The 72,089-nt window shown below is 35.0% G+C and overlaps 3 protein-coding genes and 1 long non-coding RNA gene across 10 annotated transcripts; 2 read left to right on the top strand and 2 right to left on the bottom strand.

The window, feature by feature from the left end:
* Positions 1 to 22,045: 22,045 nt before the first annotated feature.
* LOC114265307 (very-long-chain aldehyde decarbonylase GL1-9) lies at positions 22,046 to 33,644 on the top strand. 3 transcript variants are annotated; one of them, XM_028206074.2, is made up of 3 exons: positions 22,046 to 22,213; positions 22,292 to 22,635; positions 32,778 to 33,644. In XM_028206074.2, the coding sequence occupies exons 2-3, from the start codon at positions 22,405 to 22,407 to the stop codon at positions 33,318 to 33,320; spliced, it is 774 nt and encodes a 257-aa protein (XP_028061875.1). In that variant the 5' UTR covers positions 22,046 to 22,213; positions 22,292 to 22,404; the 3' UTR covers positions 33,321 to 33,644. The 3 variants fall into 3 exon arrangements, with proteins under 3 accessions (XP_028061875.1, XP_028061877.1, XP_082777606.1); XM_028206076.2 differs by having other exon boundaries at positions 22,052 to 22,213; positions 22,371 to 22,635; XM_082921480.1 differs by having other exon boundaries at positions 22,121 to 22,259; positions 22,371 to 22,635.
* A 572-nt stretch (positions 33,645 to 34,216) lies between these two features.
* Positions 34,217 to 36,138, bottom strand: LOC114265306 (Tetratricopeptide repeat (TPR)-like superfamily protein). Its single transcript, XM_028206072.2, has one exon. It carries the CDS (start codon positions 36,039 to 36,041, stop codon positions 34,314 to 34,316), a length of 1,728 nt encoding a protein of 575 aa, XP_028061873.2. The 5' UTR covers positions 36,042 to 36,138; the 3' UTR covers positions 34,217 to 34,313.
* Positions 36,139 to 46,599: 10,461 nt separating this feature from the next.
* Positions 46,600 to 48,532, top strand: LOC145822918 (uncharacterized). Its single transcript, XR_014364780.1, has 2 exons — positions 46,600 to 47,803; positions 47,899 to 48,532. It is a non-coding gene; the product is annotated as an uncharacterized LOC145822918 (long non-coding RNA).
* A 4,580-nt stretch (positions 48,533 to 53,112) lies between these two features.
* On the bottom strand, positions 53,113 to 66,312 carry LOC114265305 (F-actin-capping protein subunit beta). Of its 5 annotated transcripts, none has more exons than XR_003630257.2 (8): positions 65,991 to 66,295; positions 63,751 to 63,821; positions 59,333 to 59,446; positions 58,936 to 59,018; positions 58,787 to 58,860; positions 58,434 to 58,553; positions 53,768 to 53,900; positions 53,113 to 53,392 (listed from the first exon to the last, which is right to left on the bottom strand). XR_003630257.2 is itself a non-coding variant. In XM_028206070.2 (8 exons), the coding sequence occupies exons 1-8, from the start codon at positions 66,117 to 66,119 to the stop codon at positions 53,309 to 53,311; spliced, it is 771 nt and encodes a 256-aa protein (XP_028061871.2). In that variant the 5' UTR covers positions 66,120 to 66,312; the 3' UTR covers positions 53,113 to 53,308. The 5 variants fall into 5 exon arrangements, 4 of the variants coding, with proteins under 4 accessions (XP_028061871.2, XP_028061870.2, XP_028061872.2 ...); XM_028206070.2 differs by having other exon boundaries at positions 53,768 to 53,863; positions 65,991 to 66,312; XM_028206069.2 differs by having other exon boundaries at positions 53,768 to 53,896.
* Between the last annotated feature and the right edge of the window lie 5,777 nt (positions 66,313 to 72,089).

Genomic DNA, 72,089 nt, shown 5'->3' with positions numbered 1-72,089 from the left:
TTTCCAGTTAATTTTGTTAAATACAATATTCTGACAATGTAATATTTATAATTTTTCAAATCATAAAGAACAATCAATATTTTAAATAAATCTTAAAAAATATATTTGTACTTTATCTTTTTATTATTATTGTACTTTATCTTTTATACAATAGATTCATTCATCAAGTTCACATTTTTCAATCAATGTTTCAATGTAATATTTTCGTTACTTTGTCATTTGAAATGGGAGTGAAAATTAAATGGTGAAACATGTTATTTGTCGTAGAATGTTATTTTTTTAATATTCTTAAAATTATATAATCTGCTCATAGAGTTTTCATGTGGACAAGTTATATTTAATTTGTTAATAGTAAGTGATGAAAAAATTACATTAAAACACGAGTTAAAATTTAAGGACCTAATTATTATTAAATATAAAAATCAAAATATTATGTTTGAATATAAAAATTAGAATATGAATTAGAATAAGAATTATTTTTATTATAGGAATCTTACCTTGTGTATATTGTTTTCTAAATTGTATCATGAATATATTATATATATATGGCCTCTATCTCATTAATTGGTAAGTCAAATAATTCTTTTCATTCTTTTTTATATCAGAGCCACCCAACCGTCTCTCTCTTAACCGCCCATCACTACCGATTGCCTTTTTTCTTCTATCTAGTCTCCGATAACCCTTTCTAACTCATTTTCTTCCTCTGACAGCCTTAGCCCAGCCTCAACCCAGCCTTCGTAGCCGTTTTCCTTCCTTGTCTTCACCTCGGTAGGCCTTTTTTTTTATCCCTACTGAGGCTTTGGTTGCTGTCGACCAGACTTGGTTTTGGTCTTACGTGTTTCGGCCACCTCTTTAGGTGGTCCGCGACTATTTTTTCCCTTCTTGGGGTAATTGGACTTATGTATTAAGCCCATTTGTCTGTCATTTTATTCTTTTGGGTTATCGGGTTTATTCGGTAGTATCTATTTAGATAAGGCGTTGAGTTTTTTCTGAATTCTTGTTTTTTCTTGGATTGTATTATTATTTTTGTATATTTTTCAGCCCCTCTTATTCCACCGTGACTAATCCATCATTTTGCTGATATACCCACAAAGATTGTTCCTTCCTCTTTATTTTGTGATAACAAATCCGCCATTATGTTATCCTCTGAGAGTACCAAGCATATTGAGGTTGATATACATTTTATTCAAGAAAATGTTCGGCTATCATTGTGCATCAATCCTTTATCTCTTCTTCTCAGCAGTTTGGCAGATATGTTCACAAAATTTGTGAAACCGACCTTACTCCAATCTTCCATTGACAAACTACTTTTGTTGAATATCTTCACGCCAACTTAAGGAGGAGCGTTGAATATAGAAGTCAAAATATTATGTTTGAATATGGAAATTAAAATATGAATTATTTTGACTATAGGAATCTTACCTTGTATATATTGTTTCTTAAATTATTTTATAAATATATTATATATTAATGGCCTTTACCTCATTGATTGGTAAGTCAAATAATTATTTTCATTATTTTATTATTACAATTAAAAGACGAAGAACAAAAATGTATTTCAAATGCAAGTTTAATGGTAAAAAGTGTAATTTATGCATATATTTAAATGAATGTGATTTAGATTTTTTAATATAATAAAATTAAAATATTACATTTAACATTCAATTTTAATTATTTATTTTTTAACTTGGATATTTTAACCTTCATTATTTATAAATTATCATTTAACATTCAATTTTAATTATTTATTTTTTAACTTGGATATTTTAACCTTCATTATTCATAATATATCATTCATAATATATCATATATATATATATATATATATTTATTTTTATTAATATCATATTTTAAAATTATAAAATAAACTCATCCCCACCCTACACTCGTCCCACCTTCGTCACCTTTTGAATTTGGCTTTATGAGTTTTTCATATCTCGTATTTGTTGAGAGCTTTTTAAATAAAATTTTACGATTCTCAAAAAAAATAAATGAATAAATAAAAATAACATCGACACTCTATGTTTCGTTTGTACTTAATTAGTTTTTTTTTTTTTTTGGTTGCAATAATTTAGCCTCAAAAAAATAAATAAATACAAGTTTTAAGACATTTGTATGGTTTGATTTTCAGAAGCAGTAAAAAAAAAAAGAAGATAAAAATAAATATTAAACAATATTTTAAAAATTAATTTTGCTTTCCCAAAAGATAAAATTAGATCTAAAATGATGATTATTTTCCTTTTTTTTTAATCAAATTAACTTATAAACTTCTTAAAAAAATTCTAAAAATGGATTATGAAAATCAAAGTAACAGTGCCAATTTTATAATATTTTTTAAATATTTCAAAAAATATAGTTAATTTTTGTAATTTTTAGTTTAAGATCCTTAATATTAAGATTTTATAACATAAATGACATATAATATTTTCATAATAGTTGAGATCTCTCAACATTTTAACAGAAAATTTTCAATATAGAGAAATTTCAACTTGTCATGAAGAAATTTGTTATAGAAAAATTTAAAATTTCTCTAATAATATTAGAGAGGGATCTTAACTAATATGAAAAAATATATTAAATTTCTCTTAGTACCAAAAGTTGAGGAGAAATATTTCATTAATTTTTTCTTAATTTTTTAACAACAAATTTGTCCTTTTAAAAAAGGGAAAAACACCAATAAATCTCAAGTTTAGATAGTTTGAACCATTTAGTGTTGCAATTTATTTTGTAGACTGATCGGTCTCATGTAAATGTTAATTACACTTGAGCCCACGAATGTAACGCATAGGTTGGCTATTTGGAAGCGTATATTGATATTGTAGTTACCAAAAAGCCCAAAGGCCCCATTAGTTTTTAGAGGTATAATGGAGGGGATTAAAGCTCCGTTTGTTTTCATAGGTAGAATGGAGGGGATTGTTAGTGAGGGGATTATTAGTGAGGGGACTGTTAGTGAGGGGATTAAGAAAATTGTGTTTGTTTGATAACCAATGGACTAGTAATAGTTCATGTTTGTTTTGAGAGATAGGGATAGGATTAACCATGTGAAATTTCACAAATACCCTTTTTGCATTATTATCAAATTTAGACTTATACCAACTAAAGAATAAATAAATTTTTACTCAATGTTATTCTTCTTCTTTTTTTATATTTTTTAAATTATTAAAGAATTCAATTATCAAAAAAAATTAGTCAATGTTATTTATTTATTTATTAATATTAATGAATCTAACTATCAATGAATTTGTAATCAATGTTATTCTCTCTTCTTTCTTCTTTTTTTTAAATTTTTTTTTATTTTTTTAGTAAATATTAAATAATCCAACTATCAATGTTATTCTCTTTTCTTTTTTTATTCTTTTTTGTAATTGTGTATGATGACAACTTTAAAAGAGTGTCACCACCAGCAATCACATGAGTTATATCAACATGAAGTGTAATATTCCTATACATAAAATGACAGGTAAATGACAATACAGTTAAATTTCTTTGATAACACCAAAAGTGAACAGAGCATACATTGAACGACATCAATCTAAACCCGTCTAGCACGCCTAGTTTTGTTAGTAGTATCCATTGCAAATGTGGACGCATACAAAATGCTTATAACTACAACATACAAAAAAAAAAAAAAACAAAAAAATCATGACAACTCATCTATAACTGTAGATGAAAAGAACAAAAAAAGCCACATAACCAAGCACATCATGATTCTGGCGCACATTTCTTTGTCAAAGTTTGGCCTGACGAGCAACCCATAACCCTCTAAGGCCGCGTTTCATCAGAAATATACTTTGGGAGTCCAAAGAATGGTGCCTCATGGAATACTTGGCATAGTGCGGATACCTAAGCATCCAAAAACCCATCTACATTGCCTACAGATACCACCGTTACTTGGCACAAATTCATTTCCTCACATGCTCGGGAATAAGACGTTGATGCAATTTAGGCGATGCCCCAGCCAGCTCTGTAAGAAATTTCGGCATGATCAACAAGAGAACCATCAAACCCTCCCCCCCTCCCCCCTCCCCCTCAAAAAAAAAAAAAAAAAAAAAGAAGGAAAATTTAAGTTGACTCACCTTGAGACGTGAAATTGAAGAGAGGAGGGAGCGGTCTACCATTTGGCAAGCTTGTGGTTGGTTCCCTCAAATCATCAAAGAAAGGATGTACACATGCCTCTAACTGAAAAGGCCATAGATTTTGATTAAAAGACAAATTTCAAAACAACATTTTACAATTTCTTTGACAAGGTCACAAAATTTTGTATGATTCAAAACAAAATAACAATATAACCTATTGATTACAAAGACAAATCATAAGAAAATATTAACTTATCAATTTGGCTAATGTCTTATTAAAAATATAATATAATAATGCTATATTAGGATATCAGAGAATGACATTACTTGCACATTTCATTTTTCTATGAAAAACATTCAGTGCAACGTAGATTGACAATGAGCTTTTTAATAAATTGAAATAGAAATTGACAATGAGCTTTTTAATAAATGTCCACATATAATGATTTTTTTATTTCATATATAATAAGCAAAGATCAAATTTCTTACAGCAGTGCAACGTAGATTTGGTGAATATTGGAGCAGCCTCGACACAAGATCCACAGCTTCGGCTGGCATTCGCTTGTTTAAAAACCTAGAAAACGTAAGTTCATTAGGTTTGGCTGTCATGAAAGTAATGCGCTTATTATCAATGAAGATGAGTCAAAGATGTATCCTCCATGTGGAATTTCTAACAAACCTTGTGCCATGGGTGTGCTTTGATCTGAGGAAATTTGAACTCCGTGTAATTTGGATTCATGCATCTAATTTCCTCTCTGGTTGGTGTCCTCAATATCTATAAGAGAACCACCCAAGAAAATAATAATAACAATAAGAGAATGCACCAAACAAATATTAGAATATAAAAATTTATAAAAATAAATTACTTAGAACCTTAATTATTTCCACTAGTTGATCAACCCCACTTTCTCCAGGAAACAGAGGCTGTACATCAAACCACATTTAATACGCATCAGGACCAGCCCCATAACATGTTCCGAAATAAATGAAGTTTAGCAACAACAATCTTATGGTTATACGTGGGTTTTATATAACATAGATATATATATATATACTGCTTAGTCCCAAACCCTATAAATTAATCAGCAAATTTCAAAATTTCAAAAAAGCACAGTAAAATAAAAATTGTTATAAAGCTACAGAAAGAAATGCAAGGCCCATGCAGAAGAAAAATATCTTAAAGAATGATATGCAAATGGGTATAATTGAAGAAGCATGGTAGGCATTCATCTAAATGCATATACCACATTCAAAAAGTGTGAGAATAAATAATCAACAAATAGTAATCAAAACCAATTATTACTAAGCAAATATTTCATTAACGGGTGCCATAGTATACTGCATACAAGTCCCTATCCTGATTTCTTGCAGGGTAAGGTAGCATCTTTCATATCAAATTTAAAGCTTAATAAAAGTGCTGACTGTCAATGTTCCAGAAAACAAACTCAAATATACACTCACCTGGCCTAGAAGTAGCTTGGCCAAAACATAACCAGCAAACCACATATCAATTGCAGTTGTGTACTTTGTAGCCCCAAATATTAATTCTGGAGCCCTATAATACTGTGAGCAAATATATGATATATTGGGTTCACCAGGCACCTACAACGGGAAAATAAATTTCAAACATTGTCACACATTAAAAAACATGAAATTCCATGAATAGAGACCTACCAACATCTTTGCACTCCCAAATTGCACAACTTTAGCTGATGACTGTGGGGATTAACCTGTAACAAGCATCAAAACCTCATAAATAAGTTATAGTATCTAACACACATGAGTTCCAAACCTTTTCCTAATGGAAAAGAAGTGCCAACACCCTAGCACCAACATCATAGCCTACATCCTCCAACCTGCCCCAATCCAACAACATTAGAGAACACCCACACTGGAATGTATGATCCAATACAGATCAAATGCACAGTAACTTAATTAAAATATAACCATCAGCTACTAAACAAGTTTGTTCTAGAATAAACTAATGTATGGAACTACTTCAAATTATTAACATTAAACAAACACAAGTGGTCTCCACAATTCAACTAAATTATATAAAAACATGGGACACCCACAGTGGTCAGAATCACAAGAAGCAAAAGTAGCATATTATGGCTCTTTCAAAAGTAGCAGAGAGTAGCATACTGTAGACACCCCATTTTTGACCGTTCTCTAGACTTGGATGTGCTTGCAAGTACATCCGATTACAAGTTTCATTGATCGCTGAGTGCTCAACTTTCACGACGGAATGCCAGGTTTGCTCTTTTCAAACCCTATTTCCATTCTGTCTCATTTTTGGACCATGCCTTGGTCCCTCCATATTGTTGTTTGTGATGGCTTGCCAGCCATGGGGAAGGGGCTGCCGACCATGGATTTGGCCCTATCGGCCATTGATTAGGCCTGCCGGCCATCAATGAGGCATTGTCGGCCACCACTGATGGCCGGCAGGATACCTTGTTTCAGCAGATATTATTTCAGATCTTTTGAGCCAGCTGTTTTTCACTAAGCCATCCTCTATACACATACACGTGTATGGAGGGATGGAGGCCATTTCAAGCTTGTCAAGCAAGCTTTGCATTGCATTGCTCTATATAAGGGGAGGCTCCTCCACCTTTCCAGAGATTTTGAATTTTTAAGAGCAAAAATCTCATCCACTCTCTAGAATTCTCACTCTCTCTCTCTCTCTCTCTCTCTCTCTATATATATATATATATATATATTGTGCTCAATAGTGCCTTAAAGTGTGTTTTCTTTACATTTTTGCAAAGGAACACCTAGTCAACTACCACTACCTTGGAGCTGAGACTTTTGGAGGTTTGTTTGGAACTCAAAAGGCTGGTTTTGGCTCAGAAAAAGGCCTGTCTTGCTGTTGTACTTCAAGGGTGAGCATGTTCCTCTTTTAGGCATATTTTTGTATACCATGTTAGCCCTCCTTGCATGCTATTTTAGGCTTGGTTGTTAACTACAAAAAGCTTTATTTTCAAGTGTTTAAAATGGTTGTTTGAGGTCTCTTTGGTGTTGGGGGTGTTTCACCCCCTTGTGTGCCTTATTTGCTTGAGCTAGGTGCCATCTTTTAAGGCCTTTGAGGCAACTTTTGTTTGGCCTTTTAACCACTAAAATCTAGTTGATTTTTAGTGATAGAAATGTTGTTTTGAGGTCCAAAGTGGGGAGGAGGTGACCTCCCCTCCTTGCTTCTTGGTTGCATGCCTTGTTGGCCTAATGATTGAACATGTTTTTCTAGCATGTGTTGGCTTGTTCTCAGCTTATTTTTTTGCTTTATTTTAGCTTGGCATAACACTGCTTTGGCTTGGTTGGGTCACCTCATGCATGCTTTTTATACTTGTAGTGTAATCTTGCCTTTTAGCCTTACACTCTTGCCACTTTGGCCTACCATTCTAGCATGTTTTGGCTCCATTCCAGCAGGCTTTTACTCATATTTGACATGCCTTAGCTCTGTTTTGGGTGGTCTTGATCATTTGGAACTTGCTTTGTATAGCCATAGTGCAATCTTGCTCACTAGTTTTGAGTTTCAAAGTATCTAGCATGCTTTACTTGAGTTGTGTGCATGCTTTGACCTCATTTCTCACATGATTTTAGTGTGTGTAGTGTAGTCATACTCTCACATGTTTCACACTTTCAATGCTTTTAGAGAGTTGTGCCTTATGTCTTGATCATGGGCTAATTTGTATGCAAGCTTGCCTAAGCTTTTGGGCTACCATCTCAGTGTGTTTTTGGTCTTATTTTGCCATGATACAACTCCGTTTTGGTTGGTTAGAGCATCCCTCGTTTGTTTCTTACACTTGTAGTGTAATCATGCTCATTGGCCTATCTTATTTGGTGTTTTGGCCTTTTATTATAGCATATGTTGGCTATGTTCAAGCATGTTTTTGGCCTTGTTTTGACATGTTTTAGGACTTTTTTGAGTAATCTTAGTCCTTTGAGGCTTGCTTGATATGGCTATGGTGCAAGTGCCTTAGCTAGTCTTGAGTTTTGAACCCTCTAGCATGCCTTATTTGAGATATTTGGATGATTTGACATCATTTAACACTTGATTTTAGAGCATATAGCATTGCCATATTCTCATGCATATCACTCTTTGATTGTGTTTGAGAGTTGTGTTTAATGCTTAGCTTGCGAGCCAATGCATGAGCATGTTGTTGTAGCTTTTGGTGCTTCATTTCCAGCAGGATTTTGCCACTATTTTGGCACACATGGGGTCTGTTTGGTGTTGGTTTAGTCCATCGAGCATTGCTTTGCATGATTCTAGTGTTGTGTCTTTCACTAGCTTTTAATGCTTAAATATTCTAGCATGTTGTGCATGAGTGTTTGCATGTTAGAGTCTTGCATTTCATGCCAAGATTAGCATGTTGTTTTTATGTCATGTTGCTTGCTTTGCATTGTGTTTAATCGGATGTTGTGTTGATCACAAAGTGGATTAGTTCATTTCATACTTGAAGTGATGAAGTGAGCCAATCACCCTTGGTCTCCATTGCCTTTAATTTCTCATGATAAGGAGATAGTCTAAGTGTCTTGTTTGTCATGCATTTATTGAATCTGTACATGTTGGATCTTTAACCATTATGCATTGAGATGCTTGATTGATGGTTTTGGATCCAACTGTGCCTCTCCTTTGATGTTTTGAGGTGATATGGAGCGGAATAGTACATACATACCCTTGGGAGACCCTCAATTTCCTCTGTTTTGTGCTCTGTTGCAACTTGGTGTCACAGCACACCAGTGGCAGGCAGTTCTTCATTGTTGGCCGGCACCCTTTCATCTGTGGCCGGCATTATGCATCCTTGGCCGGCAGTAGGGTCGACAGCAACCATTCATGGTCGGCAGGCCACTGGTGCACTCCTCAGTATTGTTTTGGTGAGATCCATTAGCAAGTTCTTGAAGACACCCTGCAAACAGAGCCTCAAGAGAGCAACCGGAGAGCTTTTCGGGGCGGTAACCGAGCATGCATCCTCTTCTTCTTCGAACAGAGTTGGAGCAGCTTAGTTTAATGCTTACTTGTTAGTTAGCATCAATTTGTAATTTAATTAGTTAATTTGTTAATTAGTTAAGTATTGTAATAATTAGTAATTGGTTTGCTAGTTATTCGATTTGGTTGTGTAATAATTAGTCTAATTAGATTATTAGATTAGTTAAGTAGCTTAGCTTAGAATAGCTTAGCTTTCATTCGGACCCTCCGTCGAGAGGGCAAATTTTGTAATAAGTGTGCGTGTGTGTGATGCATGTCTTCCAACCCCACGTTTTTCTCCCTTTTACTTATCAGCTTTCGGTGGTTAGATTAGGACATATTACGATTAGCATACCTTATGCTTGCATGCGTGCATCATTCATTTTGTCTTGCATGCACTGGGCTTAGCACATCATTCAAACTGCATTGTATTTCAATACCTATTTGAATACATGTATCAGTTGTTACATTCATATGCCATCATAGAATAGCCGAGCCTCATTAGTTGCACTTTGCATGTGCTGCATTAGGCATCTTGTATAATTAGGATTACGCATTGATTTCTAATTGATTTCTGTTTTGGCTCGGAGTACACTGTAAGTGTTTATGCTTTAGCATCCTTGCATGTGTGCGTAAGTGACTGCCATGATAGCGTGACTACCATGATAACATGCTTGCCATGAGACTATGTGCTTAAGTGATTAACTGCATGAATGCCTGTGGATGAAGGCTTTATTGCTTGAATTGGAACAATTCATCAAAATGTGCGTTTTAAGCCCACTTGAGAGTGGCAAATCATGTTTTCTAAGCCCACTTGAGGGTGACAAATCTGCGTCTTAGCCTACTTGAGGGTAGCATCTTTCAAACCATTTTCGAAAAACAAACATGAGATGTTTTGTTCCAATTCTTGCGATTGAGTCTATACTTGTGTGCTGTGCGCATCACGTAGTAATGCTAGCTATTAACCGGAATAAGAACACATGTGTTTTCAAAAATAGCATATCATGCGTAGTAGAGGCCGATCTTTGATCGAGCGAGCGGGTGCTCATTTCATGGCCTTCCCCCCTCGTACCTAAGTTTCCGAGCCGAGGCAACTTTGGTGATGACGGACATGTGGCCTTAGGCATGAGTCAGGGTTTCCTAAATTTCCCAAAATAAAATATTTAGGTGGCGACTCTGAAATCTGGTAAAGCAATCCATGTTTGGCACTTCTTGATTAAAATCAATTTTCTAAAATGATTTGTCGGATTTGGACTCTTTGGTGATTTATTAGTCTTACATTGCACTTTGTGAGATTAGATTCAGAACTGTGACAAGAATCCAAACTGTAGTAGCATGAACCCGATTCGCGCCCTCTCCGAAAAGGAGGGCGCGTAGAGCGAGTTTTGGGCGGTCTACACATACAATACAATATAGTGCAGCCCAACACAGGAGCGACATGTAAACAGATTGCAAGCTACAAGAACCAGTCTTAACCAGTCCAATATAGGAGCAACATATAGACAGATTGCAAGCTACAAAAACCAATCTTAAACAACCCAACACATGAGCAAACAAAAAGAAACCCATCATACAAAAAGACCATCATACAGTAGATGCCACAATAAAATATGACCTTCTAATAGCAAAGAAACCCACTCTATCTTGTCATTCTCATCTAAACTGAAGAACAAGTCAACTTTGTCTTCATCTTTCACTATCATAGATGCTGCCATCAATCTTTGGGTATTACTCATTGGCAACTCAGAAGTTCTACATTAACCAACCTCATTTGTTGGGATAGGTCATGTGAATATCCTATCCTATGAGCAATCTCCACCATCGTAGTATTAGCATTCTCAATGAATGATCAAAGATTTTTTTCCATCTCTGATAGTTCACTTGGAATCCCCTCAGCAGGCCGAGCCCCCTTTTTTCCCAGTTTTAGTAGAGTCAGCACGGTTGGGAACATTACCTGCAGTAGACATTGAGTAGTTTGTATCACCCATGTTCATACTAAACTGTTTAATAGGAGACTGTTCTCCTTCTTCTGTAGTTGCATTTGCATCCTTCTTTTTCATGGCTGCAACTGCATCAGCAGAATCCTCAGCCAGTTCACCAGTCGCCCTATCCTTTCCAAATAGAATAAGCCAATCTTCATAGAACAGGAATGCCCTGTTTCGCATCCCTTTTGCATCCGGTACCCTTTACACAAGTGATTATCCAATTATTAAAAAGAATAGATTGATTTATAAGTAAGAGTCATGCAAATAACAAAATAAAAATGAGATTTACCCTGACATAGTTCTGCCATACGTCATCACTATCAACAAGTACCATCTTTTGTTCATCATCCCAACCAAAACCACTTATCTTTAACATATCTTGAAGAGTGTTATATTGTTTCCTCCACAACTTAATCTTCGAGTCGATGTGAGGAGTGGCTCGAAGATCAGTTCCAGGAAATACACCTAAGATCTTCTTCTCACATTCATTGTAGAAACATGCCCTAAACTGATTATTATCAAGCTTCCACCAGGGATTACTTGCGGTTACATTCTTCATGGTTGTAATGAGAAAGAGTTCCTCACGGCGATTCCAAAACCTTCGAGGTTTCCCCTTCTTACGAGAACTAGTGGTATCTGTGTCATCCATACCTATATATATGTATGTCATAAGTTTAAATCATAACACACATGTCAATCATAAATAACAAATCAACTTACACAATATTTGTCACAAATACCACACAAAAACTAAACAAATTTGGTTCGAATTACATGCCATAATAAACTCTCACTATTACATAAGAATTATCATACAACACTAATTTATTGACCTCTGTTTGCTTGCTATTCATTAAACATTTGGGTTGCTAAAGCAGTTCTCTATTCACTCCATTGATCAGATGCTTCAACAACATTAATCATTTCATCTCCTAATTCAGTAGCTGGAGGAGGAGGATTCATTTCCTCATTCTCATCATCATCAAGATTCATAGGTGTAGACACCCCATTTGACAGACCTTAAGACTCAGACATCACCGATTGAGCGCTTGGTGATGTTACATATCGTGCTCGTTCAGAGGTTTCGGAGTCTTGGCCGCGAGCCTTGCCTCCGGACTTTCGGACTCTTTCATGCTTTGCCTCGGTTTGTGAACCAGGCTCTGTTTTCTCTGTTTTCTCCCCGCGAAGGGAGGGAGAGGTCTCGTAGATCATCTCTCAGTGGCCGTAGGCTACGTTTCGTGGTCGTAGGCCATTTTGCCCGTTTGGAGCCCGATTTTCGATTTTTCGGAGCCGTTGGCCGTGTGCCTCGGTTCGAGACCGCTTAACCACCTCCGTTTGCCCCGGTTTTTGGCATACATCTTATTTGCTCTCTTTTGAGGGACACTGTGGTCCGAGAGACCGACTTCATGGTCGAACATCACTCCTGGTGTCTAACAGTCAGTTTTTGGGGCCTCGAGCTACGCGTTTCGGCCCCCGAACCTTCGTTTTGCATCGGTTTGGGTTCATTTTTGGCAGGGACCTCTGTTTCATTGGTAAGAAGGCCGTAGAAGGGTGGGACGCCAGTAATTGTTCTGTCAGCCAACTTTATCCCTTCATCGCCCTCCGTCGCCCGATTTTCCTCACTTCAAAGCCAATGTTGACCACCCTTGGGCCATTTTCTTGCACTCTAAACTCCATATTTGTGATGTACACATCTGGGAGGCCACCAATATTGGGTGGCCGGCCAGTAATTGTTGTTGAACCTTTTGAACCCCTTTGAAAAGTGGGTTGTTCTCTCTCCTGGTTCACTTTCTTCAATTTTTGACCACAGGGTTGTGTTGTGCACACATGGGAGGCCCTCTTTCTGTGGTGGCCGGCCACTAATGCTTCTTGACCCTTTTGACCCCTAGCCGGCCGGCCAGCCATGGGAGGTAGCCGGCCGGCCACCTGCAACCTAGATAGCTGGCCGGTCATGATCCTTGCACCCTGTTCCTTACAGCTGTATATTCTGTTTCCCCCTAGATTGTGTATTCGGGAGGGTGCATGTTTGGGGGGAAACTTGATTGTTTTCCCTCCATTTTTTCCCCCCTTTTTCCCCCTTCTCCTGCCTATATAACCAGCCTCCCAGCTCTGGTTTAGGGGGTTGGAAAAATTACCTAAGAGCTTTGCATACATACACCTTCCTCTCTCTCTCTTCCAAGCTTCAAACCTCTCAAACCCTACACCCCTTTCTACACCACCACCTAGCACCATACCTCCAACCTCCATTGCAGCAGCTTGAAGCTGATTTCCAGAGCTAAGGAGCCACCAAACTTAAGCCAAGAGTTGTCAAGGACTTGGTCTTCAAGGGTGAGCCACTTTTTCCCTCTTTTTGAGCTTATTTTGTATGCTTTCTAAGTCATTCTTGCTTGCTTTTTTGGGCTCCGACCCTAACTGGAGTTAAGCTTATTTTGAGCTATTTTTCATGTTTGATTAAGGATCTCTCACTGTTTGAGGCCTCCTTGTTGCACTTGCTTCATTACTCCCCTTGTATGCCATTTTCTTGTGTAGTATTTATGGCCTATGTATAAACTGTTTTGAGGCATGTCATAAACTATAAAGTTGCTTATTTTGAGCCCTTCTTCAATATTATTGAAGGGCTCATCACTGTTTGAGGCTTTTATCTTCCACTTGCCTTTATATCTCTCTTTTGGCTCCATTTTTGCATGGTTTGTTAGCCTCTTATGCTTCTGTTTTTGGGCCCTGGTCCGAACTAAAAATGGCCTTATTTTGACCCCATATTCATGTTTCATTAAGGATCTTTCACTGTTTGAGGCACCCTTTATACACTTTGTGTTATATCTCTCTTTTTGGCCTTATTTTGTGTAGTATTTTAGGCTTGCATACATACTGTTTTGGGTCTGTCCATCAACTGTAAAGTGAAATATTTTGGGCCCCTCTTCAACATTGTTGAAGGGCCCCTTTGTGTTTGAGGCCAGAAACCACCACTTGCTTCTTTGTCCCTCTTTTGGCCCATTTCTTGCATGAGAGCTTAGCCATACCTGTGTTGGTTTTTGTGGTTTGCTGTAAACTGTAAAAGGTCATATTTTTGGCCCCTCTTCAACATTGTTGAAAGGCCCTCATCTGTTTAGGGTCAGAAGCTGTGACTTTCTTCTTTATCTCACATTTAGGGCCATTTTTGCATGCTAGTTTTTCCCTATTTGTGTTCATTGTTTGAACTTTCTTAGAACTGTAAATGTACTTATTTTTGGGCTTTCTTGACTCTGTCTTTACATTCCATGTTCAAATAATGCATGTTTTGTATAGCTATAGGCCAATGCATAGGCCTAGTTTTGTATTTCGGTTTCATTTCATGCATCGGGAGCCATGTTTCCATTGATTCGGGACTGTTTTGGGTCATATTTTAGCGCTGAAATTTGCATGCTTGTATGCCATATTCCATGCCTTGCCATGTCTTGTTAGAGTGGCATTTTGTGCCTTAGGTTTGGTCCTCGGTTTACATGCATGTGTGCACGCATTCCGAGTTGTCTCATTTTCATCTGATGGCCTCTTATGTGAGTGTGGCTGAGGTCCACTTGTGTTGGTGTAAGTCCATTGTGCATTGTGTATGCTATTTCATTTCATAGCATTGCGTATGCTAGGTTGTATGTTAGCGCATTGTGTATGCCATGTTATCTCGTGCATCGTGTATGCAATTTTATAGCATTGTGCATGCTAGGCTGTACATTAGTTGCATTCATGCATATCATGCATATTGCATTGTGCTTGGGATAGGAGTTAGCCCGAGCACGGGAAACGAGGTACGTTTCGTACTCCGAGTGACGGAACGTGTCTCAACTCCTTGTCACCGACACTCCGGATTATCCATGATAGAGTCTAGGCCCTGTTGTGTTTATGTGTGCATTCATTCCATATTGAATCATGCAAACCGATCCCTCGGCCATCATGCATCGATATGCGTGATTGATGGCACGAGGATCGAGACATGCATACATTTGTGAAAATACATTGCTATGCCCCTTTCCTGCTCTCTGTTGCAGCAAATCAAAAATTAGCAACCTTCCGGAGCTTGGCGCGCTTTCCAAGAATAATTGCAAAACAGAGGCTAATTGGGGCATCCCAGTGGATTTCCGTGCAAGGCAGCCCAGACATGCATCATCCATCATCTGAAGAGGAGTCAAGGCAGTCCCTGGCTTGCATGCCAGTTTATTATTTTTCTTAGTTAATTTGTAAATTAATTAGGAATTTGTTTATATTCAGACTGTATTATTTGGACTGTACTATTTATTCGGACCCTCTGCGCGAGGGCACAACTATAATAAGTGTGCGTGTGTGTGTTGTATGTCTTCCAACCCCACGTCTTTCTCCCTTTTATTTATCCGCTTATGATGGTTAGATTAGGACATATTTCAATTAGCATACAGTATGATAGCATGTTTGCATTCATTCATCTGTTTTGCATGCACCGGGCTCGACGCATCATACTAACTGCATTGTATTTTCAATTCCAAGTTGAATACATGTTAATTGTAGCATTTCATATGCCATGTTTAGAATAACCGAGCCTGCTATAGTTGCATTTTTGCGTGTGTTGCATTAGGCATTTCTGTATAATTAGGATCATGCATGGATTTCTAATTAGTTTCTGTTTTGGCTTGGAGTACTCGATAAGTTTTATGCTTTAGCATCCTTGCATGCGTGTGAGTGACTGTCATGAATAGCATGCTTACCATGAGGCTATTTGCTTATGTGATATAACTGCTTGAATGCCTGTGGGTGAAGGTTGGGTTATTTGGATTGGAACAAATCATCAACTGTGAGTTTTAAGCCCACAAGATAGTGGCGAAACCATCTTTTTCTTAAGCCCACCTGAGGGTGGCAAAATCTGCATTTTAAGCCTACTTGCGAGTAGCAAACCATCTTTCAAAAACAAACAGGAAATGTTTTGTTCCAATTCAGGCGATCCAGTCTATACTTGTATGCTGTGCGCATCACATAGTAATCTAGGCTAATAACCGGAATAAGAACACAAAATGTTTTCAAAACTAGATATCATGGTTAGTAGAGGCCGACCTTTGATCGGGCGAGCGGGGGTGCTCACGAAGTGACCTTCCCCAATCGTACCCAAGTTCCCGAGCCGAGGCAACTTTGGTAATGACGGACACGTGGCCTTAGGCAAATGAGTCAGGGTTTCCTAAATTTTTCCAAAATAAAACATTTAGGTGGCGACTCTGTATCTGGCAAAGCAGTCCATGTTTGGCACTTCTTTAAAAAATCTGTATTCTCAAAATGATTTGCCGGATTTGGACTCTTTGGTTCAGACTTAGAACCGTGACAATTTGAGAGTCTTGAGCTGTAGTGACCCCAATATCGAACGGAACGGGAGCTCGTTCCTCCCAGGGCGTTCGGGGACGTCTACAATAGGCATTTCACGTTGTATGAGATTGTGGAGAAGGCAACATGCAGTGATAATACGAAATTGAGTCTTGATTGGAAAGTAAGAATAAGTCCTCAATATTGCCCACCTCATTTTAAGTAGCCCAAAACACCTCTCAATGACATTACGAGCAGAAGAGTGCCTCATGTTAAAAAACTCTTGTGGAGTTGTTGGGGCACCCCCTTCTCTCCGTGTGGAAAGATGGTAACGATGTCCTCTATATGGTGCAAGAAAACCCTCCCCATTTGTGTAACCCACATCTACGAGATAGTAGTGGCCTGTAATTATGTAACATGGTTTCACTATGTATGTAACAAAATAATTGTTTAATATAGATATAGTGTACTTATATATATAACAATATATAATTTTCATACCAGTAGGGACTTTCAACCCATTGAGTCTACTGACAGCATCTCTAAGTACCCTAGAGTCAGAAGCAGATCCTTCTCATCCAGGCAAGACATATATGAATTGCATGTCTTGGAAGCACACACCCAATACATTTGTGGCAATTTCTCTCTTTCTTGTTCCATACCTTGGTTTGTCTATTGCAGGGGCAAGAACCTTAACATAGGTTCCATCTAAAGCACCAAGACAATTCTAAAAATAAAATAATATTATAAAATTAATATAGGCAATACAAAAATATAATATGTTAATTAAGCAAAGTTGTAAACATATTGTACTTGAAAACAACTCCACCTATCATCTGTACAATTAGCAGTTATTGGTTTAGGTTTCTTAAGGAGAAGACCATAGAGGCGCAACACCGCCTTGAGAACATTATTGAAGTGCTTATTAATTGTTTGACCACTCCGCATGAAATTAAATTAAATTTTGCGGTTCTTAGTATGATGTGCAAGCACATTCAAAAACATTTCTACTTGCTCCTCTAAGGCGACATACTTTGAATCAAACAATCCAACGCTTCGCACCAACCCACATAAAAGCATAAAAGTACGGCTATTCATCCGAAGTTGGTCGTGACAATTTATGTCACTATCGTTGACTAATCTATTCAAATGATCAATTTGTTTTCCATAGGGGCGAGGTGATCTAGATAGTTGCAACCTAATTTCTTTCTTCTTGAATGTAGCATGTAAAATCACTATATACATGTAAAATCACTATATACATAGCACATGTATAATTAATGGATGAAACAACATGTTGCAGGGCTACAAATTCCTCTATCAGGTCCTTTCTCCCTTTCTTAGTGGCATAATTATCCATCTACAAAAAATGAATAAACAATAAGCAGCTAAAATCAGCACAAAAAGTAAAACAAATAATAGAAACTGTTGACTACCATAAAACAAAGTGTAAAGGCCAAAAAGCCACATAGAGAAAAAGATTCAATGAAAAACAAAGGAAAAAACTACGCAAAAAATTACCAAGTGGAGCATTGTTCAAATTTTTTCATACCACATGTTAACAATGTGAAAGTAGTATTAATTTCCTACAGAAAAGAAATAGAAAAGACATCAAAGAAAATGAAAGATATTTATTTTCAATGGAAATCTAACTTAAACATTTAGTTATAATACACAATCTTTGACTATAGCAGATGCCATTAAAACACTAGTGCAGAAATATATGAAAAAGAACTTTAATAGGTAAATATGTTCCCTGTTTTTACTCAAGAAAAAAAGGGGCAGTTTCTTACAAGAATAGTCCTTTTTCTTACAAGAATGATACAAACCCATTATTTGAATTTTCCATTCTCATACTCTTTTATTAGTTATATTAGAATGAGGAAAACATGGTATGTATGTAGTTCATTTCATGAGAAACACATTCCATAATGTTAAAGTTTGAAATTATGTAATTAAATTTGAAACTTTCAATGACTATTAATTTAATCATTAGTCACTGACCTCTTCCCTTGAGAAGGCAATAACCTAATTGTGCTCTTGTCAATTCAGGATTTCAGGGTGTTGGTAGGGGATAGAGGGTGTTGGCAAGGCAATAACCTAATTGTGAGTACATTGGCATTTATCATACTTGATACACATTCATATGCATACTCATTGGCAGACTTGGATATGTTATATGGCACTAAGATGACAAAATGCAACTTCCCTTTCCTAACATATTTTGTTAATCAAAGCAACTTTCTTATTAGGACCCCACTGGCTAGACGTGAAACATATAAGACTTTGACTTAACCAACATTCTTAATTTTCTATACAACTTACTATTTTTTCCATTTTTTGAAAAAATGGTGTACACTTGGTAAGAGCTTCTTTATGTTCCCTGGAAACCATGGGAACACAGTTTTTTTATTGGTTGCTTTTAGTGATTGTGATGCATATGGAGTTACCAGGAGAACCAAGAGCTGGAGGATCATCCACAGTATCAATGGTGGGTGCTATCAAGAAGTGGAAAAATTTAAGCCTCAAAAGGCCCTGGAAACTTGGAGAAAGTTATCAGAGGCAAATTCAGCACTCGAAATCCAACTCAATATGTTAAGCACAATGGCAAAAAAACATTGGGATTCATATAAATCCACTATCGACAATTACAGCATGCATAGGCCAGAAAAGGTAATTTCGAAACTTTTTATACAAGTACCCACTAAAGAGGTGGAGATATATGAATTTTTCCTGATGTTGTCATAGATTAAATTTTTTTAAGACAAGAATATTAATGGAAAAGGATCTAGACAGCTTTTTTTCTTCTCTCTTTTGATAAGTCATCTAGACATCTAGTTAATTAAAGAGGATTTCCATATTTTCATCGTCAAAAATTTGGCCAGCTGGATGTCTGAACCAATTTTTTGATGGGTTTGATTATTATTGTGCAGATAAGAAAATCTATTGCAATTAACAATTGAGTATTTGCTCATTATTTGGTTGCTGTACTTTTTCCATTAAAATAAAATTGCACATTGCCAGCAATCAAAATCCCAAATGTGTAAAAAATATATCATTCAAACCCCAAATGCAAAAAAAAAAAAAAATCCAATTTGAAACAGATGCAGCAGAACCCAATTTGAAACAAAACCCAATTCCAACCACCAAGTTAATAATAACTTGCTTAACCAAAAAAAAAAAAAAAAAAATTACTGATACAGCAGATGCTTTACTGAATCTGAAGATTGAAAATCTGAAGATGAGAGAGAGCTAGGGCACACTGTGAAGAAGAGAAGGAAGCTTCTTTTTGCCTCTCCTTCTTGCTGTTGTTGCTTCCAAGGATAAGTAGGGTAGATTGAATCTTTTAAATTGAAACTTTGATGTAGAAGATGAGAGCTTCTCTTTACCTCTCCTTCCTCCTCCTGCTGTTTCTTCCAAGGATGAGCTAGGGCAACGATGGGTAAATAAGTAATCACTCCCCTAATACCAACGGACTAAATTTTCAATACCATGTGTTGGGGTAGACTATGAAACCTGTATGAAAGGCCCATCTTCAAGCCTCCGGCTTATCAATCCGTTGTTAAACTCTACAAACAAACAGAATATTAAGTGGACCCCACCACTATTCTAATCCCATTCCATCTCCAACACCCAAAAGAAACGGGGCCTAATAGTAAAGTGATTATTAGTGAAGGGATTGATAGTGAGGAGATTAAGTAAAATTGTGTTTATTTTGATGATATTTGTTAGCGTAGGAATTGTTAAATTATTTTTATATAAAATAAATTAAAAAATATAAAAAAAATTAAACATTAATGTTAAAAAAAATTCCCAATATGTAAAAAATAAAAAAATTTCTAATCCCCTCACTGTTTTTCTAATACTATCTCCACCTCTTCCATCTCAATCCTCCTTCCAACCTCTATCTTAATCCCCTCCTCCATCCTAATCCCTTCCCCAACTCTACAAACAAACACAACACTAAATAGCCCCCACCTTCATCCTAATCTCATTCCATCCTTTATATCCCAAAACAAACGGGGCCCAAAAGTATACTATGACATTTTTTTCCTTCTCTCTTTATTGCGAACAAAACGGAAGCTCAAAAATGGGAACATCAACGTTTCCTTAACAATGTTGTAGTGTTGATCCTCAGTTTGTGAAAGTTGAACGCTGGATTTGGGAACGTTATATTCAGAATTCGTTATTCCCCAAACAACATTACAAAATCCCCAAAAAAACCCTAGAAAATTATGGAAACCCTTTCTATCAAATGTACAAAGGTGAAGCGACGTGGGCACTGAAACATCTTAGAGTGCGATTAACATTGAGGACGTCACGTATGCGATTTAAAATTAATCCGTCGACGGCATCGGTGATCGCGTGGTAGTGTGATGACAACAAGTATGGATATCTTCGATGTTAGTTTGTTTGTGGAACAATATGACATCAAGGTTGATGCTCGAAATGGGTTGTTGCTTAATTGGTGCATCATATGGGGTTTTAGGTGATCTTATTTATATCGTAGGTTTGGGGTTTACTATTGATTGCAAATGTGATGTTGTGCATGTTTGTAATGTGACAGACACATGATTTTGTTGGTTAATGTTGTAATGTTTTCTCGGGTTTGGGGGTTACAAGTAATTGCAAATGTAATGTTGTGCATGTATGTAATGTAACAAATGCATGGTGTCAGCTAATGTTTTTATGATTGGGTGTATATTTTGTAATGTTGGGGCCTAGTTGGAGGATGTATGCCTAAAAGTGTTGGTGTGGTTTGGTGGTAGTAAGAAATAGTGGCTATTGATTATCGAGGATTGTCGAGCTGTGTCGATGTTGTGTTATGTGGTTGGTGTTTTGTGCTAATGTTATAGGTTGTTAGTGGGAGGCTTAATGGTATGACAATGTGGCTTTGGGTTGATGTTATGTAGGTAAATGTGGACGTTACAACCCACACACCTTCTCAGGAAAGCGCAAATGATTTAATATCAATAATGTAACACCAAGTAAGTAATATCGATAATCCTCACAATCACTCCACGAAATCCCCAAAAAATATATAGAAATGTTAAATCATACCTTCTCCATATACACTCAATCCCAAAAAAACATTAAAAATATAATCACAATAAGGGGCAAACAAGTAAACTCAAATATTACTAAACCAAATCAATAATACATATTACAAATGAAAATGACTATTTTGTTTATAAAAAAATATATAGAACTAAATGGAGTAATATTTTTCTAAATGAGATTTGAGAGCAATCAGCTTGTTTGTTTTAATTTTTCAGAAAACACTTTTCAGAAAATTCTATTTTCTTATTTTTTGTGTTTTTTTGTTTTTATTGAATTTTTTTAATATTTTAAGCAATTTTTTTACTTTTTAGACACACCTAACATAAATACACCTAAAAAGTAAAAAAATTGTAAAAAAAATCTTTTAAAAATTTACTAAATACCAAAAATACAAAAAAAATATAAGAATTCAGTACTTTTTTTTTTGTATTTTTATATATTTATTAATTTTTTAAAATATTTTTTCACAAAATTTTTACTTTTTAGATAGATCTTACTAAGGTGCATCTAAAAAAGTAAAAAAAATGTTTAAAATTTTAAAAATATTCACCGAAAGCAAAAGAATATGAAAATTAAAAAACTCAATTTTCAAAAAACTTAATTCAAAAAACTCAAACCAAACACATCAGAAATGTTTTCTTTTTTTATTCGAAAAAAAACAAAAATCTGAAACCAGGCTAAAAGTTGAAGAAAAATCATTAGTCTGTCCCGCGTTGCCGTCTTTTTGCCAGCGAATCTCAGATCAACCAAGATTTATAGGTTCACGTCTATGTAGCCCAACAATGCCCTAGATCTGATTGACGATTTCTCGAACCCCTTCGTCAATCACGATCTTCGTAAGTCACTCTCTCACTGACTGTGATTATACATATATCAAATGTTGTAAGTTTCTGATTTTTCATTCGAATTTCTAGTATTTACAGGGCATACATGTGATCTGAAGGGTGTAATGCAGGTTCAAGAATTAAAATTTTGAACTTTATTTTTTAATAGGATTTGTGAGGGTTTGGATTTAGTTAATTAAATCATGGTGTTTTGGGAAGGTTATGTGAGTGATGAAGCAATGGGGACTTTTGCCCCTATTGTAGTGTACTGGTTGTACGCTGGGTTTTATCAGCTGTTGCCGCCTCTAGACAACTATCGTATGCACACAAGGAAGGAGGAGGAAGAGAAGAATTTGGTGCCATTGTGCTCAGTTGTCAAGGGTGTTCTTCTCCAACAGCTTGTTCAGGCCACAGTTGCTGTAGCCCTCTTCTTGGTGAGCTTTTTGGACTTGATTGGTTTTGTTTTTTTGCAAATTGTTTTCAAATTTGTTATCTCATTTGAAGTTAGTCTTGTGGCATTTGGAAGCTGAATGACCTTTAAATTTTTACCCATTGGTTAAGCAAGTAGAATTTGATTTATTAAAAGGGTAGAAATTAAACCAAGTTGCATTTTGAGAGGAGGTTGAAGAGGAAGAAGAACAGAAGGTAAGTTCACAACAGAAAACAACAAATGATTCCCAAATGCATATTTCAAGTTCTGACTACACCCTTTGTTTTGAAGAGATAACAAATTAGATATACGAATTTGTTGGAGTAATGGACAATTGATGTTTGACCTCCTAAGACGAAGACATTAACTGAACTATAAATATATGAGTGAGATCATAGGCGTTATTATTAGATTATTGTTCAGGTGATTCTTTGTTTCTATTGGATGGAGAGGTTAGCTCTCACTTGGGTATCGCCAACTATTGAGGCTGAAGTGGTGACCTCTTGGGAAGATGGTATGCAATGAGATGGTAAAGGACCCTTGGAGGTGGAGGTCGAAGGTAGGAGCTGAGGCAACCCTAGAAGGAAATGTGATGGCAGTAAAGAGAGAGAGCTTCCGAGCATGTTAGAGGAGAGCAAATAGCTTATCTTCCTCATATATGGGAGTTGAACCTTCGGGGTTCAATGTAGCCAAACATAGCCTTAGGCCTTAGGTTTTGACTTTTTTTTTTTATTTAGCTCTCGTTTCTATAATATTGAGAGTGCATTCAGGCTATGCCATTTGTGTGTTTTATCTCTCTTCTCTCTGTTATGTTCTACACCAAATGGTTTAGCATAACCCATTAGGTTGAGTTAGTCTTGAGCAGATTGCCATGGGAGATACAAGGGTGGCAGGGGACTGTTGGGATTTATTTAAGATCCCGCAATGCGAACAAAAGCACACCCATGCACACACCAAAGAGAAAAAGCAATCACACAGATTTACGTGGTTCGGCCCAAATTGCCTACATCGACACAAGAGAGAGCTTCCACTATGAATAAAATAGAAAATACATGTGATATGACCAAAACACTCAAAACCTACACCACTACTCGAACCTCATGCTCAAGGGTAGTTGAGCTCTTGCTCACCTGGTGCCCACGGTATTTTTTCTCTCACCCCCTACATCTCTATTTTTCCCCTCACTACTCTCTCAATCTCACTCAGAGAAACCATATAGTCTACATGACTATTTATAATACTCTACCCACGAAAATCTTAGTTCCATACAATTAGGTAACCAAATCCTACATATATTAGGTTTCCTAGTAGATTTCGAATTCTACTATACTAATCTAAATACATGTATAAACCGATCTAAAAATTGTATGAGACCCATCTTTAACACATGGGTGGACTAACAATCGCCCCCTTCATCCATGTGAGGTAAATGTTATATGCATCCTTTAACTTGGATGTTCTGGTTTGCGTAATATACTCTACCTTCACCTAGAAGATATTGCACCCCTTGAACCAAGTGTCCATGTTATTTGCACTTCCCGCAATTGTGCTCAAATGTGTCCTTTGTGGCTTCCTTCGTTCTCACGCTCGAGCTGATGAGATTCACTGCACCTCCCTAAGTTGTCTCCACTGCCACGAACAAAAACCTTCATGGAAAGAGACTCGCATCCTTCCTCGGTGTACACCTTTTTGTCACGAAACCGTCTTAATTTCTATACTTGAAGCTTCCTTTTGTGAACATCTATAATCCATTGTCTTCCTCTTGGTGGCTACCAAATATCCCTGAATTGTTGCTTACCATTATTCACCCATAACTCGTATTATTCGTCTGATGCTTAACAGTAGCTTCCCTCTTGTCACAGCATACTCCACGAACTCGTACAAGTTGCCAACCAACTGCCTATTAGTGATTGGTCTTCCGAATCATTGATTAAACCAGATTGCTCCTAGATGGCCTAGATCACATGTAATCACCTTTGATTGCCCTTGAATTTGTTCAATCCCTTTAACCCTGTTCATAATTGGAAAATTCTGACCGTACCGATAAATCTGCAACAATTGAAAACCTTAGAGACCGTACTCGCCTTGAAATTTTCTATTATATATACACCGATATACCATAAATATTCTAAATCGTTGATTTTATACTTTTTGTCATGCAGTACCATAACCCTTTGACAAGCCAAAGCCACAACCAAACCCTCAATTGTGCACTCCACTATTCATTGTGTTCCAATTGATCGATGTCTGCACCGCGTTACCTTATTCAATTTTGTTTTTTTTTTGTTTTTCCCCCCTTTTGTACCACCATAACTTCTTTCTCTTCTGTGCGAGTCCTCTCTGTGTAGGAACCTCATCCTCTACCAACCGCATCTAGGATTGACAACCTTTAATTCTGATACCACTTGTTGGGACTTATTCCATAATGCGAACGAAAGTGCATCCACGCACACACCAAAGAGAAAAAACAATTATACACAGATTTACGTGATTCGGCCCAAATTGGCTACATCCACGGGAGAGAGAGCTTCTGCTATGAATGAAATAGAGAATACATGTGAGGTGGTCAAAATACTCAAAACCTATGCCACTACCCGAACCTCATGCTCAAGGGTAGTTGAGCCCTTGCTCACTCGGTTCCCACGGTATATTTTCTCTCACCCCCTACATTTTATTTTTTCCCTCACTACACTTTCAATGTCTTTCAGAGAAACCCTATAGTCCACATAATTATTTATAATAGTCTACCCATGAGAATCTTATTTCCATAGGTAACCAAACTCTATATATATTAGGTTTCCCAGTAAATTCCGAATTCTATTATCCTAACCCAAATACATGTATAAAGTAATCTAATAACATTATGGGACCCACCTTTATTACATGGGTGGACTAACAGGGATATGCTTGATCTGAGAGTTGACTGGCCGAGTCATTGGGGGCTGAGCAGCAATGGTCGCTCGAGCTGGCAGTCCTTGGCCAAGTGAAGGTGATGCTGCGAGTGGTTTGCAGCACTTTTTTTCTGCTTATGAGCTAGGCAAAGAGCACTGCATGCACTTGCCTCAGCCAGCATGGTTTGCCCCATGAAGGGTACATGAGGGCATATGCTATTAGTCCATGTTTTACCTCATGAGACCGACACGTGGTGACTTTGTTTCAATAAATGGCAATGTGGTGATGTTTTGGTGGGGGCCACATGGCAGCTCTTGACGTCAAGATGTTCACTGATAGATAGAAGCTACCTATTGCTAATTACATTTGACAAAATAAAATTGAACCATGTTAGGTCTCCAACAGATCATCATATTCTAGTCTCCTTTATGCTCTTAATTACACATGCATCATGGTTTTGGGGACCAGATGCCTACAGGCTGATTAAGAATAACAAGTTTCCATGATCATTGCTGACTAGAGATTATGTCATCTCTACTCCCAGAGTTGTCAATATACTTATTCTCTAGTTTGTCGTGTAGGTGACTTTATTATTATTTTATTTTTTTTGTGAAGTACGTATATGCCAGGCATGATTTTCATAGATTGTCAAGACTTATTCTTCTTTGTTACTTTTGAATTGGAAAGGGAGAATGTATAACTTCACTAGGATTGCCTATGAACTGCTAGGTTATATAGTTAGAGTTCAAAAAGTCATGTTTTTCACAAATATTTGATGTTTGAACTACCAGGTCAAATAGTTGGAGCTCCTGAAATTATATGTTTTAGGGAAATTAATGTCTTCCTTCCAGTAAAAGTTGTGAGTAGACTTTCCAGGGATTGTATATTCTTTTTTTAGCTTGTTTTGGATTTGTTAAAAGGCAGGCAATGATAACGTAGAAGGGGAGAAAAGCTTAAAATATGGATGCAATTATGTTTCTTTGAAGGTTTTGGCTAGCTTAGTTTGTAAAGTCCCTTAGTGTGGTATCAGAGATACTGTTTTCACCCTCGGGCAGGGCACCCCTGATGTAGCCATCATGTTGGGGAAAAAAATTGGTTCTCTCAACTTTATGGTGAACATTTATATAGAGTTGCATGGTGTTTAATGAAAATCATATGGTTAAGATTTTTTGTATTGTCTTAGAGAAAGATGCATGGGTAGTTATGGCTATGTAGTGTTTTATAAATTGTTCACATATCAATACCCCATCAATTTATTAGACATCTAGTATTGTACGCAACGCAGAGAAATCTAGCTACTCGAAAAATGTCTGCCGAGAGTCCTTACCAACATTTTTCTTGTTATGTTTGTATCCATTCTTGGCCTCTGTGGATGTTGTGATTTCTTTTCTAGCTGTTACCTATGGAAAGAAAAAACAGATTTATTTTCTGGTTTATTTTTCTCAGTAAAGTATAATATTTTGTTTTCGTTTAGAAAATTAGTGCTAAACTTAATCAGTCTGATAGGCAATATGCTAATTCTTGATAGATTCTGCTTAAATTAGATTAAAAGTGGCCTTTTTCACATTTTTATGACTTACCCGGTGCTGATGAGTCCACTTTTGCTTTATTCTCAAACTCCCCAAGTTATTATTAGGCACCAAAAGTTGGGGGGCTAAAATACCTAATGCCTAATATGTCGATGATGCTCCAATGTGGAGTGGCAAATTGGGTTTCCACTGAGAATTAGATTTTTGCAAGTTTACATAATTGATTTTAGGCAAATTACATGTACCTCCCCTGACCATCACCAAAATTACATCTGGACCTATTAGCATTGAAAAATGACATGGGTGGACAGAAAATGACGAAAATGCTCTCTATTTCTTTCATATCTTTCTTCACAGCTTACTCTGACTCCCTTTGAGACATTTCACCAAGCAACTGCTTTCCATATCAGTACCAACAACATTAGCGTACTCCTTTGCACCTACAACATCAGCATACCAGCACCATTGTCCACTTCTTTGCATTCTCTCTCTCCAATGTCTGCCGTAGCCACCTACCTCTCAAAACAAAAGGAGCTTTAAGTTTCTTGAATTCAACAGGCATGAGAGGTGAAATCAAATTAAAGTAGTCAGATATGCAATTAATGCAAGAAAAAATTAATGGCAGGAAACTATTTATGTAATTTGGGCACTTGTTAGAGGAGGTCCAAGTAATTCGCCATCGATTTATCATATTTGCAGAATTGAGTAGTTCTTTGATATCATAATGACCATGCACATGTCATAGTTTCTAAAGGTTGACTTGTCGAATCTGTTGAGAGTATAAATAATGAAGTTATCCCCCTCTCTAATAGCTTAAGCTTTTAGGCCCTGTTTGATTCCAGGATATAAAAGGTGGGATTAGATATTATATACTGTGGGTTCCACATATCCCATGTTTGTAATTTTTTTTAAAGAGGATATAATATACTATGGGATTGTATATCTCCCAAAATTGGAGGATATACAATACCACCGTCCCCCCATTATAGCATATCCCTTGGGTTGGAATATGATTTTAAAAGTCCAATTTACCCTTTTGTCTATCTAATATAATATAACATAATATAATATAATATAATTTTTTAATTTAATATAATATAATTATTGAATTTAATAATTATGGAATTTAATATAATTTAATATTATTGAGTATAATATAATGTAATATAATATAATATTATTGAATTGAATTTAATATAATTTTTTGAATTTAATATGATATAATTTTTTTTATCATTATCAGGTTGACATTAATATAATATAATTTCTTTTTCATTTGGAAAAATTATTGAATTTAATATGAATCTTTAATTTGTTCCAATAAAAAATAATATGAATTTTTAATTTGTTTATTTGCATTAGTTTTGAATTTTGAATTTGTTTATTTGCATTAGTTCCAATATGGGTATTTAAAATATATTATGAGGGCAATCTTGGAAATTACTTGTTTATATCCCATAATATATTTTGTAAACAAACATGGATAGTATATATCCAGTATTATTTATCAAGTCAACAAACATAAATTGGGGGATATATTATCCAATACATATATCCTGTTCATTATATATCCTGACTAAATTCTGCATCATATTATATCATTTATTTTATATCCAGTGAAACAAACAGGGCCTAATAAGATGGTTGTTAACAATTTAATATGGTATCAAAGTAGGCAATAGGTCCTTTGTTTGAACCACACTGCCTACCCAATATTATAATACTTGTGCATGTTTGGCTTGCTTATAGAGGAGTGCTTGACTACTACACATGAGAGGGCATGTTGAGGATGTAAATAATAAAGTTACCCCGCTTTTTGACAACATAAGGTCTTTTAAATGAGTTGGTTGTCAATAAGTTAAAAGAATATATGCATTCTCTTTGTCTTGGCATCCTTGCCTAGTAACTTTTCTCATCAAACAAATGATGTGGACGAGTTGAACTAATTGTGGCGGTTTCAGAATAACTTGGCAGGTTTTTGAGTAATTTTAGTTTATAGGTAATTGTTGTTTGCTCCATGTGAGTTCAGTTTCTCTTGGGTTAATACAAAGTTGGAGATTTGGAGAAAAGCTCTTGAATCTAAAAGATTCCGGATAAGCAGAACTAAGACAGAATACATGGAGTGTAAATTTAGTAACAGTAACAATGAAAGCAGAAGAGAAGTAAAGATTGAGAATCAAGAACTGCCTAAGAGTGAACATTGTTGTTATTTAGAGTCGATTATCACAACAGCTGGGGAGATTGATACAGATGTGGCCCATAGGATTAAGGCGGGATGGTGTAAGTGGAGAAGTGCGTCTAGAGTACTGTGCGATGAACAAATACCCACTAGATTTAAAGGTAAATTCTATAGAACGGCTATTAGACCAGCGATGTTGTATGGGACGGAGTGTTGAGCAACCAATAAACAACATGTAGATAAGATGAGTGTGACTGAGATGAGAATGCTAAGGTGCATGTGTGCCAAGATTAGACAAGACAGAATTATGAATAAGTATATTCGGGAATGGGTAGGAGTAGCACCGATAGAAAATAAGTTGAGAGAGAATCGATTGAGATGGTTTGGTCATATTCAACGGAGACCAACAGAGACAGTAGTGAAGAGATGCGATACTGTAAAGGTAGATGGAAGTGTTAGGGGATGGGGTAGGTCTAGATTAACGTTGGTTAGCGTTGTAAATAGAGATATGAATTTACTTAATTTAACTAACGAAATGGCCTTTGGTAAGACTGCGTGGAGAAGAAGGATTCATGTAGTCGATCCCATTTGATGGGACTTAAGGTTTGGTTTGGTTTGCAATTACCAATCGCCACCTATTATTTGGAAAAAAAAATTATATTTGTTTTTGATATTTTTTAAATATAGAAATTATTTTTTTAGGCCAAAAAGACAAATTATTTTTTTGAATTGAATTTTAAAAAGAGTTTGGTTATGAGTTTTGAATAGAATTTTCAATAGAGTTTTGAGTTGTGTGTTTGGTTATGAGTTATAAGTTTCTCAATTAAGTTTTGAAAACATAACCAAACAACTTTTCTCATTTCATATGCTACATAAAAAATTCAAAACTTTTTTCAAAACTCATAACCAAACAAATTTTATCTTTTCAAATCATAATTCTAAAACTCAAAAACTCAAAATACAACTTTTTTCTCAAATCATAATTCTTAAAACTCTACCAAATACTACCTAATTTTTTTCAGGACTTTCTGCAGTTCCAGGCTTGCTTTTGCATATAACCATTCAAGGTTACAGCACCTTCCTTACAATGATTAAGAACAGCTTACAATTGCCATTTAACTAGCAACAGTCAGTTATGTTGCCTTTTTCTATCCAAAAACAATGGGACAAATATTTTAAATGTCAAACATGCCAATCTATCAAGTTATGTCTTACCTTGCCAATGTCATCAGAATAATTTTTTTGTGAGTTCAACTAAGCACTTAAAGTTATTAATACACTTTTTGATTTAATTTTAAGCACAAATTACAAAAAAAAAAAAAAATGAGGGTTCAGCGTGTTTTTCAATTTAAACCTCAGGGTTTTAATTTCAACAATTAAAATCCTAATGTTACTTCCCACGTCCATCTTCATCTGATGAATGAACTAATGGGGCTTGCATTTTTGGCACCATTTCCATCCCAAAATGGCGTCGTTTTGCTCCATCACTCCATATCTATCTATATTTATATTTATATATATATATATATATATATAATATATATACACTAACTATATATATATATACAGGCCATGGTTGTAGGGAGGCCGAAGGTGGCACCTGCGCGGCACAAACATGGCCGACGGCCATGGCCATGGTTGGCCGAAGAAGAAGGAGAAGGAGAAGAAGGAAAAGGAAAATGAGAAAGAGAAGAGGAGGAACTGAAGCTTGGGCGTGGTGGCGATGGTGGCACCGCCATCGTTGAAGGTTCGGTGGCCACCTCAAGCTCAGTGCAAGGGCTATGAAGGAGGAGGAAAAGAGAGAGAATAATTGTGGAAAGAAAGAAGGAAGAAGGAAGAAGCATGGAGATGAAGATAGAGGGAAAAAAGAAAAAAAAGAAAAAAAGAAAGTGAGAAAAATCGTAATTTTGGCCAACTTTCAGGGCTCTGACGATATGCAAAAAGAGGTGGAATATAGCGTATGAGGGGTGGAATAAAAACTAGGCCATGAGATGAATCCAACGATGTGAAAATGAGGCAAAATAGAGTTACAACGAAGGAGATACAAGGACTAGAACAGGTGGGTTTGAATTTGAAAATTTTGCTTTGTGTGTGTGCTGCTGAAGGAAGAAGATGAAGAGCAAAATTTTCAAACGCACGTGTTTAAGTCTTTGTATCTCTCTTGTCGTAATTCCGTTTTACCTCATTTTCGCGTCGTTGAATTCACCTCATGGCCTAGGTCCCACCTCTCATACGGTTTGTTCCACCTTTTTTTGCATGCCATCGGAGCTCTGAAAATTGGTCAAAATTAAGATTTTTCTCTTTTTTTTTTTTTGCTCTATCTTCATCTCCATGCTTATTCTTTCCTCCTTCCTTTCCACAATTATTCTCTCTTTTCCTCTTTTTTCATGGCCTTTCCACTAAGCTCGTGGTGGCCATCAAACCTCCGATAGTGGCAGTGCTGCCATCGCCACCACCTCCAAGCTTCGGCTCCTCCTCCTCCTCTCTTTCTCAATTTGCTTCTCCTTCTTCTTCTTCGGCCAACCATGGCCATGGCCGTCTGCCGCCCGGGTGTCACCTTTGGCCTCCCTTCTCTAGTAGTCTCTCCTCCCTCCCCTCTCTCTTCTTGGTGTGAATGATCACACCCTCCCTGTATTTATATAGTTAGTGTATATATATAAATATAGATAGATATGGAGTGATGGAGCAAAATGACGTCGTTTTGGGATGGAAATGGCGACAAAAATGGAGATCCCGTTAGTTCATCAGACGGAGATGGACCCGGGGGGGGGGGGGGGGGGGGGTAAATTGTGACACGGAAGTGACATCAGGGTTTTAATTGTTAAAATTGAAATCCTGGGTTTAAATTGAAAAACACACAAAACCTTGATTTTTTTTTTTTGTTTTTTTGTTGTAGTAATTTGCCCTAATTTTAACATTACAGACTTTGCTGAGGCTTAACTTTGAGGCCTTCCATTTGTTGGCTTTAAACCCCATTTCTTTGTCAAAAAGTAGGAAATGGACTTATTCCTTTATAGCAAATTATGTTGACCTAATCTAACATATTGTACCCTATGCATTGGACATTATTTTCTGTTATTTGATCTCATGGATACTGTTTTGTGTCACGTTAGGTATTGGGGATTTAATATATATGATTCAACAATTAGTTTTGATTCAGTTCATTATGTAGCTCTAGTAGTTGTTGACATTGGGAATTCTTTGATTTCTTGAATTAGAAGTGATTTCTATTAAGGCCCTAATGATATCAACCTAAACTCTAAGTCCTAAACCTTTTTGGATATGATTATTGGTTGTGGACTTGTAGTACTGGCTAATTATGTTTGTGACATGCTTGATGGATCAAATGATTGATAATATTATGGCACAGACCGTGAGCGCATCAATTAATTCAAGTGCTCTATTAATTAGGAGGAGAGAAAACAGTTGGGACATAATATATATGTGGCTCACCTCAGGATCTAGGGACTTCATGGTTTGTGGGGTGGGAAAATTTTCTTGAAATGATAATTGTGGACTAAATCCTTTTTGCCTTCTTTGCTGCAGGTTACCTCAAAGGTAAATTCATCTGGAGTAACAATTCAGCCCTCCCTTCCCGTTCAAATTGTCCAAATTGTTGTTGCAATGCTGGTCATGGACACATGGCAGTATTTTGTGCACCGCTACATGCACCAGAACAAACTTCTGTACCGTCACGTCCACTCTCAACATCATAGGTTGGTTGTCCCTTATGCAATTGGGGCCCTTTACAATCACCCTCTGGAGGGCCTTCTGCTAGACACATTTGGGGGGGCCATCTCATTTCTTGTCTCGGGAATGACTGCACGGACGGCTGTGATTTTCTTCTGCTTTGCTGTGATTAAAACCGTTGATGATCACTGTGGACTATGGTTGCCTGGTAATATCTTCCATCTCTTTTTCCAAAACAACACTGCTTATCATGACATCCATCATCAACTCCAGGGCGCAAAGTACAACTATTCTCAGCCTTTCTTTCCCGTATGGGATAAACTTCTTGGTACCCACATGCCCTACAAGCTTGTAAAGCGACCTGAAGGTGGTTTTGAGGCAAGGCCGGTGAAAGACTAGCTAGTTACATTGTTACCATCAATCCCTGTATTATTCAGCTTGTCATTGTAGCAATATTTTCAGTGCTTCTGATTGTGCGCACCCTGGGAGAAGCTGTGGTTGCTAGTTTATTCTTTTGAGGCTTTGTATTCTTGCAGGGTTGAGTTTGCCACTAATATTCACAAATTCTTCATCCTTTTTTTGCAGTTGTTGGACTGCAGTTTTTCTTGTGTTGGGTTATGTTAATTTCATCCAGAGACAATGAAATGTAATTTCGCCGTCTGAGTTATGTATTGTGCAGTAGTATACCTGCTTTATTGATATGAACATGCCGATGTTCTATCAGGTTGACATTGGTGTATTTAGCATTTTATTTTTTCGGTATTACTTAGAAGTGCAAAAGAGTACGTTGTGCATAGCTTCCGACTATGTTTTCAGATTGTGAATGTGCTGTAGCAAGTGAATCATGTACTTTATGCTGCTGGTGCTGTTTATATGAGCTTCCTTTTTTCAGTTGGTTTATAATTTTATTAGGTAAAGATAATTTAAATTAGCTTTAAAAATTGATGATTAGGTAGAAATAATTTAAATTAGCTTTAAAGACTGGCTTTTACTTTTTGATTATCGGTTGTATGACATACCAAATGTAAGGTAGTAGTTCCATTTGTTTTCCCCAGCATTTAAAACCAGGAATCATCTTGAATCCAATCCCTAGGGATGCAGTTGATTTCTACTCAACTTGGATTCTCTTTCTGTAGATGATCAAATGACTTTGATTTTCTTCTTCAACATAGCAAAAGGTTAAAAAGTACAAGAAATCCACTTGCTTAAGAGGTCCAAAGCCATCATGAAACACAACTAAATGTGTTCAAGAGGATGAGTTGCAGAACACCCCATTGACTTTGCAGACGAATACCTAAGGGCCAAAGCAGCATATTCATGTATTATTAATTTCTGTTAAGTTTCTCTTTACAACTTAAGAATGATACAGCAAAGGAGAAAAAAAATCAAATGTTACCAATAATCTCTGCATGAACATGATCCCTCCTCGAATCTGTGAAACCGAGCTCGATCCCTTACAATAATTTCGCGATCATAAATCTTCGAAATAAGTTTAATCACAACATGACAATCACCACATATCCTAAGATTCTTGATCACTCGAATTGGAGTACCTTCACTTGCACTAACCAAACCAAAAGCTACAGCTAACTTTTCACTATGATAACACAATGCATTCTCTTTCTCCTCCTGCCCTATATCATGCAACACATAATTAGTCTCTGGTACATAACCATACGACTCGATCCTAAACCTAACCTCCTCAAGCTTCCTATAAATCTCCCGCCAACTCAAATGGCTCTGATCTCCATTGACAAACTTGTGTATGACACCATCCACTTCAGTGTAGCTAAACCCCGGAACCTTCTTTACATATCTATTCTTCATGGCCTCTCTCACCCTCCCCACATCATCCCACCTCTCGTGCGCTGCATACACATTCGACAACAGCACAAAATCTCCACAACTGTTAGAACCCATCTCCACAAGCTTCCTCGACACTTGCTCTGCCATATCGACATTCCCATAAGTCTTGCAAGCCCCGAGCAAGGTTTGCCAAAGTACAACATCAGGGATCATAGGCATTGAATTTACAATCTCAAAAGCCTCTTCAAGGCGCCCCGCTCTACCCAATAAATCAACTACACTACCATAATGCTTAACATTAGGACTCACTCCACACCGCGCCATTGAAGTGAACAACCTCAAACCATGGTCAACTAGCCCTGAATGATTACATGCACATAGTGCTGCAAGGTAGCTCACACTATCAGGGCAAATCCCAGCTTCACCCATTTGCTCAAAAAGCTCAAGCGCTCTATTTCCATCACCGTGCATCGCCAATGCCATGATCATTGTATTCCATGTAACAAGACTCTTCCTACGATTCATATGATTGAAAACCCGAAATGCTTTATCTACAAAACCGCATTTTGCATACATATCAATAACAGCATTGCAAACCTGCACACAAGCATCCAACTTGTCATCTTTAATGTAATTCCAAATCTTTTCGCCTTCTCTTATGGCACCCAATTGCGAACAAGCCGAGAGAGCACCGAGCACTGTAACTTCATTAGGCTTCAACCCCTCTAATCCCGATCTCTTAAACAGTTCTAAAGCTTCATTGGGTCGACTACCCTGAGCCAACCCAGCAATCAAAGCGTTCCAACTCGCAATATCTCTCACGCCCATTTCATCGAACACTTTGTGAGCATTGTCTAAATCACCTGTCTTCGCATACACATCCAACAGAGTCGTCTGTAACAACACATCAGCATCGAACCCAAATCGTATGAGCTGAGAGTGAATCTGGGTCGCTTCGGAACGAGCCAAAGCTCGAGCGCAAGCCTTGAGAGCGAACGAGCAAGTCAGAGCGTCGGGTTTGTGGGAGGCGCGTGACATGTTGCGGTATAACGTGACGGCGCCGTTGGGGTGGTCGTTTTGGGCGAGGCCTCGGATGATGGCGTTCCAGTCGTTGGTGGAGGGGGAGGGGATGCGGCGGAAGACAGCGGCGGCGTAGGAGAGGCTTCCGGCGGCGGAGGAGGTGGCGCAGAAGTCGAGGAGCTTGGAGCGAGAGGGGTAGAATCGGAAGAGTCCGGTGATAATGAGATGGGCTTGAAGTTGTTTGATGTGAGAGAGAGATGTGCATTTCTGCAACAGTGAGTCGACGACGGCCATGCCATGAGTGTGTGTACTTCGGATTCGAGAAAATATAAAAAGGAGAAGGAAAATATGGAAGAAAAAATCACCTTTTGATATTGGTTTTGTTTGGTGTTGGTTTTGATTTTGAGCTTTTAAAATTAGTTTAGGCTGGTTTGGGGTGTCTTAAAAAAATATATTTTTTGTTTTTTTAGACTAAAAAAGACAAAAAAAAATATATGGAGATTTGGGTTAACTTTTTGACTTTTTATGAAAAAATGTGTATTAAAAAATTGTATAAAAAAAAGTATGTAAGAGATGATAAGAGAGGAGTGGACCCAGCCATACAACCGGCTGTACAACCGACACACTCAATTGGAGTTGGAAATTATTAGCTAATTTTTGTACAAAGCATTGGACGGTTTTGTTTGGCCCGTGGGGGTCATCACGGGTCCCATTTTAATAATATGAACCGCTGAATGTGTGTAACTCGTCGAACACTATGTACCTATAAAAAATCACGTTAATCGGATATCGACAGTTATCTGATCAGATCTATTTATTTTTCAATCATTAATTATAACACCATCCATTTTTTGTACATAACTGATTTGATCATATAGTTATCGATATCCGATCAATGTGATTTTTTGCAGACATATAGTACTCGACGATTTCTACACATTGAACGGTTCAAATTATCAAAACGGGACCCGTGATGACCCCCATAGGACGAATAACGGTGTGTGTAAAAACCACACCCAATCATTTCTTTTTTCTCCACTGCACACATCAATTCGGTGTGTACTTTTTTTTTTGAAGAAAATTGATTTTTTAATTTTTTTTTTTTTGGTGAATAGTGATATCTTTTTGGATTTTAGAGTAACTTTTTGACTTTTTGACTTATTTAGGATAAGCCAAACCAGCCCTTAATGTGTTTTTAATTTTTATTGTTATATTTTAAATAATTTTTAGAATAAATTATAGAAAAATTTACCCATAAGTCCTAGTTTTTGAAACGTTGAACCATTTAGTCTTAAAAGTTTTCTTATGCTCCATTTAGTCCCATTTTTACATCAACATGATGTGAATGATGTAAATGATCTGATGTTTCATTCTATAATTTCAAAATTTATTGAAATCTGATGAACATTAGATGTTTTTCATCCTATATTTTCAAACATTATTGAAATTTGATGAACATTAGATGTTTGAAATCCAATGTTTGTAACATGACTCTGATGTTATTAACATTGTATCTGATGTTATTAACATTGTAATGGGACCTTTCAGTCTATAAGAAAACTTTTAGGACTAAACAGTGCATAAGTTATTAATTTGGGATTTAGGCCTAGTTTGGGAAGACTAAATAAGTGCACTTTTTGACTTTTTTGTATTATGTGTAGAAAAAGTAGAGAGGAGATGTTGATTGATGTGACCCAAAAAAGATAAAAAGATGAAATAAGTGCACTTTTTTGGAAGTAGCCAAACTAGGCCTTATTGGTGCTTCCCCCTAAATTATAATCACACCCCTTGAGATTTATTTAAATTATAAATTATATTTGTAGTTTTAGAAATTATATTATGCCTCCTCAAGTTTATAATTTCATAACAAATAGACCCTTTTATTAATAAATCATCAAGTTAATTAACAGTTTTTAATAATGTTAAAATTTTATTTCAATTAATAATTTAGATAATTTTATTATTGTATAGGTGAACAATTAAAAATTTCAATTTTTCAATTAATTTTATTAAATAAAAAATTCTGACAATGAGGTATTTGTAATTTTCCAAACTGCAGGGACAATTCATATTTTAAGCAAATATCAAAAAATGTATTTGTAATTTACCCTATAACAGAATATGAAAATATATTAAATTTATATATATATATATATATATATTTGTATTTGGTAAGTTTTATTTTATTTTATTTTTTTTTATAAATATTATACTTTTAAGCGTATTTAGATTAGGTTAAAAAATTACGTGAAATATCACCATCATGACAACCATTGCTATCATTAAACCATTGTCGTCGTCTTTTTTGTTTATCTATCCGCTATCATTAGAACCATATGTCTTTATCTCCATTACCATTCTCATTGTCGACACTGTTGTTATAATATAAAAATTAAAAGTTATAATTTAAAAATAAAAAATAAAAAATTTGATCTCGTATATATTAAACAATCTGTTTTAATTCAACACTTAATTTTTTAATCTTTTTAATTTAAAAAATTCACTATTCAGTTTTTATTACTTAATTTTCAGCTTTCAATTTTCAATTTTATCAAACACCGCCTCATAATTTAAGAATTACAATTTATCTCACAGTGACAAGTTATGTGTCAATTTTAATTTATCAAAAATTCAACCATGTTGGAGTTTTAAAAAATTATTTGACAACTAGATAAAGAAATTAAAAAAAGAAAATGTTACATTCACATTATCATCAACACAATAGTTATACACCAATAATAAAAAGTAATCATATACTTCTATTCTATCATAATCAAACATAACGATGTTATTTGGTAACACTTATGTTTTCAGTTTTCTTTTTATATTTATAAAAATTTTAAAAACTCAAATAAAAACTTGTTTGGTAAAATTTTTGATTTATAAATCAGTGGTCTCAATTTATAAATTTGGCCAAAAAATAAAAACACAAAAAATGTGTTTCCATTTTGAGTTTTGAGTTTTTTTTTTTTTTTTTACCACCCAACACTAGTCACCACCCGCCACCATTTTCTACCACCGTCTTCCGCCACCACCGCCCATCCCCCACCATCACCACCACTCACCACTCATCCCCCACCTGCCACCACCACCACCACCACCCGCCATCACCACCCACTCACTCGCCACCACCACCCACCCCTCGCCGTCGCCACCACCACCACCACCACTACCCGCCACCTATCTGCCATCCACCCGCCACTACCATCCACCGCCCGCCACCACCACCTGCCACCTACTTGCCACCATCACTCACCACCCACCTGCCACCACCATCCACCATCTGCCACCCACCACCACTAGCCACCTGCTACCCACCCACCCGTCACCACCACCACCCACCATCCACCACCCACTCGCTACCACCTACCACCTGCCATCGTCACCCACCCACCCACCACCACCACCACCCGCCATCTGCTACCCACCTGTCACCACCACCCACCACCCGCTACCATTACCACTACCACCACCACCTATTCGCTACCACCCACCACTTGTCACCGTCACCCACCCACCCACTGTCAACTGTCACCACCCACCACCCACTTGCCACCACCCACCACCACCCACCATCCGCCACCACCACCACCACTACCCACTCGCTACCACCCACCACCCGCCATTGTCACCCATCTACCACCACCACCACCCGCCACTACCACTCACCCACCACCACCCGCCATCTGCCACCCACCTGCCACCACTACCCGCCACCGCCACCACCACCACCCATCACCCGCCACTGTCACCCACCCGCCACCACCAGCTACCCACCACCCACCGTCACTACTTTCTACCACTGTCTTCCGCCGCCACTTACCACCACTTGCCATTTCTCACGCTTTTTTATATTTTTAAATTTTTTTAAACATTTTGTCAATTACCAAACACGTTTGTAGTTTATGTTTTTCTAAAAAGAAACAAAAACCAGTTTATAAAATTTTTGTAAATATAAACTGAAAACGTAAACGTTACCAAACACACCCAACGCGATAGTGTGTACTGATTTTAACTAATTATTTATTTTAAGAATATTTATCAATAAATCTCATCTCATAAACAAATACTTTAATTAGTCTTAATTTTTTTTATTGATCTGTTAAGTTCTATTAGTGAAGAGTTTATTTTCATGTGGTTCTATTTTTGATTTTGATAATGTTTTGATAGACATGTATACCATTTTATTAATGTGACAGGTATGATGTGATACTTCAATGTGGCAAGCATTAATGTGACACTCCAACGATATGACACTCTAAAAAAATAAAAACTCCTTAGTATACTTTTTTTAAATGTAACAACATGGCGGGTATGATGTGACACTTCAAAACTTTTACTAAAAAAAAATTATTTAGTGTACTTTTTCCTAATGTAACAACGTGGTGGGTATGATGTGACACTTCAAAAAAAATAAAAATTCTTTAGTGTACTTTTCTCTAATATGACAATGTGACAGGTATGATATGACACTTAAAAAAAAAAAAAAAAAAAATTCCTTAGCATACTTTTCTCAAATGTGACAATGTGGCAGGTATGATATGACACTCTAAATTTTTTAAAAAACTCCTCAGTGTACTTTTTCAAACGTGACATGTGACACTCTAACGTGGCGAGTATGATGTAACACTCTAAAAAAATTAAAAACTTTTTAATGTACATTGCTCAATTGTGACATTCTAACGTGACATGTATAATGTGATATTAAAAAACTCTTTAGTGTATTTTTTTCAAATGTGACACTCCAATGTGGCGGACAAATGAGTCATTACATATCTAAAATGACTAAATGAATCATAAGAAAAAATATGAAACTATATAGATTACAAGTCCAAAATATGAGACTTATTGTTCAGAAATATCACATGATATAACTTGTAATATATAATATCGTTCTGTTTGTTCTTAACAAAAAAATATTTTTGAAAAAAAAAATGGAAATATTTTTTATAGAAAACTTTTTTGAGTAAATGTTTTTCCATAGAAAATGTTTTCTTATGTTTGGTTGCATTCTTAAAATTAATGTACTAATGGTTGCATTAGTGGTGGTGGTAGTAGTGGCGGTAGAGTGGACATGTTGGGAAGGTGATTACGACATGGTGGTTGTGTGATAGTGGTAATAATGAGGTAGGGATCTTAGTGGTGGTGATTGTGGTAGCGACAATAGTGGTGGATGGTAGTGATTGTAATGTGGTAGCACAGATAAAAATTTAGTTTAGAAAACGTTTTTTGCTTTTTGAAAGTGAAAAACATTTTCTGTCTAAATAAATTTGTTTTTCATTGACTATAGAAAATGTTTTCCATTAACTTCTATTTTTCGTTGTACCAAATGACAGAAAATGTGAAAAACATTTTTTGAAAAATATTTTTCCACCCAAACAAATGAGTGTTACAATTCAAAACTCCTATCATATATTTAATCTTTTATTTCATTTAGTTTGTTGAGAGAATAATCTTCTTTTTTTGGAGAATAATCTGAACTAATGTTTGGTTCACTGAAAAAAATTTGAATGGAATATAATGGCCATTTCTTAATTTTCTATGAATTATTTTAAAATGGTAAATGATGATTTTATTTACAATACCTCTCCATAATTTTTTAGTTAACCAAATATGAGAAAGAATATTTTGAATAAATGATCATTTTATTCTAATGAACCAATGAAAACATTAGAGTAAAAGATCAGAAACACACTGTTTGATTTCCAAATGGTAAAATTATTTTTTAGTTTTTGTTTTTGGTTATTTTTGTATTTTGCATTTTTTTATACACTTAGTTTAGACACATCTAAAAAACTATGTGACGAAATCTGAAAAAGATAAAAAAAAATAAAAATAAAAAGCTTACTAAAAATAAAAAGAAAAAGAAAAAAAAAGAAGCACATTTTCACATTTTTTGTTTTTTAGTGAAATTTTTTAGATTTCTCATAAATATTAAAATTTTAAGTACATTAAAATTAGATACATCAAAATAAAATAAAATTTTAATTAAAATATAAAAATAAATGAAGACATGAAAATAAAAAGCTCAAAATTAATTTTTAATATCTAAACTTTGTTAAAATTTATCAAAATAGTATCCGTGCAAGGCACGTCATTTTATCCTAATATCTATAGGGTATGGCTTCTGTCCAGTCCGGGATCGGACTGGACCGTACTGTTGGGCCTGTGGGGGCCCACCATGGGTTCGTTTTGATAATCTAAATCGTACAATGTGTAGAACTCGTCGAGTATTATATGCTTGCAAAAAATCACGTTGATCAGATATCGATAACTATATGATCAAATCAGTTTCGTATTAAAAAAATTGAACGGTGAACAAATTAACGGTTGACAAAAAACTGTTTTGATCACATAGCTATCGATATCCGATCAACGTGATTTTTTACAGGCATATAGTACTCGACAATTTGTACACATTGAACAGTTTAGATTATCAAAACGGGACCCGTGGTGGGCCCCCACGGACCCAACAGCACGGTCTAGTCCAATCCTGGACTAGACAGAAGCTATACCCATATCTATATATCTGGCCCTAAAGGAAGGCCACCATAGAAAATGGGTGCATACTTTGTTTTTTGTTGCAAAAATTTAGAGCTTAATTACGATATTTTTTGTTATGTCAATTTATAATAAGATTACGTATTTTGTAATTGATATTATTAAAAAATTTCATAAAATTACACGTTATAATATGATAAGGACATGGTAGCATTTGTCATATATCTGTGCTCGAATAACTCGATTTAGATATGCTGTTACTGCGTACAATGTAATAAGCTGGGCTAGGCTATTCTGTAGGCTCATTCAAGAAAATTGTGGGCTAATTGTAGGGCTTGGTCCAGACAGGCCAGACTTCTATATCTAGAGGCCATGTAAATTATAGGATTTTTCTTTTTTCAAAAAAGTTTGATTCCCCTATGGTTTTTTCTTTTTATATTTGTTTTCAGAATCTTTCTTGTACATATTTATATATGTACTAAAAAAATTATAATTATAATACAAGGAAAAATATGTTAAGATTGTCGTAAAGTTTTCTCAAACCAATTCAACTTGTTTGGTTTTATTTTTCCAAAAACACTTTTCAAAAAATTTTACTTTCTTATTTTTCATATTTTTTTTGTTTTTACTGATTTTTTAAAATATTTAAAGCATTTTTTTTCTACTTTTTAGACACACTTAACATAAATACACCTAAAAAGTAAAAAAAATTATAAAAAAAACTTTTAAAAATTTACTAAATACCAAAAATACAAAAAAATACAAGAATTCAGTATATTTTTTGTATTTTTATGTATTTATTAATTTTTTAAAATATTTTTTTACAAATTTTTTACTTTTTAGATACATCTAAGTAAGGTGCATCTAAAAAAGTAAAAGAAATGTTTAAAATTTTAGAAATATTCACTAAAAACAAAAAATACGAAAACTAAAAAACTTAATCCAGAAAACTCATACTAAAGACACTAATTATTATTATTTGAAAGCATTTGTTATTTCCCAACTTTTAAAATTATGAACTTTTTTATTTTATTTTATTTTATTTTATTACTTGCCATTTCTATCAACAAATTTAAAATTCAATCGTAGAAATAAATCTTCTAAAAATATGCCACTCCCTTCCTCAGTCATTTGGGCATATTAATTTCTTTTTTTTTAGAAGTTGGTAAAAAGTTGATTTTTGACTTTTTACCAAGCTTTTTAACTTTTTGGAAAGTGATTTGGGAAGTTGGTAAAAAGCTGACTTTTTGCTTTTTAGTTTAATATTTATTTATGGTGTCAAATCAAATTAAAATGACCAAAATATCCTTACCCAACATAAGAAATTTTTTTTTTTTTTCATAGGCCCTAATTTGTAATTTTACACTTGCGTTTTTAGCACTTGCCAAACCAATTTTCTGGCCTTTTTGGCACTTGCGTTTTTTAACATTTTGTCCAAAAACGTGACATTTTGCTATGTTCTCAAAATGACACTCAAAAGGAAAAGTCTCAGAAAATGATGAAGTCATTAGGTGTCCATCAATAGCTATAGGGGGTTTGAGGACAACAATGTGACGTTGAATCACGAAAAACTCCAAGCTACTTGAAAAATCTAAATTTTCAAAATATTGATTTACAATTATATTTTTATTTTAAATAATGAATAACAATCTCAATTAAACAATTAAAGAAAAATCGACACAATGATTTAACGTGAAAAAATCATAGTTGAAGTATCTTCAATTGTGATAAAAAAAATATGGGCCAAAACCACAAAATAAAAACGAATTACACATGTGTATCCTCAATTACTTAGCGAATCCATGCCCGAGTTGAACCAATCCTGATGTGCCTTTTCTACCACCGTTTTTATCTCGGAATTGTCTTGTCCAACGTTGAATCCACAACGCTGATGTCAAATCCACGACGATAAGCCACTTTAGAATCCGCCAAAGCTTCAAACCCAAATTCTCTCTAAAAATTTGGACAGCTCAAACCATAAAATGAGCAAACAACGCACTTTACAGTAAACTAGATCGCAAAGACCGCTCGAGTACATATTTCACCGCTCGAGCGGTGTGAGTAAAGGTGGTACAAAATATATAGGCTGACCACTCGAGTGCTACATTCATCGCTTGAACAATAAAACTTATTTTCAAGAAGTTCAAACACTCTGCAAAAATATTAGATGATCCTTTTTTTCACTCGAGCGCACAAATAATCGCTCGAGCAGTCAAACAACTTTGACTGCATTTTTGCTTTTTGCAACGGGAGTGTTGCCCTTCAACCTCGCCTGGGCGCTGCCCTCTTGAACTCTCGCGAGCTGACCGGGCAGGTCGATCGCATCTAAACACTTTCATTCTTACTGAAACAAAAGAGTAAATAAAATTACAATTGAAAAGAATTTTATTAAACGAGATTGCCAATTACAAAAACTTAACACAACTCATAGTTGTTGTTCCTTGTTTTTAATCTTTCCTCAACCCACTTACAATATACATACATATATATATATATATATGTGTGTGTGTGTGTGTATATATTTTGGATTGGTATCTAGGCATAATGACCAACTAATATGAGAGATCAATCCCATCATAGTGGACGGTAGGATTAAAGGGAGAAGAAGAAGAAAAAGAAATTAGAGAGTCCACTCTCTTGCTTATGTGTCATCTCTTTATTGACTGGCTATAAAACTGGTGTTTGTATGGGTCAACTGTAAATAATTTAGTCTCTTGCTTAAAATGCTATCTTTATAATTTGTAGTTATTAGAGAAAATTATATGACTCATACGTCTTGAAATTGGAGATCAAAAGGTTGAATTTAGATATTTTAAATGTTGGGAATTAATAAGAACTCCAATGATGTGTTAAAAATACCAAGTAAAATGGAATGGACTACTTAAAATTGACAAGTTGAAAGTTGGCAAAACTCCTACGGCAATTCGAAGAGAAGATCCAAAATTTTCATGAAGAATGTGCATTAAGGATGTGTTCGTATTAGGTGGGGGACAATGTCACAATTTGGAAAATTTATCAATTATTTGAGCTACGAATTCGATTCTAGATTGATGAAATTTTTTGTAGAAATCCCTATAATTAGGTAGATAATTGTAGAAATTTTCCATCATAAGGTGGTAGAAGGATTCAGATAGCTTTCATACTACTGGTTCATTGATATTGATACATATCTAGACTATTAATTAAAGTCTTGAATGTCTAGGCAAATTCAGATAGCTTTCATACTACTGGTTCATTGATATTGATACATATCTAGACTATTAATTAAAGTCTTGAATGTCTAGGCAATCATATGGCTATGATAGAAGAATCTAGATAGTTTCCACACCATTTATTTGTTGACATTTGTATATATCTAGACCATTAATTAAAGATTTGAAGGCCTATAAATATGTGAGGTGTCATTTGGCCAAACTAACAAAGTAATTGTCTACTTGTGAATTCTATTAAATTGTTTTTCTTTTGTTAGCGAAACTCCTATAGCAATTCGAAGAGAAGATCCGAAATTTTCATGAAGAATATGCATTAAGGTTGTGTGTGTCATTTCGCCAAACTAACAAAGCAATTGTAGACTTGTGAATTCTATTAAATTGTTGTTCTTTTGTTTGCAAAACTCCTATAGCAATTTGAAGAGAAGATCCAAAATTTTCACGAAGAATGTGTATTAAGGATGTGTTTGTATGAGGTGGAGGATAATGTCACAATTTGGTAATTTTATCAAATATTTGAGCTATGAATTCGATTCTAGATTGATGAAAATTTTTGTAGAAATCTCAATAATTAGGTAGATAATTGTAGAAATTTTCCATCATAAGGTGGTGGACGGATCTGGATAGCTTTCATATTACTGGATCTAGACTATTAATTAAAGTCTTGAATGTCTATACATATGAGACACAATCATTTGGTTATGATGGAAGAATCTAGATAGTTTTCACATCATTGATTTGTTGACATTTGTATAAATCTAGACCATTAATTAAAGATTTGAAGGCTTATAAATATGTGAGGTGTCATTTGGCCAAACTAACAAAGCAATTGTACACTTACGAATTCTATTAAATTGTTTTTCATAAGGAGGTGGATGTATCTAGGTAGCTTTCATACTACTGGATCATTGATATTTATACATATCTAGACTATTAATTAAAGTCTTGAATGTCTATAAATATAAGAGGCAATCGTTTGATTATGATAGAAGAATCTAGATAGTTTTCACACCATTAATTTGTTGACATTGTATATCTTGACCATTAATTAAAGATTTGAAGGCCTATAAATATGCTATGTGTCATTTGGCCAAACTAACCAAGCAATGGTACACTTATGAATTCTATTAAATTGTTTTTCTTTTGTACTCCTTACTTCCAACTCAAACACTACCTTTTTGTGAACTTACTATTTTCAATTTAAACTCTCTCTCTTTACTTCCAACTCAAACTTTATACTATCTTGAAAGTCCATTAGGGCGAGTATCATGTGAAATCTCATATTTTTTAGATAATAAATTACTGAGAGGTATTGTTAATAGTTTGGTGATGAGATTTTTATACGAGAACCTAACTTATTTCTTTATATTTATTTTATCTCTTTTATCTTTACCTCATTATTGTTCATCTTTTTTGAAAATAGATTTTTTCCCATTTATCATTTTTCTTCCTCACCAAGTTAAAAAAAGAAAAACATTATCCTCCACATTCTACCTTCAACATTTGGCTCATCAAATAACAAACCAACTTTGAGCAATGTGTTTAGACAATCAGTGATCAAAGTTTAAAGGTGGAAGTGAGGAAACACAACATTTTGTTCCTCTATTCCCGGTTGATTGCATATCGTTCGCCCTTGTTTCTTTGTTCTCTAGGACTACTAATGAATTCAATTGATTTTTGGTGGACCTTATATATATATATACAGGAATAGACTCAGAAATTTGGGGCCTCTATGTTTTGGGGGCCCATGGCACAAAGCCATTCTTGACTTCCCCTAGGGCCGGGCCTAGGCATCAAACCCTATAATGCCATCTTTTTTAAAACTCGCAATTATTTCTCAAACCCATTTCATCAAACACTTTGTGAGCATTGACGGTGCTATGTTGTAGCACTCTCACTCACTGCTCCTATCTATCTATTCTAATATGTAAAGGCTAATGGTGGTGTTGACACATTCGTGTCTTATATTTTAGGTTTTCCAAAATAGTCTTGTAGTTGATGTTTATGTGTAAAAAAAAAAAGACAAGACTTGAAACCAAGATTATAAATTTGGCAAAACAAACCCTTATTACTTGAGTAACAAATACTATATGTACATTTTTCTTTATCATTATTCTTATACTGTTTCGTTTTTTTGAATTGCGCACGCATTGTGTGTATGGCCCTCTAATACAAATAATTACATCATTAATTAGTTGTCAAATACGCTCTCACTCAATTCTTTTCTAGGTCATGTTTCTTCTTTCTCCTCTATGTTTTTTTCTGTAGAATTTGAAAATTCACTCTAAACCTTATTCATTTTGCAGATCTATTTGGGACAACGATCACTCAAATCCAAATTTCTATGTCACATATCTTCTCTTTCTATTTTTTTTTTTCTCTCTCTTCTATTTTTTCCTGTAGAATTTGAAAATTCATGCCAAACCTTATTCATTTTGTAGATCTATTGATAATGGCTATCAAGAACAATCATCCGAAGCTGAAGCTGATTCAACACTTTTTCACTACAAACAAACAACTGCGGCAGATTCAAAAAGAAGTCAATGAAATTGAGAGAAACTTGCTCATTCGAAGCTGAATGATTTAGTGCTTTTTCACTGCGAACAAACAACTATGGCAGATTTAGAAAGAAGCCAATGAAATTGAGAGAAACTTGCTCAATGTTCGAGCTAGTCTGAGGAACGTTCAGGCTACTTTGATAGCAAAAGAAAAAGCGTTGGTGATTAAGTAGAACAAACGCAATGCTGCTGAGGAAACCTTGACTGCAATTTGTTAGTCTGTCCTTTCCAAACAGACGATTGTGGTTGCTTCTGTGAAAGAGTTTGAACTTCTTGCTAAATTGAAGTGCAATTACGATTGGAGTGGTTCGGTCTGAATTGCTCCTGAACTGAAGTCAAACGCTCCGAAAAGAAACGTATTCTGCACAAAGCCAAAGCTCTTAGAATCAGCGTATATATATACACACACACAAGAGGAACTATAAAGATGCCTAGTATATTGATAACATTATTTTTGATCTCAGATTTTTAGAATTTAGTTTTTTTCTTAAACCAATAATATCATACGGATTTCTTCTTGGTTTGAACCTAAAATTTCAAATGCAATTCTTTTCATCATTGCATAATTATGTCTAGCATGAGATTCTCATAAGTTGGGATTCCTTTTGCCTTTATCTACAGGTGACTCCTGATGTTCATTTTTAGAAGGATTTGAAATTGAATAGTTCACATACTGTAAAGATTGTAATGACTCTAGAAGAGGATTTCAAGCTAGCGATTCCAAATAAAGAAGTTGATAAGATTGATTCCTGTTTTGTTTTCTTGCAATTGAGTATATACATTACCATCCAATGGCTAGTAGTAAATCCTTTGGGGATTCCTCTGATTTTAGTTTCAATCCTGTTTCATTTGCTTGTACATATTACTGTTTTTCAAAAACTATTGTTCAAGGCCTGTCTTGCTTTGACTTAGGTGGTGGTACAGAATCTGATCCCAGTTAAGGCATGGAAATAATTGGAATTTTGTTTGATAAAGTGGAGTTTGTAGAGCTTTTGCTTTTTAATGTTTGTTGTATATGCTTTCTGCTTAACAAAATCTAAAATTCTTCGCTCAATGAATTGACATGATCTTTGATCGGTCTACTTTTGTTTTTGGAAAATTAATTAAATTATCTGATGAAAATAAATAAAAAATTTCATCAAATTTTTAACAACTTTTTTTTTTTTTTTCCACTTAAATTTGATGAATTTGTTAAAAGATAAAGAATAAGTGACTAATTTTTTTCATGTGAATTGATTAAAAAATATTTTTGATATAGGTTAGGTATTTTTTTTTAAAAAAAAAATTAATAAAAAATTTGATTCTCATCATCCAAGTGAGCTATATCAAATCAAAATTTTAATTTAAACTATTAAACAAATTTGATGGGAAAAAAATTACACACTTGGAGATACTCTAAACAAGTCAAATTTTGGGTGTAAAAAAAAAAAAAAACTCAATTGTCATATAGTTTAAAATAAAAATAAAAATAAAAATAAAAATAAAATGTGACATTAACTTTTACACACAAAAAAATAATAATATTAAAATATATTTTTAATAACTTTTCAAAAACATTTATTAAATTTCTAACTTCTACAAAAAGGCAAAAAAATTGCTTGAAAAAAGACAATCTCAAATTAAAGTTTACAAAAACAAAATAACAAAACAATCTCATTCATGAAAGTTGTTCCTAGACAAACAAATTAGACGAAATTTTTTCTTGGTTTTTTGGGTAATTTGGGAAGCTAACTAAAAGCTAACTTTTAAATTTTAACCCATTTTGGGTCACACCATCTCTCACATTTTTTACATACAGAAGAACAAAAATCAAAAAAGGCAAAAAAAAAAACAATTTTTAACCAACTTTCCAAAATAAAAATGAGTTTAGTGATTTATTCATAACTTACATTCTGTTGACAAGTGAACAAATAAACTTATACAGTTTTATAATATTTACGATAAATGTGTATGTTGGTATAATAAAAAAAAAATTCAATATTCTACAAAACAAATTTGATAAAAAATAGGAGGAGACGGATAGTGGTGTGTGTAATTTTTTAGTGTATTTAAGCAAAACACTTCTAATTTATACCAATTATTGAGGAGTACCTTTTATGAGATTTATTTAAAGAGAACACAAACAACATCGGCCTTGTTCATCAAGGAAAAACTCCAAAGTCCATATGTTACTATACCTAAAAATATATTATTTAGAATTACTCACCTAAAAGTTTAAAGTTATAAAGAAGAAATTTGATTTTTCCCCAAACTATGCCCGCCTAATTAATTTCACACTTAAACTTTTAATATTGTCAATTTATCCCCTCACCTATTTAAATTGTGATCCATTTGTCCCTACCGTCACATTTAAAAATAAAAAATTTATATTTTGACCTCAAATTTCAAATTATAGATCCAAATTCTCCCATTCTCTTCTCTTCTTTCACCCAAAACACCCTCTCTCCTCTATCAACCTAACAACTATCACCACCACCACCACCGCCACTACCATTGTCACGTCGGTGTATCATCCCCGCCACCACCAACCATCCTAAAAATTTTAAAAAATTCATCAAAGAGAACATATATTTTGATTCACAAAAAATCATAAATAATAATGAAACTCACTAATTCAATTCAATTAATTTTCAATCTACTTAATTGATGCATATATATACACATACGGGAATTTTTTTTTCTTTTCTAGATATATACATAACAAAGAAAGATTTCTTCTAACAGACCCATCGTTTTCACATCCACAAATCTTTAGCAGTTAAACATGCAATTTTTTCATTATCTAAAAAAAAAAAAACATGCAATTTTCAAAATCAAAGCACAAAAAAGTAAAAATACTGAATTATCAGAAGCTACATTCAATTCCTCTTCAAAATGCATTATCAACAGTTAACAAAGTAAAACACAAAAGGTTAACAAAAAAAACAGTTAAACAAAGTAAACACAAAAGGTTCAAACGATGCATTTGAATAAACTACAAAACATAAAGATCATAATCAATTTAATTGTGTAATCTTGATTAAATTTCTGAAGCGGACTTGTTTTGTCTGCAGAATCATGATAGACAAATGTGGAAGTTGGGGACTCTGCCACCTGGTCTAGTTACATTTTGGAATCGCATTTACTCCCTCGATCAGTTTTGGCAGGTCCTGCGTCTTGGCTACAACCCAAATCTCAGCCAAAAGAAAATTGAGCGAGCTGCTGTCATCCACTACAATGGCAACTTGAAACCGTGGCTTGACATAGGCATCATTTTGGTTTCTATATATATAGAGAAAAAAAAAATTTGTTCATGAATGTATGTATATGTGTCAATTAAATAAATTTAAAAATTAATTTAATTGAATTAGTTTGTTTGGATTTATTGAATCTAAATTAGTGAGTTTCATTATTATGTACGATTATTTGTGAATCATAGTATATCTTTTCTTTGATGAATTTTCTTAATTTTTATGATGGTTGGTGATGGCGGGGGTAATACACCGACGTGGCAATGGTAGTGGTAGTGATGGTTGTTTGGTTGATAGAGGAGAGACGGTAGTTTGGGTGAGGAGAAGAGAATGGGTGAATTTGGATCTATAATTTGAAATTTGAGGTCAAAATGTAATTTTTTTAAACTTTTTCAGTTTAAATGTGATGGTAAAGGACAAATTGATCATGATTTAAATAGGTGGGGGGATAAATTGACAATATTAAAAGTTCAAGTGTGAAATTGATTAGTCAAGTATAGTTTAGAAGGAAAGATGAAATTTTCTCAGTTATAAATGAAGATAATATCCAATGTGTATCAAGACTCACCTCGTTTGCTTTCTTTCTAATGTGAAACTTTACTTAAACCCATGTTCCAACAATCTTCTTCTCAAGTGTGAACCAAACATTTGGCCTCAAAATCATACATCGTATTAGTGATGGCAACGGGTAGGGCATGAGTCGGGAGACCCCCACCCTCACTCTTATTTTCGCCACTTGCCCACAGCCCCGACCCGACCTGACCCTCATAAAACTCTCCCCCACCCAAACCCTAACCCACAAATATAACCCTTACTCTTGACCCTACTCGATCTGCAACACAATAAGAAATTTAACAATAATATTAAAATTTAATAATTAAACTTAGAAAATGCTATTTATAATTAAAAAAAATGTATTATATATTGCACATATATTAAAATTATATTATATACATAGCATAATAAAAACTCAATAGATATTATATATATTCTATGAAAATTCAACAATATATTATACACATATTACATATATATGTAATATTATTATTTATTTATTACTATATTTGCGAATCGGGTAGGATTTGGAACATACTCCCCCATCCCCGCCCCAAACCCAATCGGGATTTTCAAAAAAAATTCCAAATTTGACCCCACCCTATTCAACCACCCCTAGAAGCCCATCTTATTAGAATTGTGGGAGTTGGAAACCCGACAAATCAGGACATTTTGCCATCCTACATCGTACACACCCCCGTTTAATTCTAATCCCGTCCTCCTATCTCTAAATCAGGCAAACCACACATGCTACATCATAAGCCACCACCATACTCATCAAGAGCCACTCTGCAATAACCATGAGCACTCTTGTCCAAAACCCAGACAAACTGCACACGCTATGGTGAGCCGCCACCATATTCATTGAGAGCCACTGCTTAAGTGTATTATAACATTATGTTAGGCTATTTAGATATGATGGACTGCTGATAAAAAAAAAAAAGTGAATGTGATTTTGTACAAATAAAATATAGCTGATTTGAAAGCTCGTATGAGATGGTGCCAAGTGTGCATCAAAATTTCAATTTGTAATTCTCCATAACTTCACAAAATCTTCTTCCTCACATGAAATGTTTCTAATATATCATGTTTCAAATACCGAAATACCATAACATATTTGTCATTGTATATATCCCACATTTATCATCGCTCTTAAAATTTTCAGCAATATATCGTCAACCCATGCATACATTCCAATGGGAACCTCCCACTCTTGCATGTGGGTCCCATGTGAGAGCGGAAGACGTAGATACAGCCTTTGCCGATGTGGACTTGGTAATTTCCATCATTAACATAAAAACATGTTGGTAGATAAAGAGAAGCTGGATATTCTGAAAGTCATTAAAATCCAAAACTGGCATACTTTTCTTACACTATGATCATAAAATATTGCAACGCAAGCATCCAAGAAATAATCTTCACTAATCTTACACACAAAAATGATGAAGACAACAACAGACAAGCCAACAGATACATCTTTCACTACATGAGGCCAAAATACAAATCCATCAGCTGTCAGGCAGTCTCATTTCCACCAGTTCAGCTGGTGGGCGCAATGTGCAAACCATCTCTTTTGTCTTCCCAAAGTACACCTATAATTACAAATGCACTTCAAACTTGCAATTCTACATCATAAACACCCCAAGGCAACAAGATCCGAAGGCTCAAAGATAGGATTAGGTAATCATAACCGCACAGTTGTTTCTACTTCACTACTAAGAAATTTCATAGTTCACCATGCAGCAGGAGGATAATAGAAATTAAAAACAGCTACAATATAAACCAACGGGTGATGATTGAGACCCCCTCCAATCACCACCCCCACCACCCCCCACAGACATGTGGCGGGTGGTGATTGGAGAAGGAATAAAAAAAAAGAAAGAAAGAATAAGTAGCCAATCAGGTGAAGAGGGGGTCAAGGGGGTGGGAAAAAAGGGAGTCCAAGTCATTATTGAAAACCAAATTACCTGATCTAGTGAATTTCTCAGTTTACCCTCCAATTCTTCTATCATCTTTCCCATGTTACACAGATGACCATCTGCCACTGAGAGATCCGTATTCATCTGTAGAACATGAAAGGAAGATGAAGAATTCAGCTTCCTTTCCAAAGAAAAGTACCATAAAAAAACTAGCTCTAAGCTATTACTTCAATAATAGTAAGTTTTGCCAAATCTGACCGTCCAACAATAAAGATGTATAATCATATTCAAATGCTTAACCAGTGGAGGTCTGCCTGTAACAGTAAAAGGAAATGGAGTTCAGTGGAATTTGTAGATGAGGAAACATTTTCTTAAGATGCCTCAAACTGCTGTAAAATATAGTGATGTTTTAGGATGACACGAAGGATGAGGTGACATGAAATATTTGAATATGGCTTGATCAAATGCAATGAAGAACACTAAATGCAGGCTGATGGTTAAATTCAATTTCGGGTTTGCTACAAAGACAAAAGGATTCTACAAGGGTGATAAACAGAAGTTCAAATAGACATGATGGTGTATGATTTAGAACATGACAATGGGTCAGAAGCTAGAAAGGATTGGAGTAAGCCAATTGTTGAGTTCAAGTTATGAGGTTTCCCAAGTTCCTAAGTGGACTCAAGTTATGAGGTTTCCCAAGTTCCTAAGTGGATAAAGGTATCTTCCAACTGGTGAGAGCAGCTTCTCAGTCATCAAAAGGCTGATGATTTAGCAATAAAGAGAAGCTACAGCCATCCGTCACTCGGAGCACTTCTATCTAATCCCTCAACTACAAACTATCATGTTTACATAGTCTTCAAATTTCATTGCTTTTATATTTCAAAGTTTTCTTTCTTTGAGTAAAAGATTCTTATCCTTTCCCTTGTACTTACAGTCTCATTCACCAAGATTTCATCTCTTGCCAAACTAAACTAAACCTTGTGTGACAATCAAGTGGGGTCAACATCATGAATCTTTTTTCACCATTGTGCTTTGACCGGAGCCATATGCTCAATTAAATTAAATAAATTCGTATCCTTTTTGAATACCACATACCAATGTTTGTTTAGGTCTTCCCCTCCCTCTAACAAAAAATATAATTGATAAGCAAGCCATATATGATGGCTCAGACTTTGAACAGCCATTGTTGCTGTCAACTTTCGTATTTAAAATCTACTCACTGCACATTAGCTCAATAAGTGTCAAAAATACAGAATTGGATTCTACAATATCATATCTGCTCATAATCTAAGGCTCACAAATGCTGGAAATACAATTTCAACGCGAAAACCAGCTCATATATATATATATATATATTTTCCCTTTTTAAGTCAGTAGACAATATACTTCTCCAGTTAACACCTAAGAAGCCACCAAATGAGATAATTAGTGATCCATTTTCAATCTTGTAGAAATTTAATGTATAAAGAGAAATGATTGTATTATTGATTGTTGTATTTGTTGATATTCTGTCTATTACAAATGATTCCTTATATAGATGTAGGTGTAGTGGATGGTGGTAGTGGGTTAGGTTTAGTGGAGTAGGTGAGGTGGTAGTGGTGTAGTGGGTTAGGTTTAGTGGAGTAGGTGAGGTGGTAGTGATGGTAGGTGATGGTAAATTCTAACAGCCCCCCGCAAACTCAAGGAGGATAGAAACTAACCAACTTGAGTTTGAAGAGAGGAACAAAACAAGAAAATACATAAAAATAAAAAAGGATAGGAGACATTGTATGGTCGTGTCAGACCATTGGTGAAGACACTGTATGGTGGTGTCATAACGTGGTAGAGGACACTGTATGGTGGTGTCATAACGTTGTAGAGGACACTGTATGGGGATGTCATAACGTGGTAGAGGACACTGTATGGCGGTGTCAGACCGATGTAAAAGACAGTTTATGGGGTCATGTCGGACCGTTGTAGAAGACAGTTTATGTGACAGTTGACGGAGTCTTGCTAGACCCTTGTAGAAACTAACCGGAATCAATGTCGGGACAGTTTACAGAGTCTTGTCGGACCCTTGTAGAAACTAACCGGAATCTATGTCGGGACAGTTTACAGAGTCTTGTCGGACCCTTGTAGAAACTAACCGGAATCTATGTCGGGACAGTTTACAGAGTCTTGTCGGACCCATAAAGGAGCTAACCGGAATCAATGTCGGGACAGTTTACAGAGTCTTGTCGGACCCCTTAAAAAATCGCATCCTCAAAAGGTGCGCTCAATTTTTTAAAAAGGCGTGCCATCAAAAGGCGTGCCCAATTTATCAAAAAGTGTGCCGGACATGATGGCGAGGCACGTGAGTGTCTTGGTTGGCGTGCCCGTTTGTCGTTTGGCGTCAATTGGCGCGCGATACGCGTGGCTGCCCTGTCGTCATGGTCTTTATAAGCGGAGGCTAAGGCTGAGGCAGAGGCGGAGACAAAAACTTGCGAGAGATATTCTGAGAGAGATTTCTGAGAGAGATATTCTGTAATACTCTGTTGTCTGAGAGAGATTTCTGAGAGAGATACTCTGTAACACTCTGTGGCCCAGAAAATGGCTTCATCTTCCCGGAGTCTGCTCACTCTCTTTCCCGACCTCAACGAGTCAACAAGAGAGAGAACTGGTGCGGTGGCACTGGAAACTCAACCAAGCGCCCCGGAGTTTGCTCCGTTGAACTTTCCGATGCGGTCGGTGGAGCAAAGAATGGCAGTGCAGTCGGATGTGGAGGCCAATCAGTATACTCTGAAGGCATGTGTGGAAAGCATGACGGCGGTCACAAACTTGTCGAACCGGCTGCAGAGTAGGACAAATGAGGTGCAGCATTTAAATGCCCAACTGGCTCTGCTCCAACGCATGTATAAGGATGCGCGAGCAGAGATAAGTGTGCTAAAAGCAGAAAATAAGGAGCTGAAGCGGAAGGCCACTGTGATGTTCCGATTTGGAGGTCTGCCGTATGCTGCAGTGGAGGAGCAGGGAGTAGTGATTGTGCCCAGTGGAGTGGGAAACACGGAGGCAACACCGGCAAGGGCTGCCCAGGACGGAGGCAAGAAGAAGAGACCGGCGGCAGAGTAGAGGAAGTGAGGTCGGTGGGTGGCCGTCTGCAGAAAAGAAGACAAATCGTTTTGTTTTTGTTTTTGTTTTTGTTTTTGCTTTTGTTTTTTTGTTTTGTTTTGTTTTTTTTTTTTTTTTGTGTGTAAAAGTGTGATCGGGGTTGTTCCCTGAGATAAATAAAATATGATTGGTTGTGCAAATTTGTAAATTATTTGCAATGGTGTTTGGCATTTTTTTTTTTTTTTGTTTTTTTTTGTTTTAATAAGAATAATAATAATAATAATAATAATAATAATAATAATAATAAAAATAAAAAATAGGTATCATGGAGTGGGCGGTGATAAAAATATGATTTAGAAAAAAAGAGGGAGGTGGTGGAATGATGGGTCAAAAAGTAGAATAAAAGAGAGAGAAGAAAAAAAAAAAGGTGCACATGAGTTGGTATGTCAAAAAGTAGAATAAAAACAAAAGTGCACATGGGTTGGAAAGTAACATGACCTCGTCAATTATTTGTCCATAACCAGTTCCTTTCTCCTTAAACCAGTATGGGATTTTTCTCTTGGTAAATATGATGTTATCATCGGGGAGACCCGGCAAAGCAAATGTCTCTGTAACATAGAACAAGAACCTGGGAATGCCGAGGCGAGCACCAAGGTCGGCAGTCCAGGGATGGAACATGTCGCTGACGATGCAATCAGGGCGGCGTCGTTTGAAATGATCGCCGATGACCTGCGATTTTGGACGCCGATCACGAGGTTGAGATTTTCCGGCGAGGAAAAGAAGCAGAAGCTTCCGAGATCGCAGGATTCGCCTCTGATGGTGACGACGTAGGCGAATCGGACGGCGATGATGAGAACACCGAAGACAAAGAGTCGAACCAGAATGTTCCTCAGTAAGCTTGGCTTAGACTCCATAGCTCTCTGTATATACTAAATCTAGAGAGAGGGAGAGAGAGCCGTGGGTCTCCTTGGTTTGATGCCAGGAGAGTGTAAAAGAAATTGAGAGAGAGATGTGGAATTTGTGGCAGCGGAGTGAAGGAATGTGTGGAGGTCCGGCGGGCGGCCAAGGCGAGGCTGCCGCCCGCCGGTGAAGCAGAATTACTAGCTTCTTAACCTTGCTCTGATACCATGTAGAAATTTAATGTATAAAGAGAAATGATTGTATTATTGATTGTTGTATTTGTTGATATTCTGTCTATTACAAATGATTCCTTATATAGATGTAGGTGTAGTGGATGGTGGTAGTGGGTTAGGTTTAGTGGAGTAGGTGAGGTGGTAGTGGTGTAGTGGGTTAGGTTTAGTGGAGTAGGTGAGGTGGTAGTGATGGTAGGTGATGGTAAATTCTAACAAATCTATTACAGGTAACCAGTGTGAAACACGAAGTAACAATTTTCTAAGTTGGGCTTGTCTTCAACTTCTAATGAAGTCTTAAAAATTTAAACAGTTTAATTGTGTTACATAGTTTGATATACATTGTTGGGCTCATTTGCTAACAACTAAAGCTTTTGGGACAAAACTTAACATGGTATCAAGCTCAAGTTGAGGGAGGTCTTGGGTTTAAGTCTCTCCGTTAGAGCATTCTTTTGGGAAAATTTGGTAACTTAACAAACTGTAACAATATAAACCATAATTTACATCAGTATAATTACCTGTCTTCTAATTGATCCTGACAAATTGAATGTGCCAGATGACTCATTGTTTGTAGTCAATGATAGCATGACAGTGCTCGTTAAACAGTAATGAGCCATTCCTTCCTCCTCTGGACCCACCTAAAAGTCAAGGATTGCAAGTTTGCAACATGACAGTAAGTATGAATGGTATACTCTTTCCTTCAATTTCTTTTGTTCAAGAGACAAAATCGGAGAAAGTGAGGGTTGACTTTGTTTTATCCTATTTCATTTTTTATTTTATTTTATTTTCAATATCATTAATTATTATTTATTTATTTATTTAATTTTATGTTCAACATCCATATATTCTACTTTCTGAGTCTTGAGCCTACCTCAATAACGTGTATAGCATCCCATGCTCCCTCCTGCAGATAACCTCTCCTTCCATGTCCTGACTTTGAGCCATCTTCATAATCAAAAATTATTTTAAGTTAGTGAAAGATCATCACTTTTGACCAGTGGATTTAAAGAGACAAATCACCTTTCTTTATCAAGAAGCAAGCTACAAAACCTTCATTCTCATCTTCCCACATGTATACGGATGAAATGCCACCTTCATAATACCTACCAAACTATTGGTTAATCACTTTGCTTGTAATCCTTCAGAAACATAATTAAGCAATTGAAAGAAAATAGATAATTAGCATTGGGTCGCATCTCTTTTAAGTTGACATCACTTGCTATCTTGAGAAAGAAAATCCATCTAGCATCCACATTCTGGATTGTGTTTCAACTGATTAAAAATAAAAAATAAGAGGGAATGCTGAACAAAAAGAAACGGCGAGAAAAAAAAAAAAAAAAAAGCTTCTTCTTCTGTGCCATAATAATTTAAGAAAAAACATGACAAACCAGAAGATGAGGTAAGTAAAGGACTTCACTGGTCACGATAAACTCCAAAGACTTCATTTGCTTCAATCTCAAGTTTCCTCAATTCCAGAGAAGGACAAGGCCCATCTTCCAATGCTGGATGGTATTTGTTTGACCAAGGTGATCTAAAAAATTTGGGATCACCAATCATAAGATACAATTAAATTATAAATAATAAATTGTTTCCAATTTAACATAAAATAAGAGAACAGTTATGGCCTATAATTTAACAACTCCATATCTAGCCATAAGTAGCAAGATGAGTTGAGTTGTTGACGATTGTGATCATGAAGTTAACATAAAAGGTCGCAAATCATGGTGCAAGCAGACCAACATTCACTAAAGAAGTATCATGTCAATGTGAAAGAGTATTTGCACATGCAAGTGATCAATCTCAATTAACTTTTCAATAAAAATGACAGTAAACCAAAACCATTTGGGCAAGGTTAAAACCTATCACCTACTTCACCCACTTAAACCTACTCCACTAAACCTAACCCACTACACCACTACCACCTCACCTACTCCACTAAACCTAACCCACTACACCACTACCACCTCCACTTCACCTACTCCTTACCTACTACACACTCACCCTCTTCTATATATAGGAATCATGAATCATTGTAATAAATATCAATATACATCAATCATAATACATACAATTTCTCTCTATATCAATTTATCTTACATGGTATCAGAGCTATAGGTTAAACTCTTGGTGTTCTTCGTCCTCCGGCGGGCGGCAACCTTGCCTTGACCGTCCGCCGGGCCTCAACCTATTCTCCTTTCGAACTTGTTGACAGTCGTATCGACAACAATTCTACAAGCTGCTTCCACCACGTATTGTCGGGCACCTCCATTGTAAAACCCATCTGCGAAAATGCAGATTACAACACTCCTTAGCACTACAAATGAATCAAGTGCCTCTGGGTGTTGACACTCTTCTATGTATGTCCAGCTTCGACATCCTTAGCGTCGCAGACTTCATTTTTCATCTACAGGCGAGTCCTCGACCCTCTAATCGCCAGGCTACGAAAACCTAGCCCTTAGAGGCCTCACCGAGAAACGCTGGGATTGAATAGTAGCAGCTTTTTCAGAGACCAAAGCTTGACTGAGCAGTCAAAGTTTCCCACACTCTTCAGTCTGATACACCACCCAACACAACACAACAACAAACAATACACCACTGACAAACTTCTCAATTATTTCTTCTCCTACACACACAACCACACTCTCTGACTCAGACTACACAGACATACACAGAGACAGAGAGAGAAATGGAGGAGAGGCCGGAAACAGAGCTGATTTCTATTCCGGCGACCCCGCGAGCATCGACTCCGGAGATTCAGACGCCGTCGGGACAGAGGTCGCCGAGGCCTCCGCATGCGGCGGCGACGAAAGAAGCGAAGTCGTGGACTCCGACGTCATTCATATCGCCTCGGTTCCTGAGCCCGATTGGGACTCCGATGAAGAGAGTGTTGATTAACATGAAAGGTTATTTGGAGGAGGTTGGGCATCTCACGAAGCTCAATCCTCAGACCCTTGTCTTGCCCGTCGCCTTCTCTTTCCTCGGCTGGAGTTGGGGAATACTTTCTTTGACAATAGCCTACTTCTGGCAACTTTACTTCCTCTGTTTCTGATGTAGACCCTTGGAGCTTGATTATCTCTCACATTTAGTAGGGCACACACACCCCATTCACTTTTCTTTGTTTAATCACACCCATCCACCGCCCACTTTATTTTTTAATCAAACTTTATTTTTTATTCTAAACCTTCATTGATGCTCTCAGACATCATTCTCTCACATTTAGTAGGGCACACACACCCAATTCACTTTTCTTTGTTTAATCATATCCATCCACCGCCCACTTTATTTTTTAATCAAACTTTATTTTTTAATCTAAACCTTCATTGATGCTCTCAGACATCATGTTGTTCCCCACTTTTTATATATATATATATATATATATTTTTTTTTTTTTATTTATAAAAAAAAAAAAAAAAAAATCAAACAATTTACAAATTTGCACAACACCCATATTTTATTCATCTCCGGGATCAACCCCGATCATAATTTTACACAAAAAAAAAAAAAAAAAAAAAAAAAACAACAACAACAACAACAGCTTTGTTTTCTTTTCTGCAGCCGGCCACCAACCGACCTCACTTCTTCGCCTATTCCGCCGGTCTCTTCTTTTTGCCTCCCTCCTGGGCGGCTCTTGACGGTGCTACCTCAGTACTTCCTTGTCCACCGAGCACGTTCACTCCCCCATACTCCTCCACTGCAGCATATGGCGGCCCTCCAAATCGGAACATCACCGTGGCCTTCCGCTTTAGCTCCTTATTTTCTGCCTTTAGCACACTTATCTCTGCTCGCGCATCCTTATACATGCGCTGGAGCAGAGCCAGTTGGCCGTTTAAATGCTGCACCTCATTTGTCCTACTCTGCAGCCGGTGCAACAAGTTTGTGACTGCCGTCATCGTCTCCACACAAGACTTCAAAGTATACTGATTGGCTTCAATGTCAGTTTGCCCTGCCATTTTTTGCTCCACAGACCGCATAGGAAAGTTCAACGGAGCAAACCCTGGGGCGCTTGGTTGAGGTTCACTGGCCTCCGCACCAGTTATCTCTCTTGTTGACTCGTTAAGGTCTGGAAAGAGAGTGAGCAGACCACGGGAAGACGAAGCCATTTTCTGGACAACAGAGTGTTACAGAGTGTCTCTCTCAGAAATCTCTCTCAGAAAACAGAGTGTTACAGAGTATCTCTCTCAGAAATCTCTTTCAGAAAACGAAGGTAGTGTTTGGTAGAGTTTTGTAAATGTGATTTGAGAGTATGAGTTGTATTTTGAGTTTGTGTGTTGTGGAATTATGATTTGAGTGTAGAAAATTTGTTTGGTAAAGAGTTTTGAAAATAGTTTTGGAAAAGAGGTTTGATTTGAGTGGGAAATTATTGATGTGACATTTGATATGTGATACAAAAATTTACAACTCATAACTAAACATACAATTCAAAATTATTTTAAAGCACATAAAAATTTTAAAAATTTTCAGAAAATATTTGTCCCGATTATATAAATCAATTGCAAAAAAAAAAAAAAAAAAAAAAAAAAAAAAAAAAAATCTGGAACCAGCCGGACATCCGGGTGGTCATCCGGGTGGACAAAAAAGGCGCCTGTGCATCAGAGTTCTCTCTGCAGAGTGTAGAAAATTGATTTGAAACCGAAACCAAACATCATACTCCAACACACGGGTAGAAAATTGATTTCAGAGCACAACCAAACAGAGCCGAAGAGTTTTTCAGAGTTTTTTTAGCAGGTTTTTGTCTCTGCTTCCAAGCCTCAGCCTCCGCTTCGGTTTATAAAGACCATGACAAAGAGGCCGACACGCGTTCTGTCGATCACGTGCATCGCCGCGTGTCTGGCGCACCTTTTGATGGCACGCCTTTTTATGGATTGGGCACGCCTTTTGATGGCACGCCTTTTGATGGCACGCCTTTTGAAAACATGGACACGCCTTTTGATGGCACGCCTTTTTATGGATTGGGCATGCCTTTTGATGGCATGCCTTTTGAAAGATTGGGCACACCTTTTGAGGGTGCGACTTTATAAGGGTCCGACAAGACTCTGTAAACTGTCCCGACATTGATTCCGGTTAGCTCCTTTAAGGGTCCGACAAGACTCTGTAAACTGTCCCGACATTGATTCCGGTTAGCTCCTTCAAGGGTCCGACAAGACTCTGTAAACTGTCCCGACATTGATTCCGGTTAGTTTCTACAAAGGTCCAGCAAGACTCTGTAAACTGTCACAACAACTGTCACCACATTGTCTGCTACAACGGTCCGACATGACCCCATAAACTGTCTTCTACATCGGTCTGACACCGCCATCCAGTGTCCTCTACACCGTTATGACACCACCATACAGTGTCCTCTACAACGTTATGACACCCCCATACAGTGTACTCTATAACGTTATGACACCACCATCCAGTGTCTTCACCAATGGTCTGACACGACCATACAGTGTCTCCTATCCTCTTTTATTTTTATGTATTTTCTTGTTTTGTACCTCTCTCCAAACTCAAGTTGGCTAGTTCCTATCCCCCTTGAGTTTGCGGGGGGCTGTTAAAACCTATCACCTACTTCACCTACTTAAACCTACTCCACTAAACCTAACCCACTACACCACTACCACCTCACCTACTCCACTAAACCTAACCCACTACACCACTACCACCTCCACTTCACCTACTCCTTACCTACTACACACTCACCCTCTTCTATATATAGGAATCATGAATCATTGTAATAAATATCAATATACATCAATCATAATACATACAATTTCTCTCTATATCAATTTATCTTACAACCGTGCTATAAGGAATTCATTTCAATTACAGCTATTCAGGAGGTGAGCATTTTACCTATAGGAGTCAGCATCTCTGTTGTATTCACACAAGATGAACTCCTTTCCACTATCCACATCGCATAAAACCTGTCCTTCCCAGTTTGTAAGAAACTTGCCAAATTATTAAATGAAAGGAACAATATAGAAAATCAAGGATCAACATGACAAACTGAAGTATGAAACATCCACACAAAATAAAACCATGTTGACAGTGTATTTATTTACTTTTTGGAAAGCATATGTTGTCATTTTATTAAAGATGAGAACTTCACTAAAATGGAAATATTTTTGTTATTGGCAACAAAAAATTGATAAAGACACCAGCATCCAGTATGCCATACTCCATGACATTGTATTCCCATTGCGAGAGCGCACTAGAGAGAGAGAGAGAAAGAGAGAGAGATGGCAATATAAATACAAGTTGCAGCAACAAAAATGTTGAGGTTGTACAAGTTGTTACAACATAGGATATACATATGATATGTGTAGCAAATGAACGACGGACAACAACAGTCCCAACCTTATCAGCACCAGAGGTGTAGTACTAATCAATGAAACCCCAAAGCCTACTTTCTTTTTCAACAAAATAACCCAAGCCTAACTAGTCACAACATGTTGATATCGATAGTCAGAACTTGGAGGCACTTTCACTGTATAGATATATAAGAAAACAAGAAGTGTGGTTCCATTTATTAAAATAACCTTGTTCTGCCATAAGAAAATATGGTGCCTGGAAGGTCTATGAATTTGTAGAGAGTGTTGGCATATATATCCAGGTAACCAGACAGGATGATGCGATAGGCAGAAGACATGCTTTCTATCAATGGAAACAATAGCATGAAAAGGTGCAACTGTGAAATAGTCAAACTGGAAGCCAAACTGACAAGTATAGGTAAATATGGAACAAAAAACCAAGATATGTACAACCTATTGAGTCAGAAAAAATCAGCGATAACCCAACAAAAGAACATGGAGAAAGTTACAGCATGTGCCTAATAAACAACAAAGAATCAAAGAGAACATAACAAGGGAGAGGAGAAAATATCCTTTCAATCCACAAAGAGCCAATCATAGACCCTGCATTTGCTACAACGAGCCCAAATTAATAGAAAGAAGTTTTTATTGCAATTTGCACCATAAAATTAAAAACTTACTAAAAGGGAAGACAAAATAATACTAAGGGGTGGTTTGAGATATCCTAAATAAGTGTACTTTTTGATTTTTTATAAAAGGATATGTAAAAAAGTAGAGAGGAAATGTTGATTGATGATGGACTAAAATAGGTTATGCCAAACAAGGCTTAACTACATCAACTACATTGTCTGTCTGCCTCTCTTAAGTCCATGATATGATGACCAAATTTGGATACCATTGTCACCAATGCTATGGTCTAACGAGCCCCACCTTAGTGACGCATCAGTTGGTATCTAAAATTTGGTACTCAAATTTGGTCACACTAGTATTGCTGTGCTTTTAATAGGTACGCACGCAGTATTATCTGGGTTGTGGAATGTTATAATATAAAGTTATGTTTAATAGGTAGTAAGTGGGTTCTGTAAACTAAAGTGCAAATGTGTAGCGTGCAGTAGTGGTTGTGTGGATGAACAACCTTATCATGTGAAGTGTGGGACGTAATTTTGGTGTTATTAGGACTAGTGGGCTGTGAAATTACAGTTCTCAGCATAGCAAATTATGGATACACGAGTGTTCTATCTAATTTGGATTCTCTTTGAAGATTTTCTTTTATTTTCCTCGGTTTTCTCAAAGCCAAACACAGAGTAGGATACTTCCAAAACCAATGTACAAATCCAAAAGGCTGAATAAAGATTCAAAACCCTAGAAAGCCTAATACATAATCTTTAACAGTAAATGGAATGCAATCAAACTAAACACAAGGTAAAACATCTCGAAACCCTAACGAATTGAAAACTAGCCATTATTGTTTTCCACACAAATCGCTCAAAAGAAAAACCAACATCAACGAACTCAAAGCCCCAACAATAACAACAAACAACATCAATGGCGAATTGAAAAAAAAAAAAAAATCACGCAAGCGAAAGTAGTATTCGAAATTAAAATCTCGACAATAACAAGTGGCAACATCAAACGGCGATATGAAAACTTATCAAAATTCCAATATTCGCAAAAAAACTAAAACAATCAGAATATACAAGAATGTTGATATATATTCACATACACGCACATATGGATTGTGCATTGCATTGAGAGAAGTGAAATGAGGATTAGGATTGGGACCTGAAGAGGCTGATCGACTTGAGAGAGTAGATCTGAGGAATGTTCGGGCATGAGACTCAGCAGAGCAGAGAGCGCAGTCTCTGTTTGATTCGGAGGTATTCTTCTCATCAACCCCATCGCTGCCTCCATTTTCGCCTATGGACACCGCAAACGCCAAACAACCCTCCAACACACACAGAAAGAAAGAGAGAGAGACTCTGAGAGACAGACAGGAGGCGCGTTGTTTTGATCAGAGTCCTTCGCGGGAACCATCGAGATTTTTTAATATACGGAATTCAAGTGTGGGTGCTTCGCAGTGCATTTTTTTAATCATGTGCCTCATTTTAATCTTGATCGATTATTTGACTTTTTAATTATTTTAATTTAATTAAAATAGTTATATTTGAAAAGTTAATTATTTTTTTATAATTAATTTGATGATTGTGAGAAAAAAATAAAATGATTATAAATTAAATGTGATACTTTATCTTCTTAACTATTTTAAACTATTTTGTCTTTTATGATTGTCATATATATTTGGTTTCATTCTTGGAAAAAATTTTCCAATTTTTTTTTTTTAAAAAATAGAAATTAATTTGATAAAAATAAATATTAAAAAATATTTTAAAATTATTTTTACCTTTTAAAAGGATAAATTATATAAAAATGATAAATATTTTTTATTTTTTATTTTTTTCACTAAATAATTTTCAATTTTTGTAAAAAAAAAATTTGAAACAAGTTTCTGAAATCCAAATCAAACATGGCCTACCACCTATTTTGGAATTAATTATTTTAATTGATTTTTTTAATAAAAAATACCTATAAAAAAATAAAAATAAAAATAAAAAAAATGACTTTTTTTGTAAATTAAAAATTTCATTCAATCATTGTTTGATTGTTGTCTGAGTTCGATCATGTATGTTGGATTTTTGATTAATTGTTTGTTTGATTGTTGTTTGTTCAATCATGTACATTGTATTTTTATTTTTAACGCCCTGTTACTTTGGTTGTATGATTTGTTTATGAACTCGTAGTGAAGATATATTTCCTGATTTATGCTTGTTTTGGGAAGTGACTTATAAGTTGGTTTTTTGGTTTATTACAAAAAAATGTGAAAAAAAAGTAGAGAGGTAATGCGACTTAAATAAGCCAATAAACTAGTTTATAAGCTTGTTCCCAAGCAAGCCTATTGATTGTAAAATCTTATTGTGAAACAGATTAAAATGTTAATGTTTACGTCAAATTCACTTTTGTATTATTTGATAAATATTGATGAGAATATTATAAAAATATTAATTTTATTAAAAATTGATATCTAGATAAAAAATTATATTATTTTAAAATTTAAAATATTAAATTACTCATTAAAGATATTTTGGTAATAGTGGTATGCATTAGAATTTTCAAAAAAAAAAAAAACTTTTTATGTTTGTCTTTAATACATTAAAATTTTATTACGAGGGTTTGACCAAATCCTCCATATTTTTTGGACTTCTTGCCTATTTTAGCCAATTGTCAAAATAGCCCTCATATGACCCTTATCACACATAAATGTTACTTTATTTTTTTAGGGCTACAACTTGCAACAATTTGTGATTCAGAAATGAGATTATGCATTTTGTGGTAATATTACATATATTTTGGTTAGAAAATGTTTGAAAAAAAAGATGTGTAACATTATCCCATAATGCGTAATGTCATTTCTTAATTATAAATTATTGTAACTCTACTAAAAATAATATATAATATTTATCACAAAAATACATAACATATACCATAAAAATATAATAGATGCATGTGATACACATCCTTTTAAAATTTGTCCTAAACTAATCAAATTATACCACTTAAAATGTTATTCCATTATAATTTTTATACAAATTATTATACACTTTTCAATTCATACGCTCAAAATCCAACCAGGTTATAAATTTTTAAATTGAATTTCTACTGTATATTATTAATATGTTTTATTTTATTTTATTTTATTTTTCTAGTTTGTACTTTTTTTTTATTTTTTAAAGTAGATTAATTAAAAAGAAAGTTCGTGAGAAGAATTACAAGATCAACTTCATAGTAGAGTGTTACTGTGTTTTCAAGTCATGAGGTTCAAAATTCAAATCTAACCATCTACATTTTGATAGTGTCCTCTATAATTCTTATCTAAAATCATCACTCTGCATGGTTCACTCTGTTTGATTCCAATTTTCAAAATTCACTTTTCAAAAAATTCTAATTTTTTATTTTTCGTATTTTTTTTGTTTTCATTAAAATTTTTAAATATTTTAAACAACTTTTTTTTAATTTTCAGACATACCTAACACACATAAGCTTAAAAAATATAATATTTGTTAAAAAAATATTTTTAAAACTTACTAAATACCAAAATTACAAAAAAAAAACAAAAACAAAAATTTAGTACATTTTTCATTTTTTGTGTATTTATTAATTTTTTAAAATATTTTTTTACAAATATTTTACTATTTAGATACATCTAAATAAGATGCATCTAACAAAGTAAAGGAATTGCTTGAAATTTTAAAAATATTCATTAAAAACAAAAAAATACAAAAAATAAAAAACTCAATTTTCAGAAAACTAAATTCATAAAACTAAAACTAAACACATTGTATGGTTTCTAGAATTCACTTTTCAGAAATTATACTTTTTTATTTTACATATTTTTTGTTTTCACTAAATTTTTAAAATATTTTAAGTAATTTTTTTAATTTTTAGATACACCTAACATAAATACACTTAAAAAGTATAGTTTTTATGAAAAAAATCTTTAAAAAATTCATTAAATACAAAAATATAAAAAAAACTAAAATTTAATATATTTTTCATATTTTTGTGTATTTATTAATTTTTTAAAATATTTTTTCATAAATATTTTACTTTTTAGATACATTTAAGTAAGGTGTATTTAAAAATAAAAATATTAAATAAAAATCAAAAAAATGAAAAATAAAAAATTTAATTTAAAAAAAATTAAATTCAGAAAATTGAAACTAAACACACTGAATAATATTATAATTTTAACTCAGCTTGACAACTGTTTTTAAGTTGAATATTTTTACTTCATAGTTGAATATTTTTATTTTTATTTATTTTTATGTAAATTAGTGACCTACAGTAATAAAAATTTAAATTTTGAAATGATCCAATTGAAATTAAAATGATAGGTACAATTAAATATGACGGTTGTGCTAGAGACCACTAATTTAGTGACTCTAAACCCACCACCAATGAGGTGGCAAAGCAAAAAAAAAAAAAAAAAAAAAAAAAAAAAAAAAACAGACACAATACAAGGAAAATGAGCTGCCATGTGGCAGTGGATCCCACCCACTACCACAATATGTGTTGTGTCTGGTTTTTGGTTTTGTTTTTTTTTTTACTTTTCCACCTCATTAATGGTGGGTTTAGAGCTACTAAATTAGTAGTCTCTAACATAATTACATAATATAAACTGTGCCAATAGATGAGAGTTACTGCCACATCACTAGTGATAGGTCTAATTAGAGCTCACTCATTTTCCTTAAATATGACAACAGTGTAGTGTGGTGTGGCGTTGATGATTGGGGGATGCACATTACATTATCATGAACTCGTGACCACCCATTAAACCCCTATCGTGTAAAGGCTAAGCAAAGATGATGAGGGTCGTGGACCTTTGTAGCTCTGCTTTACATATCCACGACATGATGGATCTGTTTGTTTTGGGTGATGGGTCATAGGATTGGATTGTGATAGATATTGAGCTTGTTAATATTGTGTTTGTTTATAAAATAAGAAAAGAATTTACATTATTTTGAGATTTTGATAGGATTCTATAAATGGGATTATATTCCTCTATGAGAAATGATATTAGAAAAATAATCCCTTAAGATTAGAGGGGGATTTACTATTTTGTTATCTATTATCCTAGCTAATTTATTTACTCTACTTGGTTAGTATGGTCTTTTCTCTGTCATTTTTTTTAATTATTCCATTATTTTTTACTCCACCATTCTTTATATCAAAATTATTTAATATAAAAATATAATAGAATAATAATATTTATACCAAAAAATAATATATATATATTAAAAAATAAAATAGTGCCAAAAATATATATATTTATGAAATATATTTGTAATACTAAAATATGTGATGCACTTATTAGTTGGTATAAATCCAAATTTGATTGTAATGCAACGAGGGTATTTGTAAAATTTTATATGATTAATCTCATTCCTATCTCTCGAAATATATAAAAACTATTGTTAGTCCACTCTTTATCAAACACACATAATTTTTTTAATCCCCTCATTAGCAGTTTTCTCACTAATAATTCCCTTACTAACAATCTCATCCAACCTATCTCTAGGCTCGTTTATTTTTAGAGGTAGAATGGATGAGATTGATAGTGAGGGAATTAATTAAAATTATGTTTATTTTGATGAGAGTTGTTAGTGTGGGGATTGTTAAATTATTACCCTATAAAAGAAATATAAAATATTAAAACAAATAAAATTATAATTTTTACTTAACAACAAATACAAAAATATTAAACATTAATGTTCAAAAAAAATGCCCAACATGTAAAAGTAAAAAAATAAAATAAATACTAAGTCGGAGGACTAAAATATATTTCTTTTATAAGGTAATAATTTAACAATCTCCACACTAACAACTATCATCAAAACAAACACAATTTTACTTAATTTCTTCACTTACAATCCTTCACTATCAATTTTTTCTATTCTACCTCTGAAAACAAACGGACCCTAATACCAATTCTCCCACCTCCATCTCAATCCCTTCTCCATGGCCCATCCTAATCTGGAGACCTATCTCAATCCCTTCTTTATCTCCCAAAATAAACATAACATTAATGGATCTCACTTCCATCTCAATTCCAATCCCTCTTCCATCTCCCAAAACATACGGGAAAACCAAACGATGCTAATGGGTAATGGGGAGTTGGTTTGAGGAGAGAAAAACTATTGGAAAATAATTATAATGTTTAAAATATAAATTAAATTTTTTTTGTAATTTTAAAAATTATATTTGGCCTCTTCAAGTTTTTAATTACATAACAAATGACTATTTTTATAATAAATTATCAAGTTAATTAATAATTTTTAATGATATCAGAAATATATTTCAATTAACAATTTAAGTAATTTTATTATTGTATAGAAAAATAATTAAAATTTTTATTTTTTTGCTAATTTTGATAAATAAAAAAATTTGATCATAAAATATTTGTAATTTTCAAAAGCATAAGGAATAATATGTTTTTTAAGCAAATGATATGTATTTGTAACATACCTTTATAATTATAATAAAAAATTATTTACAAGTGCAATACCTATCATATATTATTTAGATGAGTTATAGTTTAGATTTTAAATTTAATTATTTAATGACACCAATTGATAAGAAAAAAATTTAATAATTTAGCTCAATAGTCAAGACTTGAAGTTAAAGTTAAGATCTCAATTCCAATTATCAAAATAAAATATTAATTTATTTGATCATTAATTTTAAGATCATAAAATTAATTAATATGCGTATAAATTAATTTGAACACCCACGGATAAAAACAGATTAAAATTTAAAAAGACAACATTATAAAATAATAAATTTTTATTGGTATAGCCAATGCGACCTCTAGCCTTCAAAAAGAGTTTATCAAAATGATTGATATTTTATAACAATGATATATTCTTCTAAAATTAGAATTTTGATTAAGTTCTAGTGTAGAAAGTAAAATAAATAAATAAAAAAAAACTCAAAACATCACATTAGGTAGACTCCATATATATATATATATATATATATATTAGAGTCATTAAAACATACAAATTAGAATTCTAAAATATTTTTAAATAGTTTATTGATAAAAAAAAAAAAAAAATGATTGATATTTTTGGCCTAAATGGACCGCTGTCTTTTACCGACCTAATACTGACGTGTTGGATGGTGTTTGGGCATTTGGAAATTGGAAGTCAATCGACTAATCACTGACGTGTTGGATGGTGTTTGGGCATTTGGAAATTGGAAGCCAATCGACTAATCACCGACGTGTTGGATGGTGTTTAGGCAATTGGAAATTTGGAAGTCAATCGA

The sequence above is a fragment of the Camellia sinensis genome, chromosome 3 (assembly GCF_055761805.1).
Source record: "Camellia sinensis isolate YWXY chromosome 3, ASM5576180v1, whole genome shotgun sequence".
NCBI classification, from domain to species: Eukaryota; Viridiplantae; Streptophyta; class Magnoliopsida; order Ericales; family Theaceae; genus Camellia; species Camellia sinensis.
This window is presented reverse-complemented; position numbering and strand designations above follow the sequence as displayed.

Bases quoted from the DNA above. Each gene is read 5' to 3' on its own strand.
- LOC114265307 (XM_028206074.2), top strand. From the start codon at position 22,405: ATGGTGTTTTGGGAAGGTTATGTGAGTGATGAAGCAATGGGGACTTTT. The intron at 22,636-32,777 runs GTGAGCTTTTTG...TCTTTGCTGCAG, and splicing joins TTGCTGTAGCCCTCTTCTTG to GTTACCTCAAAGGTAAATTC.
- LOC114265306 (XM_028206072.2), bottom strand. From the start codon at position 36,041: ATGGCCGTCGTCGACTCACTGTTGCAGAAATGCACATCTCTCTCTCAC.
- LOC114265305 (XM_028206069.2), bottom strand. From the start codon at position 66,119: ATGGAGGCAGCGATGGGGTTGATGAGAAGAATACCTCCGAATCAAACA. The intron at 59,019-59,332 runs GTGAAGTCCTTT...ATAGTTTGGTAG, and splicing joins TTTGGAGTTTATCGTGACCA to GTATTATGAAGGTGGCATTT. The intron at 53,393-53,767 runs GTAATTTGGTTT...TTGTAATTATAG, and splicing joins TGAGAAATTCACTAGATCAG to GTGTACTTTGGGAAGACAAA.